This window comes from Hyaena hyaena, unplaced genomic scaffold (genome assembly GCF_003009895.1).
Source record: "Hyaena hyaena isolate Hyena2069 unplaced genomic scaffold, ASM300989v1 scaffold_706, whole genome shotgun sequence".
NCBI lineage: Eukaryota > Metazoa > Chordata > Mammalia > Carnivora > Hyaenidae > Hyaena > Hyaena hyaena.
The window spans coordinates 232136-304224 of NW_024081337.1; the positions used below are offsets into that span (position 1 = coordinate 232136).

Consider the following 72089-nt stretch of genomic DNA (forward strand, 5'->3'; position numbering starts at 1 on the left):
TGCTCCTTGCTGTCAGTGCAGAGCCTGATATGGGGCTTGAACTCACAAACTGTGATATCATGACCCGAGTCAAAATCAAGAGTCCATCACTTAATCGACTGAGCCACCCAAGTGTGCTGCATTTTTTCTTTTAATATTTCTTATTTGCATATCTCTTATTTCTTTTCTTATTAAGTTTATCTTTTCTAGTAAACCATTAAGCATTTATGCTTATTCATGAGAGCTTCATTTCATATTTTTTCCATCTTATTTCTGGATTTAAACTGACTACATTTCTACCTGTTTTACATTTTTTTCCACTTCTAGTAATTTGTATTTGGATACTGAACACAGTGATTTTATAATGTTAAGTTAAATTTTTGTATTACTTTAAAGAATGTTGCCTATAATTTAAAAGTTACCACACACTATTCTAATCTCTACTGTCATAGATTAGTTTTGCCTGTTGTTGTTCTTTGTATTAATAGAATCATAAAATATGTATTCTTTTGTGTTGGCATCTTGCACTCAACATGATATTTTTTGTATTCATGTGTGATTACCTGTTATCAATAGTTTATTCCTTTTGATTACCAAGTAGAATTGCATTGTAAAAGCATACCATAACTTGTTTATCCATTTTTTTGTTGTTGGTGATTCCAGTCATTATAAATAGAGCTACCATGAACATTTTTGGACATATATTTTGGTGGAATATATGTTTATTTCTGTCATGTATATATCCAGATGTGGATTTTCTGAATCATAAGGTAGATACACATTTAATTAAGATTTTACTATTTTAAGCCTGCCACCAAAAATGTAGCTGCCAGCACTTCATATTGTCAGTCTTAGTCTTATAATTTTAGATATTCTGATGAGTGTGTTATGGTATCTCATTGTGGTTTAATTTGCACTCTCTGTTGCCTGATGATGCTGAATACCTCTTCATGTGTTTCTTGGCTCTTCGGGTATCTTTCTTCACAAAGTGCTTATTAAAGATTTTTGTCCATTTAAAAAACGTTTTTTTTTTATAATTTCCAGGAAGTTTTGTATGTTTATTTTTGTTTTTATATAACAAAAACAAAATTGATTTTGTTTGATCTATAATTTATTGCTCTATAATTTATAACCTTTGTGCAAGCTTAGCCCTACTACTAAGGCATAATTCTTCTGAAGTCTCTACAGAAATCTCCATGCATTTAAAGATAATTTTTCACACTGGCTGGTGAAAATTCAAATTATTATCCTGATCTATTAATTCAGGAGATTATTCCCTCCAAACTTATCTGTGACCTGTCTTGTCAAATTTTGCCCTATGTGTACACTGATTTTTATTGATATTGTCAAATAATAACAATAAATCTATACATATCTGAACAGTAAATCTATGGGGCTCTGCTATTGCTGTGGAGGTTCCCTTTTCTTATGCTGCAATCTAGAAACTTCCCCAGAAGGAAAATTAGAGTAAGTGTGTAGCTTACTTCATTTGTTTCCCTTTTTCAAAGATCACAGTCCTTTGTTTCCTTTTATTCAATGTCTGAAAACAGTAATTTCTACTACTTTTCTAGAAGTTTGTACTAGGAAGATAAATTTTGAAATTGTTATTCCATTATGGCTAGAACTGTGACTCCATCCTCTCCTTTCCTTTGGGTGATGATGGTCATGATAACTCTACTTTATGGCTCTAAATTTTTTGTTTGCAAGGTGAAAAGATGGAAGTCATATATATTTTCAGTTGGATAAAAATCATAATAATTGGCTTAAAATAAAATAGATTATTTAAATAGATAAAAGACTTGACTAGATGCGTGCACACACACACACAAGGTGTATTTTCTACAAAGGTTTTTCTGCCTAAAACAGAATTTCAGGACTTTCACCAAAAAATATTGGGACTGGGCACCTGGGTAGCTCAGTCATTTAAGTGTCAGACTCTTGGTTTCAGCTTAGGTCATGATCTCATGGTTTGTGAGGTCAAGCCCCACATCGGGCTCCATGTTGACAGTGCTGAGCCTGCTTGGAATCTCTCTCTCTCTCTCTCTCTCTTTCTCTTTCTCTCTCTCTCCTTCTTTTTCTGCCCCTCTCTCCTCAAAGTACATAAATAAATTTAAAAAAAAAGATGAGGAGATTTCTGGGACACCTGTGTGGTTTAGTCAGTTAAGTGTCTGTCTCCTGATTTCGTGTCAGATCATGATCTCACGGTTGATGGGTTCAAGCCTTGCATTGGGCTCTGCACTGCTAGTGCAGAGCCTGCTTGGAATTCTCTGTTTCTCTATTTCTCTGCCCCTCCCCTGATCATTCTCTCAAAAAATAAATAAATAAGCATTAAAAAAATGGTGAGAAGGTTTCAAATGTTCCCTTGGGTGTCAAAATACGGCCATTTGCAGACAATCTACAATAAACCCTGGGAGATTTGGAATTTATCAGTGATAATGCAAATTCACAGCTTTGCTGTGCTGTGTACAGAAAGCTTTCATCTGTCCACTACTAGTTTAATACAATGTGCTTCTCATTCTATAAAACACTAGAGGTGATAACCTAAAATATACTTCTGCAGCACTACAGCATAAAGACTAAGAAAGTGCTGTAGGGGCTGTGTACATAGAACTCACTGCACCCTTGCTAAAATGGTACTTCTTTTTAACTGAAGTATTGCAACTATAGCTGGTTGTTTTGTGACATAATGCCTAAAAAGCTGTTTTGAAGAGCAAGTACAGTACTGCATCTGAAATTTACCAAATCACAATTCAAATGAGGAGAAAAAAAACTGTCGATGACATCAACATAGTAAACCACATGTCTCTGAAATATAAAGTATATCCTGCTTGCTGGAGAAGTTTTCAGGGAAATAGTATTAATCTCAGGGACTAAAGACAATTTTAGTACTCCAGAGCTTGTAGTTTTATGTTAGATGTGTGCAAATTGTCCAAAGAGTCTAATTGTAATGCTTGATTGGACTATTAACATAAAGTGGGAGTTTTCTCCTGAGATTGCTTTGAATTAGTAGAACCAAATCTTTAAGATGGAGGAAAAACTCTGGTCCCGAAGCAGACACAGGGCAACTTGGCATTTCTCAAGTTAAATATGGCTATGTCATTTCTACCATTAATCATTCTTGAACCGTTAATTTAAATAATACTTGACGTACCCTATCTTAGAAATCCTATACTTTGTTTTAATATTAGCTAACCCAAGCAACTGCAAATATTATGGAATGACCGTATCTTGTTTGCTTTGAGATTCCAGAGGTCAGTAACATTCAGATTACATCAGGAGGAAAGTCACTGGGAACACTGCTAGAATACAAAGTGTGTCTCTTACTTGCCAAACACCTAGCTGCAGAATTTACCATTCATCACTCTTTAGAACTTGCCATTTGATGTGTGCCTAGAATTTGACATATTACAGATTTTCATCAATTCTAAGTATGGGGATGGGCTTTAACTTTCTCAAGTGAATGGATAAAGCAACAAAATAATATGGAATACAGAGCATATAAGGAAAAAGGACAACTACTCGTGTTGAAAATGATTTCCACATGAACCTTATTCCATTTTTTCCCCTTATTTCCTTGAAGAGGTTCATACTCACTCCCTAGTCAGTCTTTTCCTTTTATAATAACAGGTATTCAAGCATTTTATCTGATTTGACAGCTTGCATGTATAAAAAAAAGCACCAGTGTTGGTTTTCATTTTCTTTGACTTTTCACATTACAAAGGACTGTATTAATGCTGCATTTTATAAATTAAAGTAGACCTGATTGCTTCCCACAATTGATCTTGCTGAAATAGTGCATGTGTTTTGTTAGATCAACTGATTTCAACATTATGGAAAAGGCAATTTAGAGTTACATTCTATGTAAGCAGAAATATATAGAAATACTAGACAAAAGAGCCATTTATGGCATGACTACGTGCCTTGATAATATTCAGATGCCTGTGTTCATTTGCAGTCCCTTTGCCTGAACCCATAACTGGATTGGCCTGCAACAGTATAAATTTAGTTCACCAAAAAACCATTTGCTGCAAAACAATCTATCGAAGCAACTGGTCCTCCTATAATAATTTTTTCTGTTTCATTGACATCTTACAAATAATGGTACAACAAAAGTCCTGAAACAGTGCAGTGCTCACGTAGAGGATAGGAGTGGTGAACAAAAGACAAGCCTCTACTTTTATCCAGCCCCTTTCATACAGTCACTCTCTTACTTTCCCCTTACTCTCTGTGCTCAGACAGCATATTTTGAATACTGTCTGAAAGATGCAATTGAGATTATCTTGGAAAATAGCACAAATAGAGAATGGATTTCTCTGGATTAAATTCATTACTTTTCCCATGCACCTATAAGACTCTTGCCTCCCCACCCTTTTTTCCTGAAAACTAAAAGTGAAAACCATAATTTGTTTCTTTACTGTTTATATAATACCACATAATATAGCATCTCAGTAAGGCTCCTTGGGAATGGACATAGACCACTTGATTGGCTATAGCCAGGTAAAAATTAGATGACAAATAACAGACATTTCTTCCTTTTGCATCTTGGCAAAGTATAGTCATGCTTGAATGAAAGAGCCAACTATGTGACAGGGTAAAATCATATAATTTGCTGACTTTTTAAAAATGGCTAGAGACTCTAAAGAACTAAACTTATTCTATTTTTAAAGTTAGTGCCCAAAGATCATAGCTATGCTACAAATTGCCTTTTTAAGTATCATCTCTTGGGTCAATATATCTTTAAGTCGTGTCTCTCCAATGAAATATTTAAAATATGCCAAAAAACATGTTTTTTATACATGTACTTGGTTGTGAGAGGTAGAGAGTGAGGGATGGATGGCTATGCCAAATTGATATATATGTATTTAAATCTAATTTATTGTCTTAGAATTGGAGAAGCTTTGCTACAACTGTCTTTTCTACCCTCCTTTAATAAAGGTTCTGAAGGTACCCTCGTTTAATAAATTTGCTGAGTAATCTAAAGCAATTTCAAAGAAATGGGATCCCTAAACATATCCTAGGGAGTGACACCAAGCCTAGGATAGTCTTGAGACACTGTCACATATATCATTCTGTAGTTGGATTTGGATTGAGATTACAAAAGAGCCCCCTAAAAGATATACTGGTCTGATTGATTCTCTGATTTTATCTTTACTTCTTCTTTCAAGGCAGATTTTATGGAGACCAAGACCTATTTTTATTTGTGAATCCCCACCCTGCCATTCTCTAATCTTCTACCTGGTACCTAGTAGGTAATTCACGTATGTCTTTAATGAATGAAAAGAAAAATCAATTACTCATTCTAACTTTCAAGGTTATTGGTAGATTTTTATGCCCTTCTGGGATCAGTAAGTTCTGTTGTTTGTATAATAGTTATAGGTGGAGGGGAGGAATCTATGTTCCTGTTATATCTTAAGCAAGAGCTGTTTTTTTCCTGGGAAGATGTATAGGGGATCAGGAATTTTCCAGAATAGATATAGATATCCTATTAAGAGCACTCAAATTTTCTGCTACATTTATTACATAAAAAGCTATTTGGAAAGAATTTGATTTGAAGCTAAATTCCAGGTCTTGTGTTTACCCTAAATCAACAGGGGTTTGAGAAAATGCCACTGTACTTGATATGAAATAGCTACACAGAGAACAAATACCAAAATGTCTCTAACGCTACATTTTGTTAGAGTTAATGAAGGTAGATTTCAGAAATAGAGACGCCACATTTGAATATAGGTAGAAGTGCACCTCTCCTATATTTACTCTCTGTTCCTAATAATTATTGGAAATCATAAAAACCAGGGGGCCTTTATTTGTAAATTATTACTTGTTTTAGATACATCATGGAATGCAACAAAAATATTAGTGGGTGGTAAATACAATTTGACCAGGATGAAGCCTGTATGTTGATTTATCATAAACATAAATTATTGTAGACCCAACTACTTCCCACAACCGGTTTTGCTGAAACAGAGCATGTGTTTTATTAGATCAATTGATTTCAACGTTATGGAAAAGGCAATGAAGAGTTACATTTTATGTCAGTTGTGTTACATTTAAGTTTACATTTTATGTAAGCAGAAATATATACAAACACTAGACAAAAGTGTCATTTATAGCATGACTGTGTGCCTTGATAATATTTAGATGTTGTTGCTCAAACATGGGTACATACAGGAAAAAAAACCAAACAGCAGCATCACCATCTTGGAGCAGTATTAAAGAATGCACTGGATGAAATGTGTTGCTGAAAAAAGGTGAGTAGGTGCCTCTTGGGAATTCTAAGGAACTCTTAGCACTTAGCAGCCCATTTTTCAGTCTAGGGTTCCATTCAGTACCCTGTCTGCTCCTTTCATTGTTTAAATTCTTAATATCTGTGCACAAGGCTATCTCTACCAACAGATTATAAATTCCTAGTGTATGGTGACTAAAGTCTTATTCATCTTTGTATTGTCTAGTGTGCTTGAAGAAATTACATGATAGTTGCTATATAAAAGCTAGTCACTTAAAAAAAAAAAAAAAAGCTAGTCACTTAATTCTAAAAGATGACATATAATACATATATATCTTGTTTAGATAAATCTCTCCCAGAAAAGGGAGAAAGAATATAGATGTCCTGTTAGACCTTTTTGTCCTTAAAGAATTAGGGTTTTATATATTTTTACTTCTGATTTTCATGAGGTTATTGCCTATTTTCTTGACTAACAACCACATCAAGTCTATACTTTTCTTGGACATATTTTCCAGAAGATTGATGACTCAATCTTGGGCAAGATTGCCAAAGCATCAATATACCATAAAATTATCCACTTCCCCAATTTAAACAATGAAATAGATTAAAGCAGCTTGAGAACAGCAATGAAAATATTATGCCATTGGAATGCAAATGCAGACAGCCAACATAATTATGTTTAAGCAATATAAAGAAATCTTTTCCCTTAAGGGAAGATCTATTCCTGCCCAGAAATAAGTTGTGTCCTCTAGTCCAAAGTGTGCTAATATGGTATCTCTGGAACATGGCTGTATTGTCTTTAGTTGGGTTTATTTGGCTAAAAAGGAAAGACTTTGAGTCTCTTTTTCACTTTAAGATTAGGTGATATTAAATATTTTGTTTTATTGTTCTTTTAGTTCAACAATTAGCTTTGACCAGGTTTCTCTGGGAACTAGCTTAATTCTCTAGTCAAAAACCAACACATCAAACACATGTAGTCATGAAACTAATAGACATAAAGAGTCACTTCTTTTACTTAATTAACTGAACCAAGTCAACTATTTACTAATAAGTAATCAAGAATAAAATTTGAAAATAATTCTAAAGATTTTAGTGGAAATCTGTTTTATTATCAAGACAAAACCCTTGCATGATTCAGCCTCTGTCCATTGCTTTGCTTAGGTCAGCAATTAAAGTTTAAGTTTGTATTGCAAATAAAACTGAACCTTTCTGGATGACTAGCTCAGAATATTCAGAAAAAGAAATCTTCCCTACCTTAGAGAAATTATTTGATGACTACTGCAGACATCTTGAGTGAGGGAAAAAATAACACTAAGAAATAGCTAAGGTAAATATGTGTAACTATATGAACATATATTACTTATCTATCCATATGTCATATCTATAGAGCTCCAAAAAGGAGGAACATTAAATCCTATTCAAGAAAAAACAAAACAATAATTTAACAATTTCAATGATTTTGCATACTGCTTATGAAACTTGTAAAAGGTATTTTTTAATATAAAAAGAATGGTTGAAAATTAGAATACTCTATAGAGTTTTCTGGTTAACTGTGAGAAATTACACATTTGTGAATTATTATAGTTTTGAAATTATAAACTAAAAAGCACTCATACAGGGCCACCTGGATGGCTCAGTTGGTTGAGTGTCTGACTTTGACTCAGGTCATGATCTTATGGTTCATGGGTTTGAGCCCTACACTGGGCTCTGTGCTGACAGCTCAGAGCCTGGAGCCTGCTTCAGATTCTATCTTCATCTCTCTCTCTCTCTCTCAAAAATAAATAGACTTAAAAAAATTTTTTTAAATAAAAAGCACTCATACCAAAGTAATATACAATGAGGTAATATTAACCTTAGCCTAAACTGAATTAACTTTAATCAAAGTCTCACTTTGTTGCAAGTTATCATTATAAATTCTGTATATATGCTGTACATATACATGTTATCATGTATAAACTTTGTATATATGCTGATGTAGACCAAGGAAGAGATTAACCTACATCATATATTATGACATATACTATAAGTTTGTCCTTTCTTAAAATCTCTTCTAAATCTTTCACCTTTCCAGATGTTAACATTTAAAATGATAAGACTTGGGGAGCCTGGATGGCTCAGTCGGTTAAGCAACCAACTTCGGCTCAGGTCATGATCTCACGGTTCATGGGTTCGAGCCCCGCATCTGGCTCTGTGCTTACAGCTAGCTCAGAGCCTGGAGCCTGTTTCGGGTTCTGTGTCTCCCTCTCTCTCTGACCCTCCTCTGCTCAAGCTGTCTCTCTCTCTCTCTCAGAAATAAATAAAACATTAAAAAAAATAAAATGATAAGACGATATTAGGTTTATTGCAAATAATATGCTAAAATATGGAACAAATGTTGATGAATGGTGTGTTCTCTTAAGCATCACAGTATGTATCTATTTCACCTACAGATGTACTTTCTTTGAAATGACCATGTTAGGCATTTTAAAGATGCATTTTAAAAAATAGTAAGTTCACTTTGAGATAAAGTTCTTGCATAAGATAGCTACTTTTATAAATTATGTATGGACATGGACTTATGAAGAAATAATCAACACTTAAAGAAAATTCAATTAAAAAACAAATTCAGGTTTTTCTAATAATCTACTAACAGTGAATCAACTTGATAAATTCTGCATGAGTTGTCAAAGCTGCCTGAACTGCCCTCCATGTCTTTGGCCTGTGCTGACTATATAGGGTAAGAAAGAAGTGGGTCACATTTCCCTCCCTTGGAAACTTTGCATTCAAGGTATGACAGTAAAAATAACATGCATCAAACATTTGGAGAATAATAAAAGAGAGAACATAAATATATGCAGGAGAATATTGAATAGGGAAAATGTACTAATCAAGAGATTTTTTTTTCCTGTTTCAGGCTGAAACCATGTCATTGCCAATGTAAAATGGAAAACTGGCAATATAAGCATCCATTTACATGAGAAATTACCCAAGTGCCCCCACACATACTGCCTTTCATGCACAATACAAAGTGGTTCCATTTTCAGTAGAACATATGCTAAATGTTTAAGCTCAAAGATGATTTAGACAAAATGGAAAAGATTTTTTAAACATTTATTTTACACTTTACAGGATTCATTTAGATTGGCAGATGTTCCAAAACCCAAAGAAAAGTAACTTAACCAGCTAGTGGAAAAGACAGTGTTTGCAGAGAAGACAAGGGGAAGGGAGAGAAAAAAATCCCTAACCTTGTAACATTCAGTGTGAGAAAATGAATGGACATGAATGAATACATACATACATACATACATACATACATATGTACATACATACATATTCCAGGGGAAATCTAATAGTTAAAATACTGAAGGACTTCCAAATTCTTCCAGGTACCTGCAGCAAATGATGTATTGATTTTGCTGTTAAACTGCACAGCTGTAACCAACACATTAGACACAGAGGATAAAAGCAATGACTAAAAGCACCTTATTTCATCTGTCACACCTGAGGCACTGCCTTCTTCAGACCTTTAGTGTATTAGCACAGAAAATCAATTAGGTAAAGAGCTAAACAAATGAAGGGAGAATAAAAAAAGCCTCATTCACAAAGTATCAGAGTTGTCAACAAGCCCAGGAGACTTTGGTAAACTATATGATATCGCCAAATAAACCATAACAACTTTTTCTGAACTTTTAAAAGTCAGTGATTATGTATCACAGATTCCTCTTAAGCCTATTTTGGAAGGTCCTCAGCCATTAAACAACACCTGATAAATACAGCAAAGTATTTTGTTTCAGTTTCAAGTTTAGTACGTATCTATCTTCTAAATCATTAAATATTCTGTGTCCCTCCACCACCAAAAAAACCCCCACCCTATTAGATTCTTAAAATGATTATATACATGTATCTTCAGATAAAGATCATTGTTACTTAGCATTTGCATGGCCTTGCCTGTGGCCTCTGAATTTGCAGTGTCACCTATTAATTTTTCCTCAGCCATAAAAATAATCAATTTTCATTACAAGCAGTCATATGGCTCCTCTGTAAGTAGGCAAAGCACTGAGCACAGGATCAACCCCAGGGATTTTAAGTACTCTGATATTAATTTTCCTTTAACGAACTCATTTTTTTCTACAAAGAAAATCAAGCTGCTTCTTGAAAGAGATCTCATAAAGTATCAGAGGAAATGTGTGGAAGCCACATTTGATCACTGATATAAAGTTTTATGACCACTACTTACCCCTTTGTGTGCAACTGCCCCAAATTATAAAAGTATCTTTTCTTTATATCTCCAATTCTTGTACTACTTATATCTACCACGTCACTAAGGTTTTGGTCATTGCCTCTTCATGTCATTTCCCTGAAGCTATTAATCTAGACTCATTCTTCTCCTTCCTTGCTTATTTGTCTTTTTCAAATAAACACTTTACAATTCAAAATACAGAACTCCAAAAGCTCCAGCTCTACCCTGACCCAAATCTCATAACCTCTTGCATTTGCTTGTGCTCTCTGCCTTCTCATATTAACCACTGGTGTTCATAGATCAGGACCTTTCCCATGAAACCTAATTTTTCCACTTTCCTGTCTACTGATTTGCTTCTCATTCCCCAGGCTCAATATCATCCACTAACTCTTTACATTCTGCTGCTTCAACTGAAATTCAAACATACAGATATCCCTTGAATACGTGCTGCATTTTAGCGACTGGGTTCCTACTTCTATATGTATAAAAGCATACATAATTTAGTCGTTTGAATTTTAAATTATCTGGCCACCTAGGCTTCGTTTTTAAAGATGAAAAAACAAGTTTAGGGAAGGTAAGAAATTTTCCAAATCTAGTTACTCCATCTAGTTATACCAACACCCATTAAACATTTGCTCTTTGGTTCTTCTCTCTAGGAAATACCTCTAGCATTCTTTCTTTGTATATAATAATTCATCAGATCAGCTCTTTGCCATCTTGGCTGGTTTGGGGTTTTTTGTGTGGTTTTTGAGTGAGAATTCTAGGGTTTTAATCACAAATGCAGCAGACCGCTAAGGAGCCCCTGCTCCAATCTTTCTTCTCCCTCCTCTTCCTCTCAACACATGCTTCCAGGGCAGATCACTAGGCCACTAAGGTCGAGGAATCTGAGGAGACTGAAAAGGGACAATGTTTTCTTCAAAGTTCTCTGAAACATCCAGAGTCCTTCTGGCTTCGGCTGAGAATCTTCTCGTGGAAGCAGGGAGAGATTTAGCAGTTAGCTTCAAGGTCTTCCCTCTCTATATCCTGCGGTGCTTTTGTCTTCTTTTGCCTTTTGGGATGTGGTCCACCAGTCCTGGCTGACTTTCCACTTCCATGGCTGCTCTCTCTTTCTGGGCATGCCGAATCTGCTGGAGGAGTTTTCTGCACTTCTACACAGACAGAGTAGTGTTTGCATCTGCATTAGATGCCCACTTATTGAGCTAGTGATGCGTGATCAGCCCTCAGTCTATCACAGCCCCCATCATCTGGAACTTCAGTCGTCTCTCTAGTTTCAACATAGCCATAGCTTGAACAGCTTCTTCTTAGGTTCTGTTGTGGGTGGTTGATCTTTCCCCAGGGAGCCCCCAGGGCTGCGGTGCCATCTTGGATTGTTTTAAAGCCTCAGAAGAAGAAATAAAGGTTCATCTCCAATATGTCTGAAGTATACTCTGGTTTCTCTTCAGATCGTATAAATCTTTTGCCTTTTACCAATATGTCTGAAGTGCCATCAAGAAGAACTCATAAATGGTAGAAATGTTCTAGATGTGAGAGAGTGGTCATGCCTGTTGGAGATTAGTTTAATTAAAGAGTGTGTATGTATACATATACATATATTCATCCATATATATCTACATCTCTCTCTCCAGATCTCTCTCTCTCTTTCTCTCTCTCTCTAGAGAATGAAAAATAATATAAACATGAAATTAGAGAAGAAAGCAACAGGACAGACCTACCTAATGTTTGTAATGTAACTTAAATGTAAGCTTAAATTGTTCAGGAAATAAACACAAAAGAAGGTGGGTATCAACAGGAATATGCTTCAAAAGCAAGCCTTACCCACTTCACAATTTCTATAAGATACAATGCTATTTTATAGAAATATTTTACATATGAAAATGCTCTTTCAACACAGAAAAACCCAAAATCAGAACTCAATCTTTTTTTTCCAATAAATATAATGCAAATTAGAGTATATTGTATAAACTAAAAATTTCTAAGGGCAAAATAAATATTGGGGAATATCTACTTTCTGATATGTTGTTGAGGAAATTCTGAGAGTTCTTTTGCTAAAAAGTTAAACTTTTGAGATGTGACATGTGAACATTTTGCTTGGTGGGCACCTAATAACTATTTAGTGATGAAACAAGATGGCAATATTTACAATTTATGCAAGAGTTCATAGCTGCATATAGAAAACAAAAGTACCTATACTTTTGCTACTAATTGCTTGATTCAAAATATGCCATGTACTTAATAATTTACAGTATATAGCCAGAGCTCTTAAAAAATCTACAGTTGATCATGTATATTGTAAGCTATCACATTAGACTATGAGGGTGTTTTCTTTGTTAATGTTGGTGCGTGCATACTTCTGAACCTGGACTCCTCAAAGTTTAAAGATCTCTGCATATTTTGTACCCAACAAAATACACTGTACTTTTGTACAATTTCTCATGACAACACCACTTAATATCACACATAGTTGAGTATATCAGAAATGCATGTCTCAGTGGCATAATTTTAGCACTTGCTCAGAGAAGAAAGATCCATTTCAGTTTCAGATTTTACGTGTCTTCCAACTGCTAAGTACAAATAAAGATCTCTTTTGAACTCCTGAAAATAAACAATTCTGTTGAAATTGGTATCCCCTGATCACATGGACATCTTATAATTTGATAAGGCAATTTAGAATAGCTCTAGAGGTCCCAGATGTTTAAAAGTCCAGCTTTTACCAAGATGACTTGGATGTTACAGCTAAGCACATTATAGGCAGAATAAGTACAGAATGTCTTTCTAAGTACTTCAGATATTAAGTAAGAGGTCTGCTTGATGCCTAAAAGTCTCTTCATCAATATCAATTCTTTTCCATAAGTTAATGTCATAAGTTAATGTCTCCAAAATGGCTCTTTTGAAATGCAACTCTATTAGCTGAGAAGGTAGTACGTTGTTCCATTAGCCTGTGAGGAGGAATTACTTAGCAAGGTCCTCAGGGAATGAATACCAACAAATAAATTTTGATAAAGGAGGGAAATGAATATCAGAAAAAAAATCTGAACATGGATCTTTGCTCAACCAAATAGGCCCAGGTAGGTCATTCCAAAAACCAGCAGAAGGGCTGGTTTTTGAAGAAGCCGAACTAAAGATGAGGTTATGCCAAAGCAAAAATTTCAGAGTTTTATAGGGTTCTCTAAGGTTTCTAGGAACATTCTTTATGGTTCCAGAGTATGTGGATTCAAACTCCTCTGCCTCCACTTCTTCTGTAAAATAGGGATAATGATAAAAGCTGCATCATCATAGATAATTCATCGAGATGACATCTGTAAAGCATTTAGAACTTTACAATAATATTAACATTTTAAAAATGTAGAGATGCATTAATATTGCAACACAGCATCCTGGCACCTTCCCCATTTTACGTTTTAAAAACTATTACTTTTATGAATTATTCATATTCCAAAAAGCCAATATTCTAAAAAAAGAAAAATAGAATTATTTGGAGTAGTGTTTTATTTTCTGCAGCATTATTATCAAGAGTTCTTGACTTTTGTTTTTTCTTTAACCTAGTGAAATGTCTGAAGCCTTCCTTTTCATGTTAGAGGATCAATTTCAAGCCAGTTGTAAGCAGCTGTCCTCAATTTTCATTCCTAGCAAATGAACATATTTTTAAATGATTTTACAGAGTATTTTTCACACTCCTTCTAGATGATAGATACATTCTTCAGGCACTTCTCATTGCCAGGAAATGGAAGGTCTTGTTGCCGTTCCAATAAAGTGAGCATACACAAGAGTCTCCAGGAGACTGGTAATCTCAGACACAATTTCATTTGTCAGCTCCCTATAGTCTACAAGCTTGTCTTAGAGGAGACTTCACCTGCATGAGGATTTCAGGATTCGGTTTTTCTATGTAATTTCACTTTCTAGTAATGGGATTCTGTGAGCACTTTCTCAATTATTTCTGCTTCCTAAGGTCAGGCTACAGAGGTAAATGTAGGGATTTATGCACTTAATTCCCCGTGGGTCAAGATGAAAATACTCACTTTCATTCTTACTTTTTATTTATTCAACTTTCATGCAGCTCATGTTTCCTCCAATTTGTGGGCTCACATGATAGCTTAGTTTTTTTCGGTCTCTCCTTCCTTCTCTCTCTTTCCTCCCTGTCATTCTCCTCCCTTCCTTCCCAGCAGCGGAAGAAGCATATTAGTGTTTCAGTTCTTCCCCTTTTGAGAAAAAGTCCTGCCTGTTTGTGACCTTTAATGTGTGTGCATACACAGAGAATCATACAGAAATAAATTAATACAAAACTAAATTCTCAACTAACTATAATATAATTAGTTGAATGTGAACCAAGTCCTCCTTTTCCATCAACCTCAAAAATCTCACTGTAAGTGCTAATAACCCTCTTATGAGCATAATGTCACATGTGTTTGATCTCTAGTACTTTTGTCATCCAAATTTGACCATAGTTACTAGCCACTGTGATATTTCCTTCTTTGAATCTAATCTTTCTGCCACCTTTCTCATGCTTTTATAATAACAGAACAGTTTCTGAATTCTAAGGTCTTTAGCTCCTTTCTTTCCTATTTTCTCACCACCAACAAAAAAGGGGAATGTCTTTTTGAATTGAATGGATCTGTCATTTAGGGCTCAGGCACCTTTGAGTTGTGTTGCTTTGGGTTACTATTTAACTAATATGAAACTTATTTTCTCAGTGGAGGAAAAAAATGATTCTATTACACATAACTACCAATTCTGTCAAAAACTCTAAAGATAATATCTATAAAACAACATAGTGCCTGGAATCCAATCATCATCATAAATATGAAAATAATCAACAATGCCTTTATCTGCAGCAATATCATCTTTTTTTTATTTTATTTTATTTTTTAATTTCTGAGAGAGAGGTGTCATCAGGTGAGGGTCAGAGAGAGAGGCAGATGCAGAATCCAAAGCAGGCTACAGGTTCTGAGCTGTCAGCACAGGGCTCGATGTGGGGCTTGAACCTATTAACCATGAGATCGTGACCTGAGCTGAAGTCAGATGTTTAACCGACTGAGCCACCCAGGTGCCCCAGTAAGTATCATCTTTATCTCTGACTAGTCTGTAATCACCTATCAGCTGTATTTTTCATCACAATAACTTTTAAAGGTACATTTATTGAAGTATAACTTATATGTAGTAAACTTTAACCTGTTTAAGTGTTCAGTACTGTGAATTTTGTCAAATGCTTAGTCATATATTCACCACGACAGTCAAGATATAGAACAGTTTCATTGACCTGAAAAATTTTGTAGTTAATCTCCTACCCTGAACTCCAGCCAGGAACATTCACTGATATTTTTCTTTCTGAACTTTTGATTTTTTTTTTTGGTATTATGTTATATAGATGGAATTGAACAATATGTAGCCTTTTGAATTTGACTTCTTTTAGTTAGCATAACATATTTGAAATTTGTTCATTTTGTAACACGTATTTGAGGTCCATGCACATTCCATTTATTACTGAGTAGTATTCCAAGGTATGAATGTCTCCACGGATTTTCAAATCTTTTCTCCAGTAATGGTTATTTGAAGTGTTTAGGGGTGTTGATGATTATGACTAAGTTAACTGTGATTACTCACATACAGTTTTTGTATGGATAAGTTTTCATTTTCCTTGGATAAATGTCTAAGGAAAGTATTGCTGGATCATATGATAAGTATATGTTTATTTTTGTATTATTGTTAAATGCTTTTGCAAATTAATTGTAACATTTTTCATTTCCACCAGGGATGTATGAGAATTCTTAGGGCTGCACATTCTTTCAAGTATAATATTTTCAGTTTGTTTTCCTTGTTGTTGCTTCAATTTACCCATTCTGATAGCTGTGCAATTTTATTACATTATCGAAAAATATATAACAATGTTGAGCATAATTTCATTTGTTTATGTGCTATTTGTAATCTATGGTAATATGTAGGCTTAAATATGCTGCCTATTTTTTAAATTGTGTTGTTTGTTTCCTCATTATTTGATTTTGACAGTTCTATATTTTAGATTACAGTTCTTTATTATGTGTGTGTGTTACAAATATTTCTTCCAGTGTGTATCTTATCTTTTCATTTTCTTTACAGTAGCTTGTAAAGAGCTAATGTTTTTAATTTTGATAAAGTCCTTTTTTTCCAAATGTATTCTGTGATTCATGCTTTATCCTCTCTACAGAATTTTTGCTTAACACAATCTAACAATGTTTTTGCATGTTTTCTTTTAAAAGTTTTATCATTTTAGGTTACACATTAGGTCTATTTTGAATGAATTTTTATACATAAAATTGAAAGCTACAGATTGAGATGATCACTCCCTTTCTTTCTTGGATATGGATGGATGTCAAGTTGTTCAGCACCGTTTGTTATATATTCTATCAGCTCTCCATTAAAGCTACTTGTTATCTCTGTTGAAATCAGTTAAATAGGTGTGTGTGTGTGTGTGTATGTGTGTGTGTGTGTGTGTGTATTCCTGCATTCTTTACATGGCTCCACTCATCCTTTTTTTCTTTCACCAATTTCGCAATGCACCAATTAATGTACCTTTATAGTAAGACTTCAGATAAAACAGTGTGAGTCCACAGTCTCTGTTCTTTTAAAAAATTGTTTGATTATTCTAGTAAATTTGCTTTCCATGTATGTTTTAGAGTCAGCTTGATATCTATAAAGTACCTGCTGGGATATGTAGTGGCAATATAGGAAAAATTGACATATAACAAATCGTGTTTTCTAATCCATGAATATTGTATATAATTCCATTTAATTGATCTCTGATTTCTCTCACCAATGTTTTATAGTTCTTAGGACACAGCTCTTGCATATATTCTGTTGGACTTATGTTAAGATTATTCATCTTTTTGGTGCTATTGTAAGTAGTACTTTTTATAAAATTTTTATTTCTAATTGTACATTGCTCTTATATGGAATTCAATTTTTTATTTAATATTATCATGTGATCTTGCTTACCTCACTCATTAGTTCTAGTAGCTTCTTAAAGACTATTTGTATTCCAATACCTAGAAAATCATGTCACTTCCAAATAGAGACAGTTTTAATTCTTATTTTCCAAATGGTATCCCTTTTGTTCTGTTTTCTTACCTAATTGGATTGACTAGAGTTTCCAGTAATATAACAGTTGCAAAGGTCAACATGTTAGAAACAAATGAGAAAAAATTCAGTGTTTGACCAATAAGTATGCTGTTAGGAATAAATGAGAAAAGATTAAGTTTTCATCATTTTGTATGATGTTATCTGTAGAGTGTTTTTTTGTTTTGTTATTTTATTTGATGAAGACACATTCTCTTTGACAAATTACAATTGATTCTATTTCCAGTGATTGAATAAAAATATATATAAATATTCTTTTTATACAATGAATTGGATTATTTTGATTTTCAAGAGTTCAACAAAATTTACATTACTAGGATATGACCAAGATGTGTTGTTCTCTTTATTTATTAGTGGATTTCATTTTCTAATATATTGTGGAGGATTTTTGTGTTTATATTCATATGAATATTGAGGCTTCTATTCTATTCTACTCAATTCTATTCTAATTTCATTTACCTCTCTCATTCTTTCTGATTCACTATGAATATAACAATGACCTTGTAAAATTACTTGAGTAGTATAGGATCTTTTCAAGGTATCTGTGCCTAAAGTTTCATATATTGGAGGAGTTTAACTATCACCTCAATTTATTCAATGAATAGTGCAGTTCAATTCTTGATTAAACTTTGGTAGTTTAATCTTTCAAGGAATTTGCCAAGTTGTAGAATTAATATTATATATTCATAATAATCTCAATAAATTTTTAACATCAGGATCTGTAGGAATGTCTCCTTCTGGTATTTGTAATTTGGGGTTCTCTAGTTTTTTCTAATCTATCTGACAAAATATTTGTCTTTTTATTCTTTTAATTTTAATTTATTTTAAAAAGTAAATGTTTATTTTTGAGAGAGAGAGACAGAATGCAAGTGGAGAAGGGGCAGAGAGAGAGGGAGACACAGAATCTGAAGCAGGCTCCAGGCTCTGATCTGTCAGCGCAGAGCCCAATATCATGCTCGAACTCATAAATCTTGAGATCATGACCTGAGGTAAAGTCAGATGCTTAACCAAGTGAGCTACCCAGATGCCCGACTTTTTTTTTTTATCTCTGTAATTAATCAACTTTTAGTTTTCTTGATATTTTCTATTTTATTTTATAGTTTCATTGATTACTGAATTCCTCTTTCTTATTGATTTTGTTTCAATTTTCTGTTCCTTTTGTGGTTTCTTAAAATAAATACCTAGGATCATTGACTTGAGATCATATTTCTTTTCTAGTATAGGTAATTAATTCTATACATTTCTCCCTGTCTCCTAAATTCTGATATGTTTTGATTTGCATTTCATTCAAAATATTCCTAATTTACGTTATTCTTCATGATTTCCCTGTCAGTCATTTAGAAGTATGTTACATAATTTTTAAATATTAGTGTAATTTGTGATACCTTCCTGGTTTATCCCTTCTTTTCATTGTTATTAAGGGTCTTATTTAGTCTTTCCTGTGTCTTTTAAATATGTTGAGGCTTATTTTGTGGCCCCAAATATAATCCTATCTTTGTGAATATTCCATGTACCCTTTAAAAAACATGTATTTTTTTTTTTACTTTAAATGTGTGTTCTACAATTTTCAATTAAAGTTGATTGATAGTGTGATTTAGGTCTGATTGTCCTTGTATTTTTCTAATGAGTACTAAGAGGAATATTTAAGTCTCCAAATATAATTGTAAGTTTGTCCATTCTTCCTCTGTTTTATCAATTTTTGACTCATAAATTTCTAAACTGTGTTGTTACACTAGAAATAAATTAATAAGTATATACATACATTTTGAAATGTTATACATACAGTTTGCAATGTTATATTATCTTACTGATGTGAATTCTTTATATAATTTATTCCTCTTTCTCTTATAGTTTTCCTTGGTTTGAAGTCTATTGTGTTCTATATCAGGCAGTCATTTCAGCTTTTTCTTGATTAGTGCTTACATAATAAATCATTTTCCATTCTTTTATTTATATCTTTGCATTTATATTTGAAATGCATTTCCCATACTTACCATGTAGCTAAGTTTTCTTTTTTATGGAGTCTGACAATTTCTGTCTTTTCATTGAAGTTTTAACATTTAACATATCATCTTTACTCCTCCCCCCATTTTTATTCCCCCTTCAGTTAATGTGATAACTAATAACCTATTTTAAGTGTATTAAGTTTCCCTTTGGCCGTTTGAGCTTACTGAGTCTTTTGAAGTAGTTTCTTATGTTTATTACTATATTTTCATGCCTATAACTTCCATTTGACTTTACTATCTGCTGAAATTCCCCCATCTGTTTATGCATATTGTACAGTATTTCTCCTGCATCTTTTTATCTGTAATTGTTATTTTAAATACTTGAAGAATTACAACATCTATGCCATTTCTAAACCTGATTCTATTAGTGGCTTCATCTCTTCCTAATGATATGATTCTCTCTTGATTTTTATGTGTTCCATAACTTCTGATTGAATGCCAGAAATCCATTATAGAACAAAAGAGTGTGAGGAAAATACTATTTAATTTGGTAATGCACATGCCTCTTTTTAACACTTGGTTTGTGTGTGGAGGATTTAAATTAATGTAGTAAGTTCTTGGGGTGAATTTGGGTTTTGTCATCATTATTGAATGAAATGTACCACAGGCTTCACAGTTTTCTAACTTGTGCTTAGGTGAGAGCTGAAATACTAGAAGGTTTTACTCAGTGTTAGACTTCTGCTCTCAAATTTCTGTCATCTTGAAAAACTTTGCCACAGATGGTCTTCCTCTAAACTCTTGTCCTTTACCCAAAGTTAGACTACTGTTGCTTTGTACTTAGTGCTTGTTAACCTCATGGTAGGGATTGGAGTGTACTCTGTTTCCTTAGTTGATCACCAGTCCTAGGATGGCTCTGTGTGCTTGGCCCATGGAGTTGTTGCCCTTCATGGTCTGGTATCCCATTAACTCTCTGACTACTTCTCACATTTATTTTCTCCCTTACCTCATTGACTGTTCTGGAACCTCTTATGCTCATGACCACTTGAGGACCTTTTTATTGTCTGTCTCCTTTGCCTAGAAGGCTCTTTTGTTAGATATTTTTATGCTTAGCTCTTACAAGTCTTTTAGGTCTGTGCTCAACTATCTCCTGGGCCTACTCTGACTCCAAAAAGCACTAAAATCTCTCCGTTTCCCTCTGATCCTGACAATTCCCCATTATCTTACTTTACTTTATTTCCTAACACATGAGCAAGAATCCTTTACTAGTTTGTTTACATACACTGATAATAGTATGTGATACAAAATATGCACTCTTCAAATAGGTCTTGAATGGATCAATACATTAGTAAATCAAAAGATAAATTGCAGACAAATAAAAACAAAAACAAAAAACACAAAAAACTCCACCAAGAACCAAACTCCAGAATATCAGCAAGGGCAATAAACAGAAAACTAATGCATTTTGATTAAATTGAGAAAAATAAAACTACTAATTCAGAGAAAGCAGATAGATTACAAAGAACCAAATACGTTGAATCAGATGTGATGGTTATTATGTCCAGTTTTATACCACCTTCTGGTGTGATCTTTAGAATTTCTTACAATCACCCAGAGTCCTACATAATGCCATATCATCAGATAACCACTAAGTTCCTTCTACTTTTAGGTCAGCTACATGGTCTTGTTCTATGGAATTATATTTTATTGGTAAATAAAATTTGCTTCTGTGTATCACATTGTTCTACATGAGATTCTCTCCAGAAACTTTCCCTGAGGAAACGCTATTCAAACACAAACTGAAGTTTTCCAGTACAATTCTACTTTCTTTCTTCTACACATTTTTAAAAGAACTTTCTAACTTTACTGTTACAGAAAAAAAATCAATAGAGGAAGAAAATAATTTAAATGCCTACTACATAATGGAGAATTAGTCAAATCAAGTTTAAAATGCTTTACATACAGATATTTTCTGTTAGACAAATCAATATCTTTCTTGAGAAAAATCTGACTATTTTTCTCTTTCAAACATGGCATGTTTTGATTCTTGATTTAGTGGAAACATCCTGAGTGGTTCAACCATTCTCAACTTAAGGGTGCAGTCAGGCCTTTTATGACTGTCTGAGTCTTGTGTGCTTTGAAAAATAAACAAAAGATTGACAAAATAAAGAGTAGAATCAGAGGTTAAAAAATGTGTTTGTTCTGTTTTTACATGTTCTCAGATAATTCATGTAAGGTTTTGTTTTTATTTCAACAAATGTCTGTATGACTTCCCTTACAGTTTGTGCCAGAAATAGTTTATGTTCAAGAAGTACACAGTATGTTAAAAGATTAAGGATTAATGAAGTCTGGCTGAGCAGGATATCTAATTATGAATTTGATATTTAAAAGCTGTGCTACAATTTACATATTGCATAATGTATGTTTGTTCTCTTTCGGGAATAAAGTATATCATTCTGTAAATAGACAATTTTCAGAAATCTTCATTTTGCATATCCATGCAGATAAGAAAGGAATACAATTGCATAACTAAATATGTATTTGGAAAATTTAATGAAATTGATTCTAATTCTAATTAATTATCAATCCTTAATATAAAACTATCCCTATACTTATAGGTAACTGCTGAGATATGAAAGAATAAAGAAGTAAATAGCATTTATTTAGTAAAGTGATAATAATAAATAATAATATTTATTTCCAGTGATAATAAAAAATAATAATATTTATTTCCAGGTATTGTTATTTTGACAAATTGATAGTTGCTACACTATTCTTTCTAATTAAATTAAAGACAATTAAAATAACTATTGAACTCTTCCATAGGTATAGAAAATGTCCATAGAGGTGCCTGGGTGGTTTAGTTGGTTAAGCCTCTGACTCTTGATTTTGGCTCAGGTCATGATCTTTCAGTTTATCAGTTCAAAACCTGCAAACTGACAGTGCAGAGCCTGCTTGGGATTCTCTCTCTCCCTCTCTCTCTCTAACTCTCTCCCCCTCTCACTCTATCTCTTTCAAAATAAATAAAAGAAACAAAAAAATTTCCACATAGGAATTTCTTACTATCACAAAAGAACAAACTTTTATTCCTTCTCTTCAAAAGTATTTCTCAATATTCAAAGCAAATTCCAAACCAGAAGACTACCTGTAGGAAAAATCTTGATGATCAGTAATGCTTTAAAAATTCAGTTAATATGGTTAATAAAAGTCTATGAAATCTAAGAATTAACTCCCCAATCATTTAAGGTCAATCCTTATTATTTTAAAATCCTTCTCAAATGTATTAGTCTTTTTGCCCACCTTAGCAAGTTCATGAGTCTGAAGATAATTGAATCTGTGATAATTCAGGAAATGTAATGCCTCAGGCTCATCATTTTAAGCATCAATTCTCATTGCATAGGAATGAAGATGAAATTATAGAGGAGTACAGGATATTGGCTTTGGTCCCTGCTGACCCAAAGATAGGACCTAAAACGTATTGATTTTCAAATAAATCTCTAAGACCCAATTATTAGTTATTTACCACATATCTGAAATGTGAAAAGAGAGGGAAAAACAATTGAGTTATTTGAAGGTCTGGTTAAATCATGTTTAAATGTCCCTGTACTAATTTTCCCTTTTCTTTTGAAGGCTTGGCATTGTATGCATCCAAAGGAGTAGTTCTTAAGTAATAAGAAATTCAATGTTGTATTTGCGAAGAAGCCACCAGTTGTGTCTTCACTGACTGAGCAGTCAAAAGGTTAAGCTGTTATCAGGTATTCCTCAAATCTAGACTTACTACCAATTTGTAGATTAGTCACTGATATCACATATTGATTTGCTAATTGTCTGTATGGAATCTTTAGCTGACTGTTTCAAAAAAGTATGTTTAGCCATTACAAGTTCAACAGCAGTTTCTAAATAAAATCACAAAGGGAACTGTCTTAGTACCAAATAAATACTAATGTGGAGTGAATATTTCCAATTCCAGGGATTTTAGTATAGACAAATTCTCCCCTGTTTTTCTCACTGAAAGCAACTATAATTCCTGGGCATAATCCTTGAAGCAGCTTATGATAACTCTAAGAGCAGGTGTATTAGAGAAGAGACAGATTCAAAGTTCCACCAAACTGGTGCAGATTTTACATTTTCCTCCACTCTTACCTGTCTGAACTCAGAGGCAGATTGAAACACATTGTGTACCAGGTGTGCACAGAAAGAGACCTTAAAGAAGTCTGGACCAAAGACTATAAAAGAGGAGTGAGTGTTATGGATCAGAAAAAGTATAGAAATACCACAATTGTATTTTTTTCTTCTCTTTCTTTCTTTCTTTTTTTTTTTTTTGTCACTCCCAGACAAGCTCTTAGGAAATACCACAGAAATAGTGACAGTTGGGTGGACATAAGCAGCTGCTGACATTTAAAACTCTGAGGATGATAAACACTTTTCTCTGACAGTGGAACTGTGGTTCCTAGAGAGGAGAGTGGGCCAAATATCTCCCTACCCTACTCCATTCCCACCTTCTCTCCTTTCACACCTTGGTTCTAGACATAGTCATGGTAAAAGGAATTGTGTGGAAAAGTATGGAAATCAGTACCTTAGCAAGATGCACATCTGTAGATCTGATCCTGAATAGTATACCACCTACTTAGGAATCTACTATAGAGTATGTCACTGCCCAGGTTCCAGACTGGTAACTAACATGCACATAGACATATGTGAGTAACACTGTAAAAGCTTTGAGAACTGAACCAATATTGGAACCACTGTCCAGAAAAGATAGATTGAAATTTATAAAAATGGAAAAATCTATTTCAATGAGATGATCAAGGTGACTTGATTGCCTGTTAAAACCAAACAAAACAGGAACGCCTGGGTGGCTCAATTGGTTAAGCGTCCAACTTTGGCTCAGGCCATGATCTCATGGTTCATGGGTTTAAGCCCCAGGTCAGACTCTGTGCTGACAGCCAGCTCAGAGCCTGAGCCTATTTCAGATTCTGTGACTCCCTCTCTCTCTGACCCTCCCCTGCTCATGTTGTCTCTCTCTCTCTCAGAAATAAATAAAACATTTAAAAAAATAAAACCAAGCAAAACAAAACACCTCAATTTCCTTAAGATTTAAATAACACTTGGTCTTGATAATAAAAATATCAAAATGTCTAGGGTATTTTGCCTAGGATATTTTGCTAGGACAAGTTGCTTATCATAGGACAAATCTGGAAAATCCAAATTTTCAAAGGAAAATACAAAAATATGCACCAATCTTGAAATGATACAGATGTTGGAATTGTCAAAGAATTTAAAGAAGATATTATAAGCATGCTTCACTAAGTCAGGGTGATCCCTCTTGAAATAAATGGAAAGACAACTATTCTAGCAAATAAAAATATAAAAAGAAAAAGAAAATGAAAATAGTACAATTTAAAATTTAAATGAGCTCAATTACAGAATGAGGATGACAGAGGGAAGTGTCTGTGAACTTGAAGATAAAGGAAGAAAGCTAGGTAAGTCAATAGAGTATAGAAAGTTATAATCAGAATTTATTCTGACAGTATCTCATTTGAGAAGTGATCTAAAGGAAGTGAGAAAGTAAGTGATTGCTTTATATATAGTGGAAGTATTCAGCATGAGGGAATGGAGGAAGCAAAGACCTTGAGTAAAGATTTGGTTGGCATGTTTAAGAACCAGCAAGGTAGCATGTGGTTGGGCCATAGTGAGTCCTGGTGTGAGTGAAAGGATATTTACTCAAAGAGGTGGGAAGTAGGAGTGGTCATGAAGAAACTTCTAGGTTAGGTTTAAGAGTTTTAGTTGTTATTATAAGAGCTAAAACATTGGAATATTCTGACTTTAGAAATAACATTATATATATTTGATGGATAAAACATCTTGGTGTGGAGCCTAGATTAAAGTGAATTTGTGCATAAATGGAAATAAACAACTAGTGAGAAAGCTATTGAAATGCTCATGGGAAGACATGGTGGTAAACTGGATTAGGTGGTAGTACTGGAGGTGATGAGATTGACTCTAGAAATAGTTTTTTGGTAGAAAAAATATATAAGCATTTTCAATGTCCTTGAAACAGTGAGTGAACACATAATACATTGAATATGAAAATTGATTTTTTGAACAGAAAGGTTACTAAAATACAAGATAGGATTCTCATGAAGGACCAGATATTTCCACACTCAAAGATCATTAAAAATAACACTTACTTTTCTTCCCAGTATTGACATTCAGACAAAGTGCTTTTTGAATGGGATGAACTTCTAGCTCTTGGGATCTCTTGTTTCTCGCCTAAAAGATAAAACAGAAATAAAAAATTAAATTACATTTTATAACACTTCCAGAGATAGTGAGAGAATAAATTTGGCCATCTCTATGAATTATATATAATATATAAATATAAATATACTTTGTATATTTGTATATTATAAACTATTGTATGATTATGTATATTATATATTATTTATTATTATATACTATTTGGTATAAACAGATATATTTTATATTATCAATGTAAATAATATATTTATTATTTGTTAATATATATGGGTATATAGAAAGACAAGTGTACAATATTTTAATTCATATATAATTATATGTGTACATGTATATACACAGGTATATATACAGCTAGACATACATGTATATAGGTAGATAAATATAGATAACATTTTTATGGACATATATATGAATATATAATTTACATACATTAAATTCCATTATATACAATTTTTTAAAAGTTGGATATTATTCCTTTGATCTCTTTCAATATTTTTAACTTTGTGTGCTCATTTTCTGTCAGATTGCTTTTTTAAGAAAAACTTTTATATAGGGCCTTTTTTTTCTGTCTCTTACTCCTCCTCCCTATTCTTCTTTCATCCATTGACCTGTTTTCCATCAAATTATTTTTAATAAAATAATTATTTTTTAAAGTATTGATTCTTTTTTATGTTTACTTATTTATTTTGAGAGAGACAGACAAAGGGAGAGAGAGAGGAGGAAGAGAGAGAGGGAGAGAGAGGGAGAAACACAGAATCCCAAGCAAGCTTCATGTTCAGCATGGAGCCCAACATGGGACTTAATCCCACAACCACAAGATCATGACCTATGCTGAAGTCCAAAATTGGAGGCTTAATGATTGAGCCACCCAGATGCCCCTAAAGTATGTATTTTTAAACCTTTAACTTCTACTTGATGCTTCTAAATATAAGACACTGGTCTTGATCAGTCACTCTTTTTCTTAACTAGAATTTCCATATAAATATCAACATCTCTTCAGTGGGCTCCTTGCTTAGAATCTATTTCTCATTATTTCTATGCAGATTAATTTTCTTTGTAATCTGAATTTGAGATAGTGTTGACCAATGAGAGTGAGATTAGAGACTAGCAAGCAGAAGCCAGAGTATCTCTATTTTCTTGCTTCAAGGATTGTCTGTGGTAATGGCTGTCTCTCTTCCATAGCTGCATCAATCTTCAGGCAGGCCTGCCCTTCATGAGTTAAAATGTAGCCAGTGAGAGTAATCCCTGTTCTTGGCCTCTGTTAATATCTGTTTTCTTTATACTTTGAACCATAGGATAGTTAAGATTTTTTTTTCCATTACTAAATTCTGAATTGTTTCAGTGTCCCTTTTTGACTTTTCAATTCTCCTAACACCTCAGAAATTAGCTACACTGTGGGAGGAACTGAAATACAGGTAGATATGATGTATCAGTGGATCAAGCAACCAAAGAATTTATAATATACTTTATATAAATTATGTTTAATATTTCTAAATAGCCTGCAATATGACTACTAAAGTAGTCATTTACTGATGTCTAAGCCCTAAGAAGCTAAAAAGCCATTTTAAGAACAGACAAGTAGGTGGAAAATTGGTATGTAAAATAATGTATCTCTAGTTTATGTCATCTTATTTAAAACATAATCAAGTGAATAAAACAAATCAATGAATAATGTTTGCCCTCAGCCATGTTCTTTTTGGAATACTTTTTATCCAGAGACAGCAGTAGCATCCAAAATGACTCTTTAATTAATTAGCTTCTTAGAAAATTTTCAACCTTTTTAATTTTCAGACCCAAAAAAATTGAATAAAAATTAGCAATAATTTCCAATGCTTTGATATTCTTCCCTTCCCCCTAGAAAAACAATAAAAGGAATGCTAATTTGAAAAACAGATTCATACATTTATTATTATATTCTTAAAAATTAGAACATATTCTATCTGCTTTTTCCAAAATATATTGAGGAAATTACTTCTTCCACTAAATACCAAAAGGCTTTTTTGACAAAATGGATCCACATTTAAATACAATTAAGTAAATATTGCAAAAGTAAACTGGTGCTTAAAATTCAGAATACTGATTAATACATTATAGATTTGAGAATTCATAAAGAACTATGTTTATTTTTATTCAACCTGGAATTGCAATAATATCTCCAAGTATTTGATATATATGCACACACAAACATACCTACACATGCAATTATAAATGTGAAGATGTATAGAACAATTTGAAAGTGAGAAAAGATGTCAGTCTATTCTATGCATGCAAGAACTATATCCTCACCTATAGTATTTTATAAAATTTCTTCAGACAGACTTCTAATTTTTGACTAAACCAGAATTAGAACCCAAGTCTTAGAACATTTAGCATATCACTGACCAAGTTATCTATAGGCAGTTAAAAAAAAAAAAAAAAGGCATAATTTTTGAGTTACATATTTCAGGTTCATGCTTTGCTTTCACAAATTATTAAATGAACCAAAAATGTCTCATATCTAAGATGAAGATAATAATAACAATAACAACAACAATAATAAATGCCTTAATTACTTCACAGTGTCAGTTATCATGAAGATCAAATAAGAAAATACCTCTATAAGCATTTTCAAAGGAATCCTGCAGCATCATTCTAATTAGACTGGAAAAAATACCATATAAATCAGATGATTTAATGATCAACAGTTTATGTTTAATATGACAAACTCAGATTTCCTTTTCCAAACATAATAGAAAATGCCAGAAATTGATTAAGATTTAGGCAAATTTGTTTTAAATTTAAATGTCTTAAGTGTTTTGTTTATTTTTGAGCCTCATTTGTACTTGGATTAATTGAATATTTGTACAAGTTCTTTGCAATCTGAAGGCATAAAAAATTGTATTAGATTAAAATGCAAGAAGTATTTAAAAGCTATTTCATTACTTTCAAAAACAGAAAAATACACAACTCTCTAGTCATATCTATTTAACAATTCTCAGTTGATATTTTTCAATAAACTATTATCTTAGTTACTTTGATGACCAACCTGATTTGAATACATGATATATCCTATCAATTGTTTCAAACTCAGTCTTCAAAAGATCCAGAAAGCACATTTTAGCTGTAAAGTGGTTGATTCTGGAACTGCACATAGATATGGCTTCGGAATATTAACTCCATCATCTACTGGAACCATTTTAGATATACCAGTGGGAGGACATAATTTCATGATTCATTCAACTCTCAGTTATCCTTGGAAATGGGAAATAGAATTTGGATGAATGAAATTCTCAACCCTTGATCTTACTGCAGTCATTAATACTCACATCCCTACCTAATGTCTGGTTAAAGCTTCCAGGAAATAAGCAAATGACAGATTTTAAATTCAGCCCAAACTTGTTTTCTTTTCCATTAGCCTTGACATGTAGGTGATAATAAGCAGACACGAATGATGAAAATTAGTAAACCAAATGGAAGAGAATACCAAGAAAAATAGTCAACCCAATTTTGTAAATGGTTGAATGTTTTATTTTCACATCAATTCTGGACTACTTTTTTTTTTTTTTTACTAAAATATGATTTCAATTTATCAAACATGATATAAATTCTAGTCTTATCAAAGAATGATTTACAAAATGCAGAAGACAACACAGTATAATGAAAATATCACTACATATTAGGTTGACTCAACATACCTTAGTCAATCATTTAAGAACATAGGGATATATTTCCTGAGGTTGATTAAAGGAATTGGTCTAGATGACTTCTGATTTTACCCTGAACAGAATTCTATTATTTTAACCTATGTACAAAGCACTTTGTTAGATTCTGGGAGATTCAGGATATTTAAGATATGGTTTCTAGTCTCAAAAAACTTGAAAATTAGTTGAAATACATGTGTTCATATGGAAGATGGTGAGTGTATTCTCTAGGCAAATAAAGTGAACAAATAGAAGTATTATTCATATATATTTATATCAGGAGGGGACCTGGAAAAGTATGATAGAAGTTAATATTTTATTACATTTGGAAGTATGAGTTTTATGGGTGAGTACATAAGGTAAAGGGCATTCAAAATGAGAATGAACAAAGACAGGTAGTTATGAAGGGACATGGTGTACCTAGGTGATAAACAGCAGTCAGATGACACTATTTGATTTTCCATCTTAAAACATGAGGGTAATCTAGATCAGTGATTTTAAAACATATTTCATGGTCTATATTGTAGGCTTTTAAGGTCCTCCTGATAAACCTCACAAATGACAGTTATCCTTACAACCAAAGCTACTCACCATAGTCTATACTCACATAAACAGCTTTCCTGCCTTGTACTACAGGGTATCACTCTGGTTCTTCTCCATAAGCAATTTTCTCATTCATCACCAATCTGTATACTCTATATTACTTTATTTTTTTTTATTTTTTGTAGCTGCTGTAACAATGTTCCACAAATTGGATGTCTTAAAACAACAGAAACTCATTCCATTGCAATTCTAGGGGCTAGAAGTCTCAAAGATCTCAGTAGGGCCATGCTCTCTCCAAAGTCACTATGGAAGGAAATATTTGATGCGTTTTCTAGATTCTGGTGGTTTTCAACAATCTCTGGCATTCCTTGGCTTATAGATGCACTCCGATTTTTATCTACATCTTCATATGGCCTTCTTCCCTATCTATGTCTCTATCCAAATTTTCTTCTTCTTGTAAGAACAGCAGGTGTGGATTAGGGCTTATCTTAAATTGATTGGATTTCTAAAGACTTCTATTATCCACGGCCAAATACAATAAATACACATAGATACTAGTTTTAAAAAAATGTATGTAATTTAGATTAAGTGAAAATTGAAACTATTTCTATTTTCTCTATATTTTTATCTAACTTTGGTTTGTTTATTAGGAGGTACTGTGTAAAACTACTAATTATACAATTACCTTGAATATGACAAGATTTTAAACTTCTAGGAAATCCATTATATGCCTAAATATAGTAAGATGTTTTCCATAAGAGACTATTAAAGTATATTTACATAGGATAGAGAAAGAATAAATCTCATATAGCATACAACTGATTTTAAAGTATGTTTGAAATAAAAGTTTTTAAATTTTTTATGTAACAGCAGATTTAATATAACTCTGGAAAGCTTTATAACCAATCCTTTTGCTGTATGAGGCTACTTAAATCATTACAGAATAAGAGTTTTAATGATGGCACAGAAATCTTAGGAGTTTATTTTAATATGAATAGACTATTTTCAGTTATTTCCTGTAAATGCAAACAATCTTATTTTATAGATTCCACTGCTTCAGAAGCTCAATGAAACTAGGCACCTGTGTCTTTCCAATTCTGCAATGACGGAGAAAGCCTACCCTTTGTTAACTTTCTGTTCTGTATATTTTTGACACTTAAAAATTTGTCTTACTCTTAAGAAGGTTGTGACATTAAATTAACTGCCAATGGAGCAGTCAATTTTCAAATGATTATGTTGAAAAGGATGGAAAGTATGAGTAAATGAATAAACTTACATTATATTTCTAATTCAATTGATATGATAAATGAATGATAAATTAGATATTCTTAGTCCCATACCATAACGACCTAGTCCTCTACCTATACCGAGACATTAAAAAATCCTCATTACACCAAGTTGAATTTTATGTTCTTTATGTACTAAATTATTATTGCACATTTAATTTACTAGCACCTTCAGCTTTGAGTTTTTGGAAAGAGAGCTAGATCCCGCTAAAGATATTCTAATTCTTATTCTGCCATGTTAGACTACTTTCTCCTTGGGAAAAAAAATGCTTTCTGAGTCTGTGTCCCTAAGGATCAAATGAATCTCTTAAATTAGGGGCTAACAAGCTATGACTTGTTCCATTTTTTTTGTAAACAAAGTTTTATTGGAACACAGCTGCATTTATTTATTTACAGTGTCTACAGCATATTACAGTGGCAAAGTTATGGCAGGATCATCTGGCCTGCCAGGTTTAAAATTGTTATAGCTGACCCTTTGTTTTTAATGTTTTATTTATTTATAGGAGAGAGAGAGAGAGACAGCATGAGCAGGGGAGGGTCAGAGAGAGCGGGAGTGACAGACTCTGAAACAGGCTCCAGGCTCTGAGCTGGCAGTCAGCACAGAGCCCAGAGCCCAACGCGGGGCTCGAACCCACGAACCACGAGATCATGACCTAAGAGAAAGTCGGATGCTTAACCGACTAAGCGACCCAGGCGCCCCTATAGCTGACTCTATATACATACAAACAGTTTGCGAATCTCTGGTCTAGGGGATTTCCATAATTGCTCTAAGTTTTAAATTCATACAATTTTATGGGTCTCTTTGGTCAGTGCTGCAAAAAAAAAAAAAAAGGTTAAGTACTACACACTAGACTTATGAATGGATGCTTGGTATCTTAAAAGGTATAATGATCCTGTCTTCAACGATATCTTAAATAGTTTATAATCTTACTTGAGGCATAAAAGGTGTATATCAAGATGCATCTGGAAACATTAGGTAGCATCTGCTAAGAAAGTGTTGAAAAAGGCATGAGCATTAAGAAAATTCATTACTGAAACACTCACTGAGAAATAAAGCTGGAAGGTAAAGCTTTTATGCAAAGATAGAACTTGAGTTTAGATAGAAAGTGGATATATTGAATATTCACTGTACATCACAGTTATTGAAATGGGCACTTAAATTTCTTTAATCACTAATATTGTATAGTAATAATTAATACCCTTATTTTATAGTTAACAAACTTGGGTTCACATAGCTATATAGTAGTGGAGTTTGTATTCCAATCCAGGTTTCCTTGCAAAACACACATGTACATATGTGCTCACACACATATATGAGAACATATTTCTCCCCCTACTGGACCCACACTTCTAAATCCTGATACTCTCACCTTGGTTCCATGATGTCATGCTATAATCACACTCTTAGAGATAGCTAAGCTAGAAATCTCAAATAAACTATTTATAATAAAAAAAAGAAATCTCAAATAAAGATTTCGTATATTGTAATTATCAAGGCATGTGTTAAAAATGGCATGAACTAAGGCATAAATAAGTGTAATGTGTCTGTGTGCATATTTGCTATGTCTATGTATAAAATTATAAAGCATATATACTTACATACTTAAGTACATATACTGTACCCTTTTGTAATTATTAAAATGTATCTAAGTATTATTTAACAAGGCTGCATTTTATATAGAAAAAGAAATAGAACGTCTTAATAGTAGTCAAAGAATAGAATACCCAAAATGAATTCAAAGTAAGAAGACACTCCAGAAATTTTCTATAGAAGAGATGCAATTTCCTTTCTTTTTCTTTAACTTTTTTTTTTTTAATTCTAAGACAGGTGTGTAAAAATCAGCATTGCTAATTTCTTGTCAAATGATTTCTGTCTAAACCTGTTCTATATTTTTCTCAAGGTAAATTCAGTAACTGGAGCCAGTATGACTACAAAGCTAGTAATTATTTCATATTTAAGCATGCCATCAAATGCAACTTCTAGTTTTGCTATGTGTATTCATTATTCCCAGTGACAGAAGAAAGTACAAGAGACTGAGACGATAATCCCCGTTAGTACAATGAAATAAAATACATGGAAAGACTTCTTCACAAGGGTACTATAAGAACTAAGTTACACTGTAAATAGAGAATTCTTTGCAAATGTAACATACAAAATGATCAACATCATCCCTTGAGTGCAGAGAAATAAAGTAATGTTGCTTCCTAGAATCTGAAATTGCTGTTAAAGAGAATAAATAGAAAGTGACATAGAGAATGGGAAGTTTATTTTTTTGTGTGTTTATTTATTATTGAGACAGACAGAAACAGAGCATAAGCGGGGAAAGGGCAGAGAGAGAGGGAGACACAGGATCCGAAGCAGGCTCCAGAGACTGAACTGTCAGCAAAGAGCCCGATGCAGGGCTTGAACCCACAAACTGTAAGATTATGACTTGAGCCCAAGCCGGATGCTCAACCGACTGAGCCACCCCGGTGTCCCTAGAATGAGAAGTTTATAATGCTTCTGCAAATTCTCCCACTGACTGGCTTAAATTTTTCAAATATAATTTTGATAAACTTCCACTTAAAACTTAAGACTCGGTTTTGTTACTATAAAGAAGTAGATATGAGAGCTGTTAGCCAGCTACATGAGAGGATTTAGCTTAAAATTCTATTATGATGATTGCTCTTATGTAGAATCTGTGATTAATGAAAGTGCTTTAAGGGCACATTAGAGCTCACTAACTGACCATATTACCTTCAATTTAATATTTAATTTATTGTCCAAATAATCATCAAACTCATCCTGAGAATATAGTATTTTACCATTTTAATGTGCTGTATACTTCCTCATTTAATCCTCAGACATGTAATTAGTATAATTTCTGTTGCCACATATCAAACTCTACATGCCAATGTGCTGAGTTATTGATATATATTATCTTAATCAATAACTGTCATAACTTTTTGAAGTAAAAAAAAACAGATATGAAAAATAAGTATTAGGAGTTTAAAGAGGAGGTTTTGACTTTTGGTAATGGAAAAGTAACCTGCAGGTTTAAAATATAAACTCTAAAATATATAAATCTATCTGAAGACATTAAAATGTGATCTGAAACCAGCATAACCTGGAGAAGAATCTACATTTGGAAGAAGGGAATTATTCTGAGTTTCCTATCTTAATCAGTTATTGCCTAAAGAAAATCTCTAGATTGAACATAGAATTGGCAGTCTTAATGGCTTTAGCAATTAGAGAACAGTTATCAGGGGTCCCACAGCTGCTACAATGTAAGAAGTGAAATTGTACAAAGGATAAGGCTACAGAGAGATGACTCCAAATCCCGCATGTAAAGTTTTCCCAACTCTCTGGCCGATCTCTATTCCAAGAATGCATGGGGAAGACTCTAAGCAGCTTATTATGAAGAAATGGACATAGAGTTCAATGGCTGCACCATACATGCAAGACAGGATTGGAGTTTGAGTTCAGCCAAAATAACCGCTAAAACAAACAAGGAAGAAAATCTTAATACTCCTTGAAGAAATATAACAGGACCCAAAATTTGCACAATGTATCATTTAGTTTCCAGATATATTCCAAAATTTCTAAAAAATGTGTGTGTTGTGTGTGTGTGTGCATGTGTGTGTGTGTATAAACATGGCAACATAACATATTCAGAATAAAATGAAATCAATGGACAAGTCTTAAATAACACAGATATTAAAATACATAGACTAGGACCTCTATAAGAATTAGAATCTATGCAAACAAACATCCAAAAAGAACAAATCAAAACTCTAGAATGGAAATATATAATGTCTGAAATAATTTTTTAGTGGATTCTCTAAGGAATTTTACTGGTTCACATAATTATTAATTGCCATAGCTGAGATACAAACTAGGTTTGTCTCATTCCAGAATCAATGCTCTTATTTACAGTTTCATGCTATTTTTCAATAAAGTATATGTTGTTATACCCTATTATTCATACTTGAAAATGGACATTTGATAAATTAAACAATGTGCTAGGTAGTAAGGATAGAGTGATAAACAAGATAGAAATTCCCAGCAGAGACCACAACCCACTGAGAGTAATGGACATTGTACAGATATCATCAGTGATTACGTCATTACAATAGTGGTAATTGTGGTTGTAAAATATAGGAATGCGATTGCAAAACAGAGTGACCTAACTTTAAGAGGTTGGAAAAGCTGCACACATGACATCTTCTGCTTCTCTGTATTTAGTTGAAAATTGTTTCTCTGATATGTGCTTAATCTTTAAAGACTCAGGTGTATGTTTGTCTGTTCCAGTGAGTGGATATTTAATCTGTCAATTCTTAAGGAAAAGATTTACCTTTGTTGCTAAGGTACACGCAGTGGTACCCTGCCAGATTAACTACACATAAAACACAATAATCTATAAGGGGCTAACTGTGGAAAATAGAACCATGAAGGACATTGTAATGACTTTGAAATGCCATGATTACAAAAGTAATAGGTGGGTCACAATATTTCTATGAAAAATATTGTGGAAATATAGGCATGGACTATACTGATGGCCAAACTCCTCTCCAGTGTACACTTCACTGAATAAAGCAGACATAAAACAGTGAATTATTTGCTAAAAAACAATAAACATGAACAGATACTGAAGAATTAAATGTTTTTGCACTTCTCTAATCCAACCACACTCTGTAGCATTTAGATTATCTCCAAGACATGGGACTGTCACTGAGAATAACTGAATCCATTGATCTCAAGCACTTCATACACAGAACATTTTAGTCACCTAATTTACTGTAAGTAAGATCAAAATATAAGGTTGGGTGTTTATTCTATTTTCCCAATGTCCTAGAGTGCAAGTACTTTTCCACAAGTTACAGTGAGGCAAATAAAAATGACATTGTCATTTAAAATAATGCTTATTATAAGCATATAAAGCATAAAGCAATGCTGAGAATTTTTAGGGACCTCAGTCCACAAAATACAATCACTTTACATACAACCCCTCTCACCTTATACTTTTCCCCCCATTTTCATTTTTTAAGCTCCAAGTTTGCTCGTTTTTTTCCTGAGTGGGGAAATGGTCAAGAATTTCTATATTCAAACAAACATCTCATCTCTGTCAATGAATATTCAATCATCAGTTATTTAAGCCATGTCTCTTCATTTTCCTTTTTTTCTGGATAATACAAAAAACAAAACCTCTATACCTGTTCTCTACTATTGATCCCCACATCATACCAAAAAAAAAAAAGGGTGGAAGAAGAGGGACAGAAAACTTGAAATCTTTGCAGCTCTCATCGATATCTTATTCTGTCTATGTTTCCTTTCTTTTTATGCTTTTCTTCTGGGAAATGTTACTCATCTTCCTCTATGTTGCATATATATAGTGAAACTTTATGAATTTATGTAATCTATAGTACCTAAGTTATTGTCCAAAAATTTTAGAATTTCACCATAACCAGTGAATATTGATTAAAAAATTCCTTTGAACTTTATCTAGTAGACACATGTAGTTGCTTATGATCTAATATAGATAATGCTGACTAGACTAACACATTTCTTAATGTGTATATATAACAAACACCTTTGCCTGTTGGGTGCACTGTCCTGAGATGATCTATGAATAGTAAGTCAGTGAATCATATTGTTGCTGTCAAATGATATCAATTCTCACTTATTACAAACTTCTTCATAATATTAATAGGTTATAGATAATTTATAGATTATAGATATCATAGATATTATAATAATATAATAGATTATAGATAATAATAGATTATTATAACAATGAGATTGAATACAATTACTGCAACATAAAACTTTTGACAGTTGCTTCCATCCTGTTGATGCACGTGTTTTTTCTTTAATAATTACTTAGGCAGATGAGAGCACAGGCACAAGAGCTTGGTTGTCCATAGTTCTTCGGTATTGTCAGTTATTTCAAAGAACCAGTTATCAGCTTATTATATTGATGACAGTAATGCAAGACCTCTGGGTGATGCCAAAACAGAACAAAAGTGCCAGCACTGGTTTCACATGTTCTAATTCTAAAATAAGTGTGGTGAAAGTCTTGGGCACCAGAAAAAAAAAAATCTGTCAACTCCCTCACCAGCAGCTGTCACCTATAGTTAACCTTTTTATTTCTATTTGTGTATTTCCCCTCACACCACCCTATCTCCCACACACTATGTCACCATCTGCTACCACATTTTCCTGCATCCAACTGACCTCTCCAAACATGGCCCTGCCATCATTTTCAGTAAGTCAGGCATCACAAAGTCAGTAATGGCATGTCCTTTGAAAATAAAACTAAGTATTTTATATTTGAGGTAACAATATTTTCCCCCTTTTTGTATATACCTAAATATTTTCTCTAGGTGGAGGTACAATAGCTATGGGGTTCACTGAATGTTCTAGCAACCTGGGAAAGCACATCTAATTTTAAAAGGGGACATATAAAGAAATAACAATATGAACTTTTTTATTTTTATTTTTTGCCTCACAGAATCCATGACTAATAGGAAACAATAGAGAACTGAAAAAACTAATTAAGTATAGATTAATAGTTAATAATGTAGTCAGTGGTGAAGACTGTTAGCATCTGTGCATATTTGGTTCACCTCTCCTTTCATGAGAATTACACTTTTATTTCCAACTTGCTACTAAATGAGGTCATATGATTGTTCTGGCCAGTTCATTGTAAGGACAGAAGCATCACTGTAAGCTGAAGCATTTGTCTTTTTGAGTAGCCAGGATGTCAGGGTTAGTTTAGTTACCATAGCATAACCCAGCCTATTTTAACTAATACTATAAGTCTTCAGTCACGGTAAGTAATTAAAGCGTTAATTTGTATCTACTCTCTTATCTGGCCCCCATAATGAGGATATTAATGATTACCTACTCTGCTTTCCAAGTGTTGTGTATATTCAGTTGTGTCTGTTTACTAAAAGAGCCATAATCCTTACTATTTTGTCAGTTATAAGGAGAATTTGGATGCCTTCATTCACAGGTAGGTGCTAACTGTGAAGAGGCATATGATAGGAAGGGGCATATGATAGGGAATCTTACGTAGGCTTCTTATAGCCCTTTGCCACCAGTCAGAGACCTACAATCATAATGGAAGAAGTACTCTGGAGGTAGTGTTAGAAACTGCTGCCAGTCTGATGTGACAAAAGGGGCAGAAGAAACATAGAATCAATGTCAAAGCCTCAGGAACCACAGTTCTTCCACATTACGACCAGAGAATAAAATACAACCACAGACTGGAGAGAACACTAGTAGAAATAGAATTGTTTTCTGAAGACAATATTGATGCTCCCGTTTCCTTAAAAAGGAAGTAAATAAAGTGAATTTGGATGGATTCCCAGATTGCACATCTGCCTGTCTAAATTACACCTGAGAAGTAGCAACCAAACAGATGGAAGTGAGGAGGATTAGCAAACACCTTTCTTTTGATTTTATGTGCCTATAATCACAATGGCTTATACTCTTCACAACAAAGGGTCTTCAGGCTGGCAGACAGTCTTGTAAATACAGACTGTAACACCTGTGTGTCAAACAAGTGGATATAGGTGCAATAGTAGTTTCCATCGATGTGCAAGATAAACTTTGCTGAGTTAGATACATGCACATCATTCTATTTGCCACTGCCTTCTTCTCTAAACAAGTCATCATCTATAATGTAAAAAAAATAATATTGCATAAATTATTGGTGTTATTAAACTTAACTCCTCTTTGGTACATAAGAGGGGGTTAGTCCATCACAATCCGCTGTATGTGTTCTCTTGATCTGCCCCCTCTTTCCTCCTCAAACATCTAACTTCTTTTTTCATTTTAAGATTTCACTGAATGGGATCAAAATATTTCAGGCATGTTTAATATTCCAGATGTATTTCCTTCCTTTTAAAAACATCTTCAACCCGAAAAACAAACAACCCAGTGAAGAAATGGGCAGGAGATATGAACAGATGCTTCTCCAAAGAGGACATCCTGATGGCCAACAGACACATGAAACGATGCTCAGCATCCCTCCTCATCAGAGAAATACAAATCAAAACCACACTGAGATACCACCTCACACCAGTCAGAGTGGCTAAAATGAGCAAGTCAGAGGACTCTAGATGCTGGCAAGGATGTGGAGAAACGGGCACCCTCCTACACTGTTGGTGGAATGCAAACTGGTGCAGCCCCTCTGGAAAACAGTGTGGAGGTTCCTCAAAAAACTAGCAATAGAACTCCCCTATGACCCAGTAATAGCACTGCTAGGAATTTACCCAAGGGATACAGAAATGCTGATGCATAGGAGCACATGTACCCCAATGTTCATAGCAGCACTCTCCACAATAGCTAAAACATGGAAAGAGCCTAAGTGTCCATCAACAGATGAATGGATCAAGAAGATGTGGTTTATCTATACCATGGAATACTACATGGCAATGAGAAACAATGAAATCTGGCCATGTGTAGCAACATGGATGGACCTTGAGGGTGTTATGCTGAGCGAAATAAGTCAGGCAGAGAAGGACAAATACCATATGTTTGCACGTATAGGAGGATTAGGAGGAACTTAACTGAGGAACCAGGGGGAGAAGAAGGGGGGAAATGGTGTGGGAAAGGGAGAGAGGCAAACCATGAGAGACTCTTGAATGCTGACAAAAACTGAGGACTGATGGATGGGGGGGGGGATGGGCATGGAGGAGGGCACTTGTGGGGATGAGCACTGGGTGTTATATGGAAACCAATTTGACAATAAACTATTTGTAAAAAAATAAAAATAAAAAAATAGAGATATGTGCTCTAAAAAAATTAAAAAATATAAAAACATCTTCAATAACATTTAATAGATTTAGTGAGTTGAGCAGATGAAAATTTTTTCAATAATCTTAAATTGTGGAATCTTTGCAAAAAAAAAAAACCCTAAGATAATTAACATAGTATATCTTCCTTCTAAATGGGGCAGTTAGAATTGTGAAAGATTTGGCATTTAAATGAAAGAAGACATGAAGAAATAATACATTTTGGCAAATAGTGTTTTTTGAATATTCCAGTGTATGGCAGTCCTTATTAACATTTAAGAAGTGGATTTTTACCAAAACAGGGGAGATTAAATATCTAGTGTGTTAGTGGAAATTTTAATAAAGTATGAAATGTCTCATCACTGCAATGAATCAACAGCTTAAAACTGAGCTAGACAAGGATTAAGTGGAGGTGAGGCCGACAGTGACCTAACTGACAATGTGAAAAGATCTGCCAGCTTTGAGTCAGGTACTTGATAATTGTTCCACTTAATCATATACGATAGTATTGGTTAGCATTAATGGATCTTATGCATTCAATTCGTTAGCTGGGATCCTTTTTTCTCCCTCTAAAGGGTCAGTCACAATTTTTATAAAATATACTGGAAATGTAAAGCCCAATGGGATCTGACATGAACACATGAATACTATTCTGATTAATCATGAGCATAACATCTACCATAAAAATAGGGAATAGTATTTCATGATTCTCTATAAAGTATGAACTCTTATGCAATGATCACTCTAAATTGGATCTAACACATCTCTTAGTCTCATAAGATTTCACTTATGTCAGATAAAACTTAAAAAATAAAGTAGCCATTTTATATTTTTGCATCTATGATTATTATACTTTCTAATAAAAATTAAATTCTCAAGTAAATGATTAAATTTAGACTAAAGACTTGAGTCCTTTGATCACCTTGGTTACAGATAATGACTTTGACAAAATTTATGACACAGCAAAGCTTGTTTTACCACCATTTAAGAAGCGTCTGTGTGACTCATACAGGTCAAAGAAGCTTTTTTTTTTTAATTTATCACAGCTCATTTAAATACCAAACCTGTGAGGAGAAGACATAAAAGTACCAATCTTATCACTCTCACTTACTACATATTTGTTAAATTTGACTGAATTAAATAAAGGCACAGAAAGTCATATCAATAAGGTTCTTAGAAATTCCAGTTCACAAAAGTCATGTATATGTACAACATTGATTTTAATGGGACTCCCTAAAAATAGCTGACTCTCTCTGTCTCTGCCTCTTTCTGTCTCTGTCTCACTCTCTCACTCTCTCACTCTCTCTCTCTCTCTCTCTCTCACACACACACACACACACACACACACACACACACACACACAATCTGGAATGACCAACTCTCCCAGTTTTTCTGTGACCATCCTGGTTTTTGCATTAAAATTTCTTCATCTCAGAAAATCCCTTGTTCCTAGACAAATTAGAGGGTTGCTTGACATCTCACACACACACCCACATATGCACACATGATCACAAAGTGATCTCACTTTGAATATGTAACCACAATCATCACAATCTATAAAAGAATCCTCTACACTTTTGGCCAAGATAGAAAATCAGAAAAAAACTATCAAAAGCCAACAAAATATATTAAACAACAAATTTCAAGCCATTAATTTCAGAAATTCAGAAATGATTATCCAAGCTTATTCCCTTGAGAGAATTTCCAGGGTATAGAAAAAGGAGGGGGGTGGAGCGCCTGGGTAGCTTAGTCGGTTAAGCGTCCGACTTTCGCTTAGGTCATGATCTCGCGGTTCGTGGGTTCGAGCCCGGAGTCAGGCTCTGTGCTGACTGCCAGCTCAGAGCCTGGAGACTGTTTCAGTCTGTGACTCCCTCTCTCTCTCACCCTCCTCTGCTCACGCTGTCTCTCTCCTAGAAATGAATAAAACATTAAAAAAAGAAGAAGTAAAGAAAAATAAAAAGGAGGGGAACACGAACTTTAAAAAAAATTAGAGTTCCCAGATTTGAGGTTTCTCAGCTGCAGAAGCCCACTGTGTCTAGTGTTCCGCTGAGCTCACCTCCACATTGTGCAACCAGGGCGTGGATGGCAAAAGAAACTGAAGGTCTTCCTGCCTGCTGTGCCGTGTATAGTAAAGTCCTTTGTCCCTGACTAAGGGCTCTTTTGTCTTCTGCCCGCAAGCTTATGGCTGACTAACTTGTTAGTTCACAAGTAGGGTGAAATCACAAGTCCTTAACATTTTTTGACATAAAATACAGATAAAAAATAAAATTTTAAAAATGACAGGGCACCTGGGTGGCTCAGTTGGTTAAGTGTCCAACTACGGCTCAGGTCACGATTTCACGGTTTGAGGGTTCAAGCCCCATGTCAGGCTCTGTGCTGACAACTCAGAACCTGGAGCCTGTTTTGGATACTGCGTCTCCCCCTTTCTCTGTGCCTTCCCCAGTTGTGTTCTCTCTCTCTGAAAAATAAATAAACATAAAAAATTTTTAAAAATGACAGAGCGTCAGATTTCTTAGATAAAACACAAAACAACTCATTAAAGGATCAATTGATAAATTGAGACTTATCAAAATGAAAAACTATTGCTCATAAAAAAACATTGTTAAGAGATTGTAAAAATAAACTACATAAATGGGAGGAAAATATTTGCAAATTACATGTCTAGTAAATAACTTGAATCCAGAATATATAAAGAATTTTTAAAATTCAATAGCAGGAAAATAGTCAAACCATTTTTAAAAATGAGCAAAATATTTGAATAGACACATCACCAATGGAGATCTACAGAGGATAAATATTTACATGAAAAGATGCTAGAAATCATTAGTTATTAGAAAATTGCAAATTAAGTGGCGCCTTGGTGGCTCAGTCGGTTAAGCATCCAACTTCGGCTCAGGTCATGACCTCACGGTTCGTGGGTTCGAGCCCCGCGTCGGGCTCTGTGCTGACAGCTAGCTCAGAGCCTGGAGCCTGTATCAGATTCTGTATCTCCCTCTCTCTCTGACCTTCCCCTGCTCACTCTGTCTCTCTCTGTCTCTCAGAATAAATAAAAAACATTAAAAATTTTTAAGAAAATTACAAATTAAATGCTGATAAACTACAACTGCACACCTAAATTAAAAAGACTATTAAAAAGTATTGGCAAGGATGTAGAGGAACTAGAACTCTCATATACTTCTAGTGAAAATGCAAAAGGATACAATTGCTTTGAAAACATACACCTACCATATGGTCCAGCCATTCCACTCCTAGCTATTTACCCAAGAAAAATGGCAGCATATGCCCATACAATGACTTGAATGTGATATTCATAGCAGCTTTATTTGTAAAATCCAGACTGGAGAAAAACCAAATGCCATCAAAATTTGAGGGGGTAAACAAATCCTGGCCTACCTGTATAATGGACAAATAAAATGAATAAATTCCTGATACAGCAATAAAAAAGTAAGTTATTCATATATGCTATTACATGAGTGAATTTCAAAATAATTATGCTGAATAAGAGATCAAAAATAAATGAATAAAAAGCACATGCTATATGATTTCATTTTAAATTCTAGAATTAGTGACAGAAACCAGATCAGTAAAGTCTGGGGATATGGATGGAAAAGAGATGAAGCCTCACCACCTTTATCATTCAGCCAGATAGCTCTTTCTACCAACATCAGATAGATTAAAAGACCCCAGAGAAATGACCACCATATTTTGGAAATTTGGTTAGTCAGTTTCTCTGATAATCAACTTAAAGTCTGCCATTAAAGAAAATAAGCCTATGGATACAGCACTCTGAGTTAGATATTTAGAGTCTTCCTCTTAAATATGAATATACAGTATTAGTTCACAAAGCATTTATGGAAAATACAAAAAAAAGGAAAAAGAGAACTCCAAAAGCAAAACAGAACAAAATGGTCCCAGAAAAAAAAAGAAAAATAAAGCTCAAAACAGAATTATGCTTAGAAATTTCTGATTTGTATACTAAAAACTTTATAAGAAGATATTTCATGCATAATAAGATTAGTGTCCTTTCATTAAGAAAAAGAAAACAAGATAAATCTCTTGAAATTGATACAGAAATGAAACTAAAACACAATAATACAAAAAGCACAGAGATAGACAAAATAAAATCAAATATTACATGTTTGGAGAGAGAACACAAGTGTCCAACTTTCAAGTGAGAAAGCTCATGGACTAAAAAGCAGAAGATATTATTAAATAGATAATGAAGATTTTCTTAGTGTTTAAAAATCTAAGCCTCCAGATTCAAAGAGTAACATTCTGGAAACAAATGTGATAAATGAAAAACAAACAAACAAGACTTAACATAGTCACATGTCATTCTGAATTTTCACTACAAATATAAAAAGTGGATTGTTAAATCTAAAGATCAACACACAGGCCCTATCTCAATTGGTCTTTCATATGCAATTAGTCTTTAGATCATTTCTTTGTACATTTTTTTAAACTGAATTTTTTAACTTTTTTTAAAGACAGCTTTATTGAAGAATAATATCCATATCAAAAAAAAAAAAACTATCCATTTTCAGGATTGTTTTGAAAATTTGGCACTTTTTAATATATTTACAAAGTTACGGAACTATCAACATTGTCTAATTTTAAAAGTTTTCCAGCACCCCAAAATTGAACCTGGTATCCACTAAAAGTCCCTTCCCTTTCCACCTGCCCTAGGCAAATACGGATGTACTTGCTGTTTCCATATAATTGCCTATTTCATATAAATGAAATCATATAATATGTATTCTTTTGTGTCTGACATTCCTCGCCTAGCATAATGTTCTAGAGGTTTGTCCACATTTCAGTATATATCAGTACTTTTGTTCTTTTTTTATTTTTCAATAAAATACTACTATGCACATATACAGTGTTTTGTTTGTTCATTCATCTTTTGATAAATAATTAGCTTATCTCTATTCTTGGGCTATTATGAATTATACTACTCCGGCTATTTATGTACAGGTCTTTATACATACATTTATTTTTATTTCTCTTAGATAGATACCTGGGATTGGAATTCCTGGGTCATATGGTAATTTTATTTTTAACATTTTGAGAAACTGCCCAGCTATTTTACAAAGTGACAGTATGAGTTTATGTTCTCACAAGAGAAAAAAGAACAAAACAATTGTAATTATACCATTTTTCATAAGTCCACACATAATTACCTCTTCCAGAATTCTTTTTTATTCATGTAGGTTAGAATCACCATTTGGGATTGCTTTTTTCAGCCAGAAAAAACTCCTTCAGTATTTCTTATAAGACACATCTGCTAAAAAACAAATTCTCAGGTTTTGCTCATCTAAGAATGCCTTTATTTATTCTTCACTTTTAAAGGGGAATTTTGCTGGATAGAGAATTCTTGGATAACAAGCTCTTTTTTTTTTTTTTTTGAGTATTTCCAATATCATCTATTGCCTCTTGATTTTTTCTGATAAGAAGTTATGAGAAGTAGACTTTACTGTTACTGTGGTTCTGTTTGGCTTATTGGTTTATTTTCTTCCAAGGTAATCTCTACTTCTTTGGTTTTCAATAATTTAATTATGATGTATATGTTTATGGATATTCTTTCTCTTCTGCTTCGAGTTTTTTGACCTTCTTGGATGTAGAAGTTAACTTTTTGGTGGCAAATTTGGGAAGTTTTCAGTTATTGTTTCCTCAAGTATTTTTTCTTCCCTGTTCTTTCTCTCCTCTTGTATTACCGTTAAGTATATATTGATGCACATAATGGTGTACCACGTTTTTCTTAAGCTCCATTCAATTTTCTTCATCTCTCTTTTTCAAATTGTGTAAATTTTATTGATCTGTCTTCAAGGCCACTGATTATTGATTATTCCCTTTGCTAGCTTACATCTCCTATTGAGTCCTGGGGTAAAAGTTTAATTTCATTTATTGTAGCTTTTCAAATCCAGAATTTCTATTTGTGTTTCTTTTTATAATTTCTATCTCTTTATTGATATTCTATATTTGATGGGCCTTTTCTTTATTTAAAAGTGGTTTCTTTTGGTTCTATAACTGTATATAATGACTGCTTTGAAATCTTTGCTAGGTTAAAAACATATGAATTACTGAAAGGCATTTTTTGTTGCCTGCTTCTTTCTTTTTTTTTTTATTATTTTTTTTAATGTTTTATTTATTTCTAGGAGAGAGAGAGACAGCGTGAGCAGGGGAGGGTCAGAGAGGGAGGGAGTCACAGACTGAAACAGGCTCCAGGCTCTGAGCTGGCAGTCAGCACAGAGCCCGACGCGGGGCCCGAACCCACGAACCGCGAGATCATGACCTAAGCGAAAGTCGGACGCTTAACCGACTAAGCCACCCAGGCGCCCCATTGTTGCCTGCTTCTTTCTTAGGTATGGGTCACACTTTCCCATTTCTTTGCATGTCATATAATATTTTGTTGAAAACTGAAAATTTTACATAACATATTGCAGCAAATTGGATTCTTACCCCTCACCTTCAGGGCTTATTATTATTACTCTTTTTTGTTCATTTGTTCGTTTGTTCAGTGCATTTGCTGGGCTGATTCTGTGTAATTTGTATTTCCCATGACATTAAACCTCCAGTGCCCATGCTCAATTTATTTTGAGAGAGAGAGAGAGAGGGAGGGAGAGAGAGAGAGAAAGCGCCCACCAGCAGCAGAGGGTCAGAGAGAAAGAGAGAGAATCCCAAGCAGACTCTGTACTGCCAGTACAGACCCCAACATGGGTCTCCGTCCCACGACCTGTGAGACCATGACCTGAGCTGAGATCAAGAGTATAATACTCAACTGACTGAGCCACACTGGTGCACCCCCTTGTTTTCACTTTTAGGCTTATTTCCTAGAGTTCACCCCTAGGTCAGCATAGATTAACGATCAACCACTGCTCATTCAGGTGGTATGGTTAAGCACACTGAGCCAGTAAGATTTTCATCCTTTTCCATTGGGTTGGTGTGTGATTTAAGAAATGATGTCAGGGGCACCTGGATGGCTCAGTCGGTTAATCGACCAACTTTGGCTCAGGTCATGATCTCACATTTTGTGAGTTCGAGCCCCAAGTTGGTCACTGTGCTGACAGCCAGCTCAGAGCCTGGAGCATGCTTCAGATTCTGTGTCTCCCTCTCTGACGCTCCCCTGCTCATGCTGTCTCTCTCTCTCAGAAATAAATAAAAAACATTAAATATTTTTAATAAAAAAATATTTCAAATTTCAAGCAGTTTACAAGACATTCATCCAGGGACTTGCTTATACTTTCTTCAGACCTCTTAAAATAGTGTATTAAATTTTAGGAGATACAATATGCAAGTTGTGGATTCTAAATTGATTTATTTATAGCTATCTGTGCCAACCTAGAAAACATTCTCCCACTCATGGAATTGGAATGTTTTAAATTCATTTTGTACACAAATAATCTAAAGGATATAGAAAAATTTACTCTCTCACACAATTTTATAACCTGAAATCATTTAAAATATTTGTAACAATTTTCAAATGGATGTTCTATGCCAAATTTTTGAACTTTTAGAAATTAATCCATTTGAAATGCACAAATGACTGGAGATCATGCTACCCCTTTGTAACCACACCCACTTCAGTCATACCCCATCTCATCCTAATACCTGGAACCACTAATCCTTCTTCATTTCTATTATTTTGTCATTTTAAAGGAGATTTATAAATATAACAATATAATATGTAACCTTTTGTGTTTACCTTTTTGATGCAAAAGTATTCCTTGGATATTCTTCTAGGTTCTTATATTTTATCAGTATTTTAATCCTTTTTATTGCAGAATAGTAGTCCATAGTATGAATGTACTGCCAGTTGAACCATTCACCTAAGAACATTTGGGTTATCTCAGGTGTTCACTATTTTAAATAAAATGGATATGGACATTTCTGTATAGAATATTGTGTTATCATAACTTTTATTTATCTGGGATAAATGCCCAAGAGCATAATTGTTGGATCTTATGGTGGTTACATACATAGTTTTGTAAGAAACTTTGACACTGTTTTTCCAAAGTAGCTTTACCATTTTGTATTTACACCTGTGATGTATGAGTGGTCCAGTTTTTGTGCAACATTACCAGTACCTGGTGTTCTCACTTTTTTTTTTAATGGCCATTCAGGTGAGTGTGTAGCTATATATCACTATGACTTGATTTTGCATTTCTCTCATGGTTAAACATGTTGATCTTTTCATGTCTTTATTTGCCATCTGTATCTTTTCTTTGGTGAAATGTTTGCTCATATGTTTCTTTTCCATGTTCTAATTTGCTGTTGTTTTTCTTTATAGTTATGTTTTGAGTATACTTAAAATCTTCTAGAATCAAGTTCTGTATCATGTGATTTGAAAATATAGTTTTTCTCAGAGCGTAGGTTATTTTTCACTTTTAATAGGATCTTTCACAGAACAAAGATTTAAAATTGATAGTCCAATTTATATTTTTTAAAATGTTTAGATGTTGTTTTTTATGACAAATTTAAATATGCTTTGCCTAGGTCTAGATCCAGAATTTCTACTGTTTCTTTCTAAAAATTTTATAGTTTTACATTTTTCTTTTATGTTTGTGATTCACCTTTATATATCTGTCATTATTCTACATTGTACTTTTTTATATTTTATGGAAGAGATTGTGTAGAATTGGTGTTAATTCTTACTTTAATTTTGGTAGAATTTGCCAGTGAAGCCATCTGGGATTGACAATTTCAGGGAGTTTTAAGATTATGAATTCAATTTCCTTGTTAGTTTATAGAGCTATTCAATTCTCTGTGTCATATTGTGAGAGTTGTAATAGTAGCATTTTTGAGGAATTGGTTCATTTGATCTCAATTTTCAAATTAATGTATGTAAGAATTGTTTAGAGTATTATCTTGTTATGGTTTTGAGGTCTACTGCATCTCTAGTGATAGTCCCCATTTCAACTCTAATATTGGCAATTTGTATCTTCTCTTTTATTTTCTTTGTCAGTATTGCTAGTATTTTGCCAATTTTAACGATCTTTTCAGTGTCTGTTCAGAAAAGAGAAAACAAGCAGTGAAGATGAAAATAAAGTAACTTGTATATATATAGATATGAATATAAATATATGTCTATGTATAGGTACACACACATACATAAATACATGCATAATCTGTCAGAATGTCGTTTCTGCAATTAGAGTAGAAAAATGCAAAACAAATGAAGTTTGTGTATAGATATGCCTATCATTCAACAAGATTTCATTGATTTATAACTTGGATAAATCTGATCTATCTAGACTGCCATTTCAGTTTTTTAAAATCTTTACATTTATTTATTTTTGAGAGAGAGGGAGAGACAGAGCACAAGCAGGGAAAGGGCAGAGAGAGAGGGAGACACAGAATCTGAAGCAGGCTCCAGGCTCTGAGCTGTCAGCACAGAGCCTGATATGGGGGCTCAGGGCTCAAACTCACCAGATCAGGAGATCACGACCTGAGCTGAAGTGGGAGGCTTAACTGAATGAGCCACCCAAATGCCCCATCGTTTCGTAATTAACATTTCAAAGATTCCATTCTCAGTGCAGTTGTCCTTGCTCATTCTGTTTAAAGTGGTAGTTTACTTATATCCATATATCCTCACCTTCCTGCTTTTTCATTGCAGATAACATTATTTACATAATATTTTACTTATTTAATTTTGTTATGGATCTGTCTCTCCTGACAAGAGTGTAACTACCATGAAATTGAGTTATACAGACTAAGTGAATATACACTTAATAGCAACTCTGATAACACCTTTTGCAGTTTCATATGATTGTTTTCTAGTATGCATATTAGTGTAAAACACCTATACTTGGTAACATGATAAAATGAATTAGCTTTTTCTATTTTATTTTATAATATTTATCTGTTTTTTGTAATTGTAATGGACAAGCCCCAGGTATAATATGATTAAGCTCTGATTTTAAAAAAATTTGATATTTTGTAGCCTAAAGATGACTCAAAAAAGATACACACCTCAAAAACAACTTCTATATTACCCTTTTATCTGTTTGTTTTATTAATTTTCCCTCAGCACCCAGTTCACTGTCATGATAATATATAAACTGAGATTCACAAATTTTTAATTCCATACTACACCAATTTTGTGAATATGAGAGTTATATTTTAATGGCCTTATAGATAAAAAACTTCATATTCATTTCCTCCAAATCTGAGCTCATAATTTTCCCTACTAGTTACTGCTTCTCTTATATTTCACCTTATTGAGATATCATCCAGTTGCATATTTCATACTCATGCAGTCATCTTGGATTACTCTGTTTACCTTATGTTCAACATTCACTTGCTACCAAAAGTTTAACAATTCCACTCTCAAATGTCTCATTTCTCCATTCTCATTACATGAGATTCCTGACACTTATTAGGTCTATTCTTGGTTATAGTTCAGTAGAAGTTTAAATAAAAAGTTCAAACTTGAGACGTCACTCTTTAAATCATGCTCCATGTATGTCCTCCTCCCTTATTCTACTAAATGTCCCTAATCAACTACAAATATAGAGACATGCTCAGAGAAACAAAACTCTGATTTGGTGGCACATCACCCTTAACAAACCTTATATAAAGCATCATCCTAGCTTTACTTATCTGTGTTAGACACACATATATCATCTCTATTTATCTCTTTGAACTGTGTTTGGAAAATTCTACCCACTATATTTAGCAAATCTGTGATTCTAATAGCATTTCAGGCATGACTAAAATAATTTGAGTGAACAAAAAGCCATAGAGTAATGTCAGATTTGTAGGCATAATACCTGAGTGCTGTGTATTTGTGGTAATAAGAAACAATAGACGTTCAATATGTCCCACATTGTTTGATATTTATCCATCATGTGTTTCAGTGTGCTTCTGTTTCCCAAAGGACTGTATATATAATAATTAGAATTGCAGCGAGGCACATATTTTCTGAATGACGATTCTGATTCTGTTGTAGGTTAAAGGACAGAGCTAAAAACTGTGTTGTGATAAAAATATTAAATATGGTATTAATGGCCTAAAGTTGTATACTTCCCTTGAGATTCCCTCTTTTAATAACCTCCAGTATCATAGATAAAACTGAGGCAGTAATCATTACTGAAATGGATTTTCTGGCAGAATTAGACATCGCCTCCAAGAATCAATAATCATTTGAAGCTAACAGGGTGATTAAATGACCTCCTTTTTATTTTACCTCATGTTGAGTTGCTTTTTAATCTTGATTTAGAGTCACACTGCTAGAAACAAAGATAAACCGAGGACTTAGAACATTAGAGCAGCAACGTGAGGCCTATTCATTATGAAGGTTAAAGTCTCCTTTCCTTCAATCAAGGCATTTCTAGCTAATCAATGCATTCTAAAGGAAAAACTGAACACTATAGGTACAGACTGTATAAATACCACCACCTAAGGCAGCTTCTTCTTTATAAAGATCTGCACCATTAGCTTTGCTATGGCAGGTGCTATATATTTTTTATTTAATAATTTACCATGTCAGGGATGTTGGGGGATATCTTCCTATTGACTGGTAATGTTGTCATTAGTTCCTTTCATTCATGTAGTTTATCCCTCCCATCTCTTTACAGCCCAAAAAGAACTATCTCAAGTAGGCAGCAAGTTAATTCTGCTAGCCAGCTGTTTTCTACCATACAGGAAATGCAGTCATTTACCAAGTAGAGTTTTACATGATTTGCAATGTCAATTAGTATGTTAACTACTGTATTGACTAATGGGTTATTTGTATATATATACTAATAATATACACATTCTATTGTATGGAAATTAAATTTGTTATTATGTTCACATGTAGGAAATAATTAAATTTGTAATATATAACTTTGTGAAATTCAATAAAATTCAAAAGCAAAATCTATTTGATCTTTTAACCAAAGGAAACTTAGATAGATAGATACATACGTACATACATACATACAGACAGACAGACAGACATAGAGACATAGATAGATAGATAGATAGATAGACAGATGGGTAGATAGATATAGTGAGTACACATTTGTGCATCTACACATGTGCATGAGGGAAAAGGGGAGACAGAGATAATGACGTTAATTATATCTATAGGCAGAGTTTTATTTACTATTTTTATCTTAAGTCTTGGATTCTCCATAGATTGAACATGTTTTATATCTTTAAAATGGTTTTCATATTTGACATAATAAATATAAATTAATAAGATTCTAACATAGCAAGTCAGATAGTAATGATTATGCATTATCTGTGTGAAAGGTTTTAAAATATAATTTATAATCAATTAATAAGCCTCACTGCCAAAGAGCTTTCAAAGAGTTATTTAATAACAAGGAGATAATTTTCAAAATGTGGAAACTGTATACCATGAGCTTTAAAATTTTTCACTACCACCATGCCAGTCACTTAGGAAAAATATTAGACTTTCTAAAGAAATATATTCTTCTTTTTTAACGTTTATTTATCTTTGAGACAGAGAGAGACAGAGCACAAGCTGGAGAGGGGCAGAGAGAGGGAGAGGGACACAGAATCTGAAACAGGCTCCAGGCTCTGAGCTGTCAGCACAGACCCTGATGAGGGGTTCAAACCCATGGACTGCGAGATCATGACCTGAACTGAAGTCAGGCACCTAACCGACTGAGCCACCCAGGCACCCCTAATGAAATAAATTCTTTAAAATGTTTTAACATTATATAATGTCCTAACTGTTCCTCTTTAAGTGAAAAATGTGATTTTATTAAATTTTAGACAATAATTTTTCAAATTCTATTTATTCTCACATCCACTTACATACCTTTTTAAAAAAAATTCTTTAATGTTTGTTTACTTTTTTTTTTTATTTTACGAGCAGGGGAGGGCAGAGAGATGGAGACACAGAATCTGAAGCAGGCTCCAGGCTCTGAGCTGTCTACACAGAGCTGGATCTTGGGCTCAAACCATGAGATCATAACCTGAGCTGAAGTCAGACGCTTAACTGACTGAGCAACCCAGGTGCCCTGATTTACACATCTTTAATAATGTAGTTTGACAAGCATAATGGAGAGGTGTTCTGTCTTCTCAGAGGATCCTTATAGGAGCACGTGGTATCTGACCATATCTCTTGTCGTCAGGTTAATTTTAATCAGTGTGTCTAGATGCTCTCAGTTTGATCCATCCATCTAAAATTCACTGTTAGCCTTTCACTTAAGTGCTTTAGCTGCCATCAGTGATGATTATCTACTTCCATTATTTCTTTAAAGGTGGGAAAATGGTGATATTTTAATTCTATTACATCTTTATCATTCACTACCTGGAATTCTTCACACTATCCTAAATATCATGAAGTATAGCTCACATAGGAAATGCAGACTAAATCCTTGAATTGTTCTCATATTTATCAATTATTTAGAATAACAATCAGTTACCAACCCTGTAATAAAGGTGATAAATGTGTATTTTACTATAATTATTAATCCAAGGATATTAGGATATTTTATGTCTTTTGATCTATTGCAGTTATTATTTTTTGATGCTCATATTGTCCCATCTCTGACTGAAGTAATCTGCTAAAGTCAGTTTTGTTTCATTTAAGATGAGCCCACCAGTAATTATCCCTTCTATGTTACTTTGTCTAAGATATTTCAGGCTCATCCTATACATGTTCTACTCCAGGTATGGAATCAGAGATTTTTCCAAGGAGCTTTTGTTTTTTCATGAGCTGTTATTACAGATCTCCTCCTTGGCAGTAGAGTTTCTCGTTATGATTGAGTTATTCACTGTTTCTTGATTTTTCAATGCACACAGCTAGGAACAGGAACACATGTATTTTCACTGTGGTTGATTTCAGCTACTAACATGACATCACTGAAGACAGAGTTGAGAAAAGATGTACTGATGTACAATGGCATAGTATTCTCACCATACAGATACAATAGATGTAAATCTTAAGATTATAAGTGCTAGAAACAGGTAGTAAAGTAATTAGAAAGTGAGGAGGTTTTTAGTATTTCTTTAAAATTTTAATATGATTTATTTAATCGTATGGTTCTATAATTTAATTCTTAATTATGACTGTATTTAACACTGGGCTCACAAAACTATTGAAAATATAAAAGTAGGTTTTCATAAGGTAGTATAAGCTGGCTCAAACTCACACTTCTATGTGTGCATAAAAAAAGACAATTGAAGATATTTGAATACTGATTTTATTTTTCATGATCTTTAGGAATTATTGTAAACTTTTTTAGGTGTATAAATGGTATTCTTATCATTTAGGATACATACTGCAATATATACTTGTAAGAGTTGTGATTATGACTCATGTGTATAATATGAGGGTTCATAATACTATTCTGACTGATTTCATCTACCCACAAAACGGCTCTATAAAATGTGAAAAATATAATATATTAATTTTCCAAATCTCAGAGATACAAACAAGCAAAAATAAGATCATCATCCTCAAAAGTCCAGCATAGGTTTCAGGCTTGTAAAAAATTATTACACTTTTGATAAAAATTCAAAGTGTGCTGTAATGATAAAAAGTAGGGAAAAACTAAATACATCTGGGGAATTGGGAAGGTCTTTATGCAGAGAGAGGTCTTGACATATGTATATGAATTTGCCAAGTGCTAAATGAAGATAATATTTTACACAATAATCCTTATATGCAGAAAATCAAGTTTTGAAAATATAGGACACATTGGAAAGCAGTGAAGAACAATTTGAGTTTATTGTTTCTTTCAGATTACATATTTTATTGAAAATAAATGTACTGTCATTATGGTTTAGAATTACTTTTCATTTTATTTGATTTGGATCAGTCAAGTTAGAATGTTGGGCTATCTTGCTAAAATTATTATTTTTATTTTAAACATATGTTATGGCCAAAAGTATGTACGATAAATCAGCTATGTCATTGCACAAAAAAATAGCTACCGAAATGTCTTTCTGTGAACTAAATTATTCAAAGCCCCGGTTAAGATGTAAGTTAGGTGTTTCAATAAGAGAAAGAACTTATAGTTCCCATTATTGGGCTACTGACTGAAGAACATTTTCGTCTCTGTTATCCAAAGGATTCTCAATCATACTGCTGAGAGCATTTGATAATTTGAACATGAAGTTTAACAAAAGGATGAAACCTAAAATAGTCCATATTGAGACATTCTTTAAAACTATTAGAACTATCTGTAGATGCTTATCAAATTATAGGACTCTAAGGAATCTTGTCCAATTGGGAAGCCAAGGGCACATATAATTTGAAAAATTTCCCCAGGTGATTTTAATAACCTTTCTCATATTAAACTTACTCTGAATCCATTGAAGACCAATGAACCCATGTTAGTGAAAGAGATACATCCAAATATTAAAATATTTTTGTAGCTATTGAAATTTCTTTCTTTTTTTTTTTTTTTTTTTTTAAATAAAAGCCCATGGGGCCCCTAGGTGTCTCAGTCAGTTGAGCATCCAACTTCAACTCAGGTCATGATCTCATGGCTCTCGTGAGTGAGTTTGAGCCCTGCATCCAGCTCTCCTCTGTCCCCCTCTCTCTGTACCCCTCCCACCTCCCCCATACATGTTTCTCTGAAAAATAAGTAAATATTTTAAAAAATTAAAGTAAATAAAATTAAATTAAAACAATAAAAATCAGGGAAGTTGGGTAGCTCAGTTGGTTAAGCAGCCAACTTCAGTTCAGGTGATGATCTGACAGTTCATGGGTTTGAGCCCTAGTTCGGGCTCTGTGCTGACAGCTCAGAGCCTGGATCCTGCTTTGGATTCTGTGTCTCCCTTTCTCTCTCTGCCCCTCCCTCACTCATGCTCTGTGTCTCTCTCAAAAATAAATAAACATTAAATTTTTTTTAAATAAAAAATAAAAGTAAAAGCCTATGATATTAGAAGAGTAGGAAACAAGGCAAAGAAAATTAAAAAGACACAAAGAGTTAGAAAATCCAAATTATATAAGCAGGAAAGAAGGATATGGAAGAGAGTTCAGGAAAAGGAAAAAGAAAAACTGGAAGGAATAACAGCAGAGTCTGAGGAAGAGGAATATTCATTGCCTAGTCATCTTCCTTTTATATTTAACCTCTTTATCATTCTCTTGTCATCTGGCTCTTAAATTAGGTTTTATCTACATTTTATACATGATACCCCTTTAAAGAAGAAATAATTCTATGAGATTTAGTGAATCCAGTTTATTTTTTTAATTTTTTATTAAATATATATATATATATTTTAATATTTATTTCTAGGAGAGAGAGAGAGACAGCGTGAGCAGGGGAGGGCCAGAGAGAGAGGGAGACACAGACTCTGAAACAGGCTCCAGGATCTGAGCTGGCAGTCAGCACAGAGCCCGACGCGGGGCTCGAACCCACCAACCACGAGATCATGACCTAAGCGAAAGTCGGACGCTTAACCGACTAAGCCACCCAGGGGGCCCATATTAAATATATTTTTTATGCATCACTGGTTCCCGGCTTTGATTTCTGGTTTGCTGAAGTAATAAATTTATACTATTTTCTAAAAATAAAATCCTTGGGCACCTGGGTGTCTCAGTCGGTTAAGCATCTGATTTCAGCTCAAGTCATGATATCACAATTGATTCGTGGGTTCGAGCCTTGCATTGAGCTCTGTGCTGACAGCTGGGAGCCTGGAACCTGCTTTAGATTCTGTGTCTCACCCTCTCTCTGCCCTTCCCCTGCTTGTGTTCAGTCTTTCTTTGTCTCTCAAAAATGAACAAAAGCATTAAAAACTTTTAAAAAATAAATAAAATACTTATTCTCCTATTTCCTGACAGTCCATCCCATCCACTCCCTACAGTTATTGGTAACCATATTATTAGGTTTTTATAGAGTCCTCCATTTAGGATCTATAGCCTTCCTAAGGTGAAATAGGAGAATCTAACCTTCTCCTATCCTCCCCTCACACATCAGTATCACTCTTTTCCATGTTTGCCAGTTTATTTCTCTAGTTTCCTAGCCGGCATTTTTTTCAATGACCAATAATGATTATGGAATATTATTCAGACTGAGACTGCAATGTACTGTGATTATATTTTGTTTTTGTTTTCTTTTTTAGTTGTCTTACCTAGTTTTCTTCATATGTATCAGTAACTTTCCCTCTAACTCACTGAAAGGGTAAATTTACATTCATCATTCAGCAACCCTCCAGCATTCTGCTCTGGGCAGGCATGTCTTCTCCAGGCTTGGTTCTAACCTGAGAGTCATCCTCTGTCATTATCCTGAAAATTCTTCTCACCTTTCCTCTTGGTTGGATAACAGTTTCCTTCTTCACTTTCGCTGTTTTCATGGCCATGTTATCTCCCATCTTCATGAGAAACATTCTATAGGAGACCAAGTTGAAGATGCTGTGAATACAAAAGCATAGTTAGTCTACTTCCCACAGGAATGTTAACGGATTTAGCTAAAAAATTATTTCTCTTCAGAATTTTTGATGTATTTAACTGTGCTTCACCTTCCAATCCTGATATTGTTAAAAATCTAATGTCATTGTAACTCTTGAACCTTTTTATGTGACTCTTTAGTTTTTCTGAAGGTTTTTAAGAACATACATTTTATCCCTACAGTTAAAATCTCATAATGATGTATTTTGATGGAGGCATTTTAAACTTTCTTTTTATGCACAATAAGTAGCCCTTTCAATCTGGACATTTAGTCTTTCTCTTCTAATAAAATTTCTTGAATAATTTCCTTCATGAGGAAAGATGTTCTTTATCTTTGCAAATCCTACTATTCAGAAGGGTGACTGCTCAATCCTCAATTAGATTGATCCTCAAATATTAGATTGATCCTCAAATATTTTTTGTTTTACTCTACTCCTGACTGCTTTTGTAATATTTTTTTCTGTGCTGTTTCCTAGGACTTATGTTCAAAATTTTATATTTAATGTTTAATATTTCTCTCTCTCACTGTATAGATAAATAAATAACTAGATCTCTTTCCCTTTATGTCTCTCTCTCATATTTATATATATATGGAGAGAGAGAGAGAGAGAGAGAGAGGAAAGAACCTATGTTTTGGACTACAACATTTTGTGTTTTCTCTCCTCCATCTCTATTGGTTGTGAGCTTATATTTAATGTCAATACAATGGGCTTTTAAGGAAGAGTGGATGCAAAGACACATATTCAGCCTACCATGTTTATATAAAAGCCACTCTCATATTTAATATTTTCTATTCATTTTCCTTATTTACACCTCTTTCTTTTATTGTCATATCTCCCCCTTTTTACTATTTCACTAGTTTATTTGTTTCTTCTTTCATTAATATGCTTGCCAACAATATACAAAATATTCTGTAGGCTTTTCATACTCAGAACCATTGACATATTCCTTTATCCTACTTTAACTTATATTCCTTTCACTTATCATCTTTTGATTTACTGACTTGTTTATTTTCACTGCAACATAACACATTTGCAAAATTTTTAAATATGTACAACTATTTAAAAATAGCGAATTAAGTACCCTCCATAATAATGAATAAAATGTGTAGAAGGACCTTAGAAATCTGCTGTGCTACCCTGCAAAATATCCCTAACTAGATTCCCCCAGAAGTTACCACTATCCTAGACTGTGCATTTACTAATCCTTTGCTAAAGGTAAAATGTTTGGTTTAATCTGTTTTTTTATATGAATGAAATAATAATGGGTGAATATATTTCTATGTGACTTAATCTATTCATTTACTCAATATGTTTTTGAGATCTACTCATGCTGTACATTTACTAAATTTTATTCTTTTGTTGTAGTTGTTGCTGAAAGTGTTTTGTTGTAGTTGTTGTGCCAAGTATTCTATTGTATGTACATACCACAATTCAGTAATCCATTATATGACTGATGAATATTTGTATTTCCAAAGTTTTTGCTATTTGTATAAAACAAGCTATAAATATTTCCTTTGTGTCTCTTCATGTATATATTCAAGAATTCTGCTAAACACTTATGTAAGAATATATGAATGTTCTTCTTACATTCAGAAAAAGAGCTAAATAATAAAAGCATATGAATTTTCAAGTTAATAGATAATTACAAACTTTTACTAAAGTAGTTGTAGGAGTATGCATCCTCATTAGTTGTATAAGATGTTACTCTGATTGACCTTTTCCAGAAAAGTTGATATTAACATAATGATAGTGATGGCATTGACCCTTGGGGTCTCAGATTTTTGTAGTTTCCTATAAAACTCACTACTTTGTTGGTGGGGTAGGGGGTGGGGAAGAGGGGAATGAAAGGTCTAATCTTTATCTCTTGTTCCTCATGCCTGATGTTATTGGGTTCAAGAGAGCCTCCCTAGTGAAAGCCAGTCCTGAATGTGACAACTTGCCAGACCCTCTAATTTTGCTTCTGTTTTTTATATAAGCAGAAATTAAAAAGATTTTTCTCAGCTATTCATTCAATGCTGTTAACTCTAGACAGTCTTTTTCAGAGTATCAGGTGGTCTTTTATATTATAAGAAAAAGAACTTCTCTGTTCCACGTTTTAAATTGGGTCAAAAAACAAAATAAGTGATTCTGACAAAAGAACCTATTGTAATTAAAAATTCTAAAATTTTGGCATTCTTTATTAGTTGTATTATCTAGCTTTGCAGCAGCACTAACAAAATAACAATAACAAGATAGATTTATCACATGTTAAATATGAGCATCCATACATACCCTCTCTGTGTCTCATATTTGGTCTGGATGGATATAGTGAGAGTTTTAAACTTGTGAGATTTTAGAAAAGCACCTATTATTTATTTTTAACTATTATTGAACCCATCATATGCTAGAATAAAAACATAAAAATTGAAATACATGATACTACAAATTTCTAAAAGCAACTGTTGAAAAAAATCTCTGCTGATCTCAATCTCTTGCTCTCACACTCACATGCTTATAAACACACACACACACACACACACACGCACAGTAGAAATGCTTTGGGGCTCACAGAAAAGGAAACTGAATTTCCTAAATAAATCTTGAAAATGGTTTTAAATAACAGCAATTGTAATTTATTTGTAATATATTTAAAGAATTAAACAAATTCCCAAAGAACTGATCAGCATTTGCAGAGGCTGAAAAGACATGTCCTTCAGAATCATAAAATAGGGAACCACATTTGGAATATACAAGCTGAGATACAGACAAGCACTGGATTTAAAACAAAACAAGACAAAAACCTTAATATCTTTAGAAGATCCTTTTATTGGAAGTCTCTATGCTAAAGCTTATTCTTAATTCTTGCCTGCTCTTTGAATGTTTAACTTCATATAGCTGGGCCAATCCATCACCCAAAAGCCTATTGAGTGCCTACTATGTGCCCAGCGTGAGAGCAGCAGAATCAGCCACCTCTGACATTTTGATTGTTTGATCTGATATTCTGTCACCTGTCTTTCAGGCTCCCCCAGAGAGAGAAAACCTGGAAGTAGCAAGCTCTATCCCTTCAGGGAAATCTTAATGAGACCTAGCAGTTCAGACTGACAACCTACAATCAGACCTGATTTTTACTGCATTGCTTTTAGAATGAGCATTGGTCTTTTCATTATGCTGCTTTATAAGTCCTTTATCTTCAGTCATTTCATTTTTACATACTTTTACATGAAAAAGTTAATGAAAACTTTGATTTTCGCAGATGAATGATTATGGTAGATGCTGACCTCAATTAATAGTACAAACAAAGTTGTTAACCCTCGAGTGGAAATGCAAACTTATAAATCTTCTTCACTTTTAAAATACTAATAGGGTAAATCTAAAATAATACACAGAATTTTATTTCCCATTATCCTTTCAGTTTTCATTCTTCTATTTCTTCAGATTCAACATTAAAATCTAGAAGGCTGTTTTTGATAGCATTTTTTCTTTAATTCAATGTTTTCACCAATAACCTAATGTTTCCTAATTTATCCTGTGTAATAGTAAATGTATTCCTGTCTTTTTGCATTGCTGCAATGCTAGTTTTTTAAAAAGTTCGATATTGTTATACTCATTTAACAATATGTCATTTCCCTGCCCATACAGTTTTGAGAATCAGGCTAGGATTCAGATCAGTTATCGCAATTGGCCAACAGGAAATAAAAATCTCCTTTTTGTAGTTATGCGCAACATAGATATCTAGGTCTAAGGCCTGAAACTTCAAGCTTTGTGTTCAAAAATGTAAGGGAAGGTTATCAGATTGCATAATTTTGGAAGGTTAGTGTGGGGAGCTAAATATTAGAAGCAATATGGTGATCTAATCACCAACTATACTTTCTTGGCAGGGAAAGATCTACATTTTGTAATCCCTGAAGCTTATACAGGGTGCAGATCTTTAAAAAAAAAGAAAATATATTATAATATAAAATTTGCTATCCCTCACAAAACCTTGGAAAAGCACCATGATAGTTAGAGATCCAAGAGCTTAAACTTTATTTGATTCATGATAAATCTGGCTCTGCTCTTGGATGAAATTTCTCATGAGGATCATTTTAGATAGAAGGTAATGTCTATGTGTTTGCCATTGCCTTATATAAGAATGTTGTCTTAGTGCTAAAATACACGATGTGCTGAGACTTCTTAAAATTGTTCTAAAACCACAAATTGTGATGGGCCCAGGCATTGTGCTGAATTTATGGCTGATGAGATTGGAATATCTTATCAAGGGCGACTAGAAAAAGCTGAAGTAGGAGAAATGAGGCAATAAATGGAGAATAGGATTATAACGGGAAGACCAGATAACACAATGTGATGCACAAATAGACAACACGCCGCAGAAAAATGATGGCAGTTTTATATGAACCGTGTAAGTTATTTCAGAAACTATTTAATTAATAATCAAAAATAACACTTAAAGAAGAGAGGAAAAAAATTCCAATGAAAAACTGGTAGCAAAAGTGCTGTCATTTTCAAACACAAAAATAATATGTTAAATGGTTTAGATTTAATGAGAAATCATTCACTTTATTATCAGACAAATGTCTTAAGGAAAAGCTGAAGAATATGCTTCTATGGGCTTTTTCTTTGGCCTATATTTGACCTGCTTCTTTTTTTTAATTCAAATGTCACATTTTTTTCACCCTTAGAAATGACAGATTCATCTTTTAATGACTTAATCCGATGACTAGTAATTCTACATAGAAGCATAAGTCCATGACGATAGAATAAGTCAAGAAAAAGGAGATTTGTAAAAATAGAAATGATTGGTTTTATAAAAGTTATTCAGAAAAGTATGAGTGAATCTAAGGGGCCAATAATTCTGTAGCATGTCATGCAGTGAAGTGAAGGAACATGTTATAAATGTGACAATTATGCTTCTTGAGATAAGGTTTACTTGATTGTAAACTGACTTGAATATTGTATTATCATTAGAAAAGCATTTTAAATTAAAATATATAAGAACTAGGCTTGGGAATAGACTGGTTCAGCATCTTAAAGTATCCAGCCAAAATAATAAATTATTATGTATTTTTATGAAAATTTTAAACAATCATAATGCCTGAAGTGTAAATAACAGATGGATTAGGACAACAGATGGACAATTTATTTCACAGATTGAATACCTAGAGACCGCAAGCACCCACTTGGAAAACCAGGGCACTCTGATCTGATGCGGCAACTAAATTATTTGTTGTACACGATAGAATGATGACTATTTATTTTCGATTAGAATTAAGAAAAAATAGACAAAAATGAAATATTGTAATGAAATATTAAAACTAATTCATTAAACCAAGTTATTGAAAAACTACAAGAAATCTAGCAGTTTCTGCTTAAGAAATATTCATTCTGTTATAAAGTGCTTTGCCAGAAATATTAAATGTTTATATGCCCAGTTGTTTATTTAGGATAGCTATCGTAAAAGCATGTGTTATACACAAATACAAGCATAGAAATATGTAAGTGGTAGTTTAAACTAGAGTGATCATTAATAAATGGAGCTGTATAAATTTAGACGGATGCTGGGAGATAATTTGTCCATATTTCACTTTACACATCACTAGATGGGACATTTCTGGTTGTGAGTTTGAACCTCATATTAGAGTCATAAAGGTAGATGGAAGGAATTTGTCAAATATTTTAAACTATTATAATATAAAATATAAATATCATATTAGAATTTATCTCAAAGAGGTTGTTTTTAATGTTCAGGTTGTTTTAATAGTTGTTTATTTCTTTTTTATCTTTTATTTATTTTTGATGTTTATTTTTGAAAGAGAGAGAGAAAGAGCAAGTGGTGGAGGGACAGTGAGAGAGAGAGAGGGAGAGACAGACAGAATCTGACGCAGGCTCTGAGCTATCAGCAGAGAGTCCAGCCTGGTGCTTGACTGGGTGCTCCAACTCATAAACTGCAAGATCATAACCTGAGCCAAAGTCAGACACCCATGTGCCCTGAGTAGTTGTATATTTCTTTAAAGTAGCATTTATATCATCACCTCTCAAATAAGGAAAAAAAGGAAAAATAAGGCCTTAAAAATTATTCTGGTAAAAATTTTAATATACCATAGCTGTATAAATTTTTAGTAATATTTGATTAGCAACAATCCAGTTTGGAATAAGAAGCATAGAATAGTGACCTAACACTGAATTGGACCAACACTAGTTTTAGTACTATTATAAGCGGGTGCCTGAGGGAGGTATTGACCTTGAAAGCCTTATGTTTCTTTTCTACAATATATCAATGGCTTATATGGTCTTATTTTATGTTTATGTTATGGTTTCTATATCTTTTTAATCCTAAAATTTTATAATTTAATGTGAAAATATATAAATAATTTTAAAAAAACAAGGATAAATAGTATTGGAGTCAGAGGAATGCCAATGATTCAGTAGTATGCCATAGATACAAAGATTCTTAAATATCAGAGATAATATTCCAGATATACTGCAGGTAATCTGAGATACTTTGGACATTGAAGTTCTAAACATCTCTTTGAGTATCTAATCCATTAAGTAATAAGCAAGAAGATTTGAATAGTTTCAATTTCTTCCAGAAATAACAGATTGAAAACTAGAAATAGAATATAAAATTAGTAAAGATTTAATTTTTACATTCCATGTTCCAGAATGTGTTCTGTGAGATCATTGTTTAGCCAGGTCCTTTCTCTCCAGCTCTGCAACACACACACACACACACACACACACACACACACACACACACACACAGCTATTCACCTAAGTTGCCTACTTTCCTAGTGACAGCCTATTCTCAGTGGAATTTGTTTGCATTTTGATGTATGTCAATCAGCCTTCATTTTCAAAGGAATACAGTGACAGCTTCCTCTTCTAGTGATAATTCAGGTTATAGATAGGATTTGATTCTCTAGCTACATAAGCTATGATGATAATCTATAATGATAGAAACTCAATCAATTTCTTAAAAAATATATAAGCAATAAGACCAAAGAACTTACTTACAAAATAACTTTGCAATTAAGCTCTCTGACTACACAACCACTCACACACACCCATATAGACACGCCAATAAAGTAACTATAAATTTTAGGACAACAGTAAGTTGTAAAGTTTGGAAGAAGAAACCAAAACAGGATTTTTAAAAAGGCTTATTTATTTATTTTGAGAGAAAGAAGGTGCATTCACATGATTGCATAGCAGAAGGAGAGCAGAGAAAGAGGGAAGGGGAGAATCCCAAGCAGGCTCTATGTTGTGAGCACAGAGCCCCACGCTGGGCTCAATCTCATGACTGAGATTATAACCTGAGCCAAGATCATGAGTCCGACACTTAATCAACTGAGCCATCCAGATGCCCCCAAGTCAGGATTTTTTTTAAATATTTTATTTATTTCTGAGAGAGAGAGCGTGAGCAGGGGAGGGTCAGAGAGAAGGGGAGACACAGAATCCAAAACAGGTTACTGGCTCTGAGCTAGCTGTCAGCACAGAGCACAACGCGGGGCTGGAACCCATAAACCTTGAGATCATAACCTGAGCTGAAGTCGGATGCTCAATCGACTGAGCCACCCAGGGGCCCCACGTCAGGATTCTTAAAAATATATATTTGACACTAATCTTTTGAAAATAAAGATTAAAAACAATAAATTGACAAAAATGGTACATAAAGAGATATTTATGATAGGGTTGTTCATATTCAGTGGATAAATGATAATGTTTAAGAGTACTGAACTCCAGAGAGTTTTCTGAATTAAATTAACTAGAATTAAAAGTATCCATTTTTCAGCATTCATGGGGCATAGTTTCATAATCAGGGGTGATTATTTATTCTAACTAGGAACAGAATTTGATGGCTTTAATTGCCATTGCAATGGGTGAGGGGGAGTCAGAAAATAAAAAGCAAGGGTGGAACAATTTTTGTTTGACCCAAATATTTTAAACACATTTACAGTTGGAGATATGTAGGGTCATACCTAGAAAAAATGAAAACATTTGTATAGATATTTTGAAAATGCATTGCAAATCTCTGCAGAAAAAACAATGACAGAGGCTTTTTACTAGCATTGACTTTTGATCAATTGGAGTAACAGATTTTGAGAAATTCCCAAAACAGATAATAGTAGATGATAACAAAATGACCCCAGAGTAAGGCACCATCTAAGTGCAGAAACAACTAAGAATATCAGAGGAATTAGCAAGGAGGAGAAGAAAAATAGAATGAGTCCAAACACAAAACATTGCTTTGTCAGCTTTTATTATTGACTTCTGTAGTTCTTTAAAGATTAGGGATTGAAAATCATTACTGGTAAACCTATTGTTAATCAGATTAAGTGTATCGTTCATTATTAGTTTCGGTAAGTTTTAGAGTGAAATGTATGGAATTCTCTTTAATGAGTTCACCATTCTTTTTGACTCTTTCTTTTATCTCGGAAAAGAGAAAAGCCCTACCACTCCTGACCTCTGGGAGGTGGTCTGGAACTAAGAGCTCCCAAGGTTTCACTTAGCTGATGCAGTCCTGGTGCTTACAGACTGTGGAGACAAACATAAACCACCTCACAGAAAAACAACATCAGACAAGCCACCCTGTGACTATGATTGATCAAGATAAAAACAAGACCACTCTATAATAATGTTTGAACACAAACAGAAACAAGTACATTTTTTCTTCACTTTTTATTTTTATATTTTTATATTTTATTTTTTAATAGTTTATTGTCAAGTTGGTTTCCATATAACACCCAGTGCTCATCCCCACAAGTGCCCTCCTCCATGCCCAACTACCCCCTTCTCCTCACATCCATCAGTCCTCAGTTTGTTCTCAGCATTCAAGAGTCTCTCATGGTTTGCCTCCCTCCCTCTCCCCAACAAGTTTTCCCCTTCTGCTCCCCCGTGGTCCTCCGTTAAGTTCCTCCTAATCCACCTATATGTGAAAACATACGGTATCTGTCCTTCTCTGCCTGACTTATTTCGCTCAGCATAACACCCACAAGGTCCATCCATGTTGCTACACATGGCCAGATTTCATTGTTTCTCATTGCCATGTAGTATTCCATGGTATAGATAAACCACATCTTCTTGATCCATTCGTCTGTTGATGGACACGTAGGCTCTTTCCATGTTTTGGCTATTGTTGAGAGTGCTGCTCTGAACATTGGGGTCCATGTGCCCCTATGAATCAGCACTCCTGTACCCCTTGGGTAAATTCCTAGCAGTGCTATTGCTGGATCATAGGAGTGTTCTATTGTTAATGTTTTGAGGAATCTCTACACTGTTTTTCAGAGGGGCTGCACCAGCTTATATTTCCACCAACAGTGTAGGAGAGTGCCCATTTCTCCACATCCTCACCAGTATCTAGAGTCCTCTGATTTGTTCATTTTAGCCACTCTGACCGGCGTGAGGTGGTATCTCAGTGTGGTTTTGATTTCTATTTCCCTGATGATGAGGGATGCTGAGCATCGTTTCATATGTCTATTGGCCATCTGGATGTCCTCTTTGGAGAAGTGTCTTTTCATTTCTTCATTGGATTATTTGTTTTTTGGGTGTGGAGTTTGGTAGTTCCTTATAGATTTTGGATACTAGATCTTTATCTGATATGTCATTTACAACTATCATTTCCGATTCCATCAGTAGCCTATTAGTTTTATGGATTGTTACCTTTGCTGTGCAGAAGCTTTTAATCTTGGTGTGGTCCCAATAGTTCATTTTTGTTCTTGATTCCCTTGACTTTGAGGATGTGTCAAATAAGAAATGCTGTGGTTCAGGTCAAGGAGGTTGTTTCCTGCCTTCTCCTCTAAGGTTTTGATGGTTTCCTGTCTCACATTCAGGTACTTTATCCATCTTGAGTTTATTTTTGTGTGTGGTGTGAGAAAATGATCTAGTTTCATTCTTCTGCATGTTGCTGTCCAGTTCTCCCAGTATCTTTAACCATCTGTTAAAGAGGCTGTCTTTTTTCCATTGGATACTCCTTCCTGCTTTGTCAAAGATTAGTTGGCCATACATTTTTGGAGTTCCCTATTTTATTCCACTGGTTTATGTGTCTGTTTTTGTGCCAATGCCATACTGTCTTGGTAGCAGCTTTGTAGTAGAGGCTAAAGTCTGGGATGGTGATGCCTCCTGTTTTGGCTTTCTTCTTCAGTATTACTTTGGCTATTCGGGGTCTTTTGTCGTTCCATACAAATTTTAGGATCGTTTGTTCTAGTTTTGAGAAGTATGCTGGTGCAATTTTGATTGGGATTGCATGGAATGTGTAGATTGCTTTGGGTAGAAATGACATTTTAACAATATTTATTTTTCTGATCCATGAGCATGGAATGATTTTCCATTTCTTTGTGTCTTCTTCAATTTCCTTCATAAGTTTTCTGTAGTTTTCATCATACAGATCCTTATATCTTTGGTTAGGTTTATTACTAGGTATTTTATATTCTTTTGTGCAGTTGTGAATGGGATCAGTTTCTTGATTTCTCTTTCTGTTGCTTCATTATTGGTGTATCAAAATGCAACCAATTTCTGTACATTGATTTCATATCCTGCAGCTTTGCTGAATTCATGGATCAGCTTTAGTAGGCTTTTGGTGGAGTCTGTCGGATCCTCTATCTAGAGTATCATGTCATCTGCAAAAAGTGAAAGTTTGACTTCTTCTTTGCCAATTCTGATGCCTTTGATTTCCTTTTGTTGTCTGATGGCTGATGCTAGGATTTCCAGCACTATGTTAAAAAACAGTAGTGAGAGTGGACATCCCTGTCGTGTTCCTGATTTCAGGTGGAAAGTCTCAGTTTTCCCCCCTTGAGGATGATGTGAGGTGAGGGCTTCTTGTAGATGGCTTTTATGATGTTTAAGTACATTCCTTCTATCCCTACTTTCTCGAGGGTCTGTATTAAGAAGGGATGCTGTATTTTGGCAAATGCTTTTTCTGCATCTATCCACAGGATCATATGGTTTTTATCTTTTCTTTTTTTAATGTGAGGTATCACATTGATTGATTTGCGAATATTGAACTAGCTCTGTAACCCAGGAATGAATCCCTCTTGATCATGGTGGATAATTCTTTTTATGTTGTTCAATTCGATTTGCAAGTATCTTGTTGAGGATTTTTGCATCTGTATTCATCAAAAATATTGGCATGTAGTTCTTTTTTTTCTGGGTCTCTGTCTGGTTTGGGAATCAAAATGATGTTGGCTCGTAAAATGAGTCTGGAAGTTCTCCTACGATATCTATTTTTTGGAATAGCTTGAGAAGAATGGGTATTAATTCTGTTTTAAATGTCTGGTAGAATTCCCCAGGGAAGACATATGGCCCATGGCTCTTATTTGTTGGGAGATATTTGATAAATGATTCAATTTCTTCACTAGTTATGGGACTATTCAGATTTTCTATCTCTTCCCATGTGAATTTTGGTAGTGAGTGTGTTTAGGAATTTGTCCATTTCTTCTAAGTTGGCCAATTTGTTGGCATATAATTTTTCATAATATTCCCTGATAATTGCTTGTATTTCTGAGGGGTTGGTTATAATAAGTCCATTTCATTCATGATTTTGTGTATTTGAGTGATCTCTTTCCTTTTTAGAAGCCTGGCTAGAGGTTAGTCAATTTTGTTTGTTTTTTCAAAAAACCAACTCTTGGTTTCATTGATCTGTTCAACTGATTTTTGGGGGGTTTCTATATTGTTTATTTCTGCCCTGATTTTTATTATTTCTCTTCTCCTACTGGGTTTGGGGTGCTCTTTCCACACCCAAAAAAACAAATAATCCAGTGAAGAAATGGACAGAAGACATGAACAGACACTTCTCCAAGAGGACATCCAGATAACCAACAGACACATGAAACAATGCTCAGTGTCCCTCATTATCAGGGAAATACAAATCAAACCACACTGATATACAACCTCACGCCAGTCAGAGTGGCTAAAATGAACAAATCAGGATACTCTAGATGCTGGCGATCATGTGGAGAAATGGGCACCCTCCTACACTGTTGGTGAGAATGTAAGCTGGTGCAATCCCTCTGGAATACAGTGTGGAGCTTCCTCAGAACATTAACAATAAAACTCCCCTATGACCCAGAAGTAGCACTGCTAGGAATTTACCCAAGGGATACAGGAGTGCTGATGCATAGGGGCACATGTACCCCAATGTTCATAGCAGCACTCTCAACAATAGCTAAAACATGGAAAGAGCCTAAGTGTCCATCAACAGATGAATGGATCGAGAAAATGTGCTTTATCTATGCAATGGAATACTACATGGCAATGAGAATGAATGAAATCTTGTTATTTGTAGCAACATGGGTGGAACTAGAGGGTGTTATGCTGAGTGAAATAAGTCAGGCAGAGAGGGACGGATACCATATGTTTGCACGTATAGGTGGATTAGGAGAAAGCTAATAGAGGATCATGAGGGAGAAGAAGGAGAAAAATACAATAATAAAGAAAACCTCCAAGTTTTTGGAGGTTTTCCAGACTTCTTCCTGTGGTTGATTTCAAGTTTCATAGCATTGTGATTTGAAAGTGTGGATGGTTTGATCTCAGTTCTTTTATATTTATTGAGGGCTACTTTATGTCTCAGTATGTGATCTATCTTGAAGAATGTGCCAATGGCGCTTGAGAAGAAACAAATTCCATGGCCTCAGGATATAGAGTTCTAAATATATCTGTCAAATCCATCTGGTCCAATGTGTCATTCAAGCCCATTGTTTCTTTAGTGATTTTCTGTCTAGTTGATCTATTCATTGCTGTAAGTGGAGTATTAAAGTCCCCTGCTCTTAGCACATTCTTACTCATAAGATTGTTTCTGTTTGTGATTAATTGTTTTATGTACTTAGGTGCTACTGTATTCGGTGCATAGACATTTATAATTGTTAGCTCTTCCTGACATATAGAACTTGTGATTATTATATAATGCCCTATTTCATCCCTTGTTACTGCCTTTATTTTAAAGTCCAGTTTGTCTGATGTAAGTATAGCTACTCCAGCTTTCTTTTGACTTCCATTAGCATGATATATATTTTTCCATCCCCTTACTTTTAATCTGAAGATGGCCTCTGGTCTAAAATGAGTTTCTTGTAGACAACAAATAGATGGATTTTGTTTTTTTATCCATTCTGCTACCCTATTATGTCTTTTGATTGGGGCATGTAGCCCATTTACATTCAGTGTTATTATTTAAAAATATGAGTTTAGAGTTATTGTGTCCTTTGTAGGGTTCATGCTTGTGGTGGTGTCTTTGGTACCTTGCATTTTTTGCAACATTTCCTTCATAGAGTCCCCCTAAGGATTTCTTGTAGGGCTGGCTTAGTGGTGACAAATTCTTTCAATTTTTATTTATTTGGAAATACTTTTATTTCTCCTTCTATTATGAATGACAGACTTGCTGGATAGAGGATTCTTGGCTGAATATTTTTTCTGTTCATCACATTGAAGATCTCTTGCCATTCCTTTCTGGCCTGCCAAGCTTCAGTAGATAGGTCCCCCTTTGTATGTTAGGGCCCTTTTATCCCTAGTTGCTTTCAGAATTCTTTCTTTGTCCTTATATTTTGCCAGTTTCATTATGATATGTCGTGCAGAAGATCGATTCAAGTGACATCTGAGGGGAGTTCTCTGTGCCTCTTGGATTTCAATGTCTGTTTCCTTCCCCAGATTGGGGGAAGTTCTCTGCTATAATTTCTTCAAGGACTCCTTCAGTGCCTTTCCCTCTCTCTTCCTCTTCTGGAATTCCTATGATACAGATATTGTTCCATTTGATTGTATCGCTGAGCTCTTGACTCTTCTTTTGTATTCCTGGATCAGTTTATCTCTCTTTTTCTGTTTCATCTCTTTCTATAATTGTGTCTTCTAAATCACTTATTCTCCTTCTGCCTCTTCAAATCGTGCATTGGATGCCTCCATTTTATTATGCATCTCATTTATAGCATTTTTTAATTCATCACAACTATTTTTAAGCTCCATAGTCTTTGTAGCAATAGTTTCTCTGATGTCTTCCATGCCTTTTTCAAGCCCAGCGATTAATTTTATGACTATTGTTGTAAATTCTTGTTCAGTTATGCTGCTTATATCTGTTTTGAGCAGTTCTTTAGCTGTCACTCTTCCTAGAATTTCTTTGGAGGAGAGTTCCGTTTCGTCATTTTGGTTAGCTTTCTATCTCTTGCTGGTTTTAAAAGCTTGTTATGCACTCTGCACCTGTGAGTGCTGCTGCACCAAAGAAGGCTCTTTGACTGTCCAGGGCCTGTCGGTTCAGGAAGTGTTCTTTGAATGGCATCTCTTGGTCCGTCTTGTTGAAACCTTGGTTATTTTATTTCCCTACTGGTAGTGGTATTTGGGACTCTCCACCATGTGTACTTTGGCTTGTTTCCTGAGGTAGCCTCTTTTGGGTCTGATCTCCCTGTGCCTTGGGCATAGCCAAGGTGGGTCTTGCTCAATATCCCAAGCCAGGCCTCGTTTCTAGCTTAGTTTGTGTGCCCCATTGATATCGCCCGCAATATAAACTCACAGGCAAGTCCCTCTGAGCAGTTTCAAGCCTCTCGCCTCCCACCTGGGGATCGAGTCAAGCCAGAAGCACAGTAGAGCAGCTTCAGGCACCGCTGCTTCCCTTCCAGGTCGAGCTGTTGAGCAAGGAGCAGTTTCTACTGGGGTCGCCTGAGACCAGTGCGTCCTGCCTAGGGTCAGCTGGAAAGCAGGAACCCGGATCCCTCTGTGTCCCGAGCCAAGGTTTTTCTCTTCTCCAGCGACAGGGACAGT

At 34.1% G+C, this 72089-nt stretch overlaps 1 protein-coding gene across 1 annotated transcript; it reads right to left on the reverse strand.

The window, feature by feature from the left end:
- Positions 1-11408: 11408 nt before the first annotated feature.
- Positions 11409-57290, reverse strand: CUNH11orf98 (chromosome unknown C11orf98 homolog). The gene is given in 5 exon segments (XM_039217668.1): positions 11409-11500; positions 11503-11714; positions 11716-11800; positions 25663-25744; positions 57192-57290. Coding segments are annotated over 5 exon segments (570 nt in total).
- Between the last annotated feature and the right edge of the window lie 14799 nt (positions 57291-72089).